This window comes from Sinohyriopsis cumingii, chromosome 4, assembly GCF_028554795.1.
Source record: "Sinohyriopsis cumingii isolate HCF-2022 chromosome 4, ASM2855479v2, whole genome shotgun sequence".
NCBI lineage: Eukaryota > Metazoa > Mollusca > Bivalvia > Unionida > Unionidae > Sinohyriopsis > Sinohyriopsis cumingii.
In genome coordinates this window covers 94,333,922-94,402,481 of record NC_142964.1, presented here as the reverse complement: position 1 = coordinate 94,402,481, position 68,560 = coordinate 94,333,922, and the positions used below count along the sequence as shown (strand labels likewise).

The window sequence follows — 68,560 nt, the reverse complement described above, 5'->3', positions numbered from 1 at the left end:
TGTAATATGTTTACATGTTAAAAGACAGAAAACGTATGTGTTCTCAGTAGAAAAACAAATATTCTAAACTACATGTTCAAATCTGATTGCTAAATAATTTTCAGTTAAGACAGGCATTATAATATATTTTTCATTAATACTGAATTAAAAACTATAAATTAAAATGTTACTTTCTTATCGCATTAATGAATACGTTTAGAGCCACTAAAACAATTTTTTCAGCTATCTAACGACATTTTACCTCTTACATTAGACTACAAACAACTACATGACTTGACCGAAAATAAGTCAACTTAGTATCTCTGTGTCTGAGTGTGTGCGTGTCTCTCTTTCTCTCTCTCTCTCTCTCACACACACACATATATTTAAGATTCTGAAATTGTGCAACCTAATTTAATAATGAAATATAGAGGAACGGGAATAATTACAACTACAAATATATGGGTTATATGAACACATACATGAAGAATATCATAAAACCGGTAATCAAACAGCGAATGTTCGAACAATAAATGTAACAGCTTGACAGTTCCATAAATATTTCACACTAATAAACAAACTTTCTGTCTTCATGAAGGTAATCTGAACTAACTTTCGATTTACAACTATTAGTAACGTCAGTAATATGAGGTAATGTTTGATTTACGGTAGCTATTTATTGTGTCGTAAGTTAAAAGTTGAGGTGATTCGATAGAAATTGATTTTTTTTTTTACGACGAGGGACATTACTTAAGAGCGATAAATGTTTCAAATAGATGCGTGAAGATCCATATTTAGACATCGTTCTTGCAAGGTCAGGTAACACCTGGATGTTACTTTCACATGTATGAATCGCTGCACGTATGTTACACTGTCATGTAACTGCATAATCGGGTAGCACAATGAACCAGATACAATATATGAGGATCTTTCGACTATATTTTAACTAGATGAATGTGAGGAAAGTAATTAAACGTGAGAAGAGAGAGCATACATTAATACTCACTTCTGTATCATAACACCACGGTGTTCCTTGTATGTCTACTGATGTAGAACTCTCTTCTTCACTTCAAAATTGACCCTTCCTAAGCAATCTTTTATTAGTCAGCTATTGAAATGCTTGATCATTTTGACTTTTTTCACTCTTTTTGCACAGACCTGTATATATTCCCAATAAATACTCTAAGCTTATAGTTGACTCTTTCCATTGCAATAATTTTGATATATTCGTGCGCACGCGTGTGTATGTGTGTTTGTTTGAACAAGTTATTACATGCTATCTCATCCAATTTACAGTTATTTTGCGGACCATATCCCATCGCAAATAATATTCCTTGCGGATTTTGCACAAAGGGCAAATAAAAAAAGTGGCATAACCAGTTTTATCAACATCAGATATTGACTGGCTGACCATTGCAAAAACTTAGAGCAAACCAGCTACCTTGGATGGGGGACCGCCAACCCTTTCAATTCAGAAAGCTGATCGATTTCGGGAGGGCATGGATGCCAACCCAGCATCTTACCGCTGTGCTATAAAGTGTATATAAATTGTAAAGAAAACCTGCAATGACTGTGTATCCAGAGTCTCATAACAAACATGTATTTATAGTGTCTTAGTTATCGTAGCTTAATAAAATATGTGAATTAAGCATCATAACTTAAGCTGGTAAACTAGTCACGTGGATTAGTGTGGCTTGTTGAAGGATTATGGCCGCATGGAATGAGATAAAGCAATGCCTACTCTCACGGAAAAGGTATTATATAAAGATTATACAAAGACGTTATGAGACAAACCATGATAAATACGGAAAAACAAAATGTCATCTCATAACTGTGACTTAGAGTAAATTCAAATGTACAAAAATGACAAAGTAAATGAAACTTTACGTGGTAAGTATAGACAGATTTGTCGATCGATAGATATACATATAGATAAATAGATTGATATTGGGTCGATATTTTGATTGAGAATTTATGAAAACAAGGCCTGATCCAGAGAGATCTGTAATTTTACTAGTCTGTGTGGTATGAGTGTTAATACAAGTCAGTTTTTATTAAATATATTCACCACATGCTAGAGAAAGAAAACATGTGGGGGGGGGGGAAGGGCCGGGGTAGATGGATAGACAAATAAAGATACCGATAGATAGATAGATAGATAGATAGATAGATGGATGGATGGATGGATGGATGCATGGATGAATGGATGGATGGGTGGATGGGTGGATTGATGGATAGATAGATACATGCTTGATATTTTGTTTGAAGACGGCGGAAATCAATACTGGAACCAGCATGATGATGATGCTAGTATGAATGGGGTTGCATCGATCGAAAAACTACGAATTACGAATTATTTACCTCAGTAATATTCACAACATGAGAGTGTGGAGCTACATATAGAGACATAGTTAAGATATATAAATAGGTATATGTTCATTACTATAGATTGATTGATTGATTAGTTGACGGATTGACTGATTCAATGTCACAATTAGGAAATACGACCGGATCCAGATGGAGTTGTAATATGGTTACTGATTCTGAATGGGGACGTCCAAGAAACCCTAATAATTATGTAAGTAAGAAGTCTCTGGTGGAATAAGTATTTTTCACCCAGCTTATTGTTGAACTTTTCACTGCCTTCGTTCTCCCACATCCCCATGCCTTTCCTTGGACTTGACCGACTTTTCACTCGCACAATTCATCACATTAATCACACAAGATCATGATAGCCGCATGAGCGTGTGAATATCGATTCTGTGCTGAAGATTATATTTCTGTTTTATTTACCTATATTAAGACTGTTATTAGCATTCTCCACCTGTCAGGCAATATTAATATCGTCATAGCCACTCTATTCTCGGTCAAGACAGTGTAATGCTATATATTCTTTGTTGTCCGAGTTATAAAATATCATGACTTTGTAGTTAGATAAACCAAGCCGTAGGTCTTGTAAAAAAAAATATGATATTGGACTAATTAATATTCAATATCAATGTTTACAAGCTAAATGCAAAGCTAAAATTAACAGAAATTACAACTTTTACGAGAAAAAAAAAATGCAAATTCTGTTTTCATCAATTGAATAATATCATAAAGTAAATTATGCTTTGCAGATTACACAGAGAGAGAGAGAGAGAGAGAGAGAGAGAGAGAGAGAGAGAGAGAGAGAGAGATTAAGTGTACATACAATTATATTACGGAAATAGCTCTGAACTACATTCTGTATGTGTTGTTGTTACATAATCAGACAATCTCTTGGATGCAGGGCTGGATTAAGAGTGGGGCGGGCCTAATAGATCTACAAATACACCTTGAAAGCAGCCCCTAAACTGTCCTTTATATGTGTATAAGGGGGCTAGGTGCACGTGCCCCCTATCCCACTTAATCCGGCCATGCTTGGATGAATCATATATCTTTCTTGATAAAGAAATAACTGTTGTAGAATTTATTGGAAAGATTTACAGGTGACATTCTTTTGTCACACAATACTAGTATATCTATATTGTTTGTATACCCCTGAAATTTCTAATATAGTTATTTTTCTTTTTGTATTGCAGATGAATGTACGTACAATCCACGCCTTGTGATTTTCTCACGCATAACACGATGCGATGCCATTAAATGGGTGAGAAGAATTTTACAGCATGAAGTAGAAGATTAGCAGATTAGCATTTTATCCCAGGATTGGTAAGTTGTGTCTTATTTTATATTTTTCCAGGATTGCTCTCTCTCTCTCTCTCTCTCTCTCTCTCTCTCTCTCTCTATATATATATATATATATATATATATATATATATATATATATATATATATATATATATATATATATATATATATATATATATATTACCTTTCAGAAAAAGGTTTAAAAAAAAGTCAGAAAGGTCTGATTTGTTAGAGATCTCGAGAGTTTGTTTCTACTTTTGCAGTCCAAGTCATGAAAAGTTTGCTCGGACCGAATATGTAGACACGTTCAAACTTGCAGTGGATTCTCAATTTGGATGCTACATTAATGTTAGGATAGAAAAGAAAACGATGAAGAAATGAGTTTTAATGAGTGACAGGATTGGTTATGTGTGGGAGGATAGGCTGTAGTTAGGAAAACTACAGTCTTTCATATAACATTAACTGGCTATAATACAAGTCTAGACTTGAAGAAAAAAGAAACCAGGTAAAACTCTTTTGGAGGAAGTTATTCTGTGTCCGATGCTACTCTTGGTCAGTTGATTTTTGTGAATAGGTTCTCAACAAATTCTGCTAACAAATTCAAAAAGAATCTGTCTCTCACGACTGTCAAATAATTCATTTGTCAACGCAGCTGGTTTTGAAACTTTTACTGTTCGCTATAAATCTTGGTACTTATTATCATCTGAAGATCTGCATGTGCACCAATATCTTTGTTCCCACGAGTCTGTAAGAGTTATTGCCCTTTTGACTTTTTAGAGGGATTAATAAAATGTGACAGAATATTATGAATACAAATGCTAGTGCTGTTTTCAGGGGATTGATCAGATCAGAAACTTAGGACATTATTATGGTCAACGGTAGAAAGTATGGGCGTTGAACAGTCACTGCACTCATATTATTTGCAGTAGATTTATGCACAGTTTATTTTACTGTAGACTCATCGCCATCATGGTGGTACTGGCAGGAGCACATTATTTCCATCATGGTGGTATTGGTTGGGGCACATTATTTCCGTAATGGTAGTACTGGTGAGAGCATATTATTCCATCATGGTGGTATTGGTTGGAGCACATTATTTCCATAATGGTAGTACTGGTGCGAGCATATTATTTTCATCATGGTTGTATTGGTTGAAGCACATTAGTTCCATAATGGTAGTACTGGTGCGTACATATTATTTCCATGATGGTGGTATTGAAAGGAGCACATTATTTTCATCATGGTGGTATTGGTTGGAGCACATTATTTCCATAATGGTAGTACTGGTGCGAGCACATTTTTTCCATCATGGTAGTACTGGTGCGAGCATATTATTTCCATCATGGTGGTATTGGTTGGAGCACATTATTTCCATAATGGTAGTACTGGTGTGAGCACATTATTTCCATCATGGTGGTATTGGTTGGAGCACAACATTTCCATCATGGTGGTATTGGTTGGAGCACATTATTTCCATAATGGTAGTACTGGTGCGAGCACATTATTTCCATCATGGTGGTATTGGTCGGAGCACATTATTTCCATAATGGTAGTACTGGTGCGAGCACATTATTTCCATCATGGTGGTATTGGTTGGAGCACAACATTTCCATCATGGTGGTATTGGTTGGAGCACATTATTTCCATAATGGTAGTACTGGTGCGAGCACATTATTTCCATCATGGTGGTATTGGTTGGAGCACAACATTTCCATCATGGTGGTATTGGTTGGAGCACATTATTTCCATAATGGTAGTACTGGTGCGAGCACATTATTTCCATCATGGTGGTATTGGTTGGAGCACAACATTTCCATCATGGTGGTATTGGTTGGAACACATTATTTCCATAATGGTAGTATTGGCTGGAGCACATTATTTCCATAATGGAAGTACTGGTGCGAACACATTGTTTCCATCATGGTGGTGTTGGTTGGAGCACATTATTTCCATAATGGTAGTACTGGTGAGAGCACATTATTTCTATCATGGTGGTATTGGTTGGAGCACATTATTTCCATAATGGTAATACTGGTGCGAACACATTGTTTCCATCATGGTGGTGTTGGTTGGAGCACATTAGTTCCATCATGGTGGCTTTCGTTGGAGCACAATATCTTGATACTGATGGTCAGGAACGGTCTTAGCAAACGCGGTGCCCGATTTATATCATTTTGGCCCCCCCCCCCCCCCCCCCGGATTTACGCACAGGACCCACTGTGAGCACGGCATTTCGAAATAAACTTTTAAACATGTTTGATATGATATCGAACTTAAAATTTTCTTCCGACACTTTAAAATTACTCTCTCTTTATAGATGTATATGTGTTTTTTTAAATTACTGTGCGCGGGGCTAGATTGAGCCAAAATGATCCAATCAGCCTAAGGCCGGCACTGTTAATGGTACTGGTGGAAGCAAATTTTTAAATTATCTCCGTCATGGCGGTGTTGGTTGGAACACATTGTTCACCATTCAGCTAGTTCAGTTTTATTCTTTACCACTATAATCACAAGGGTATATTTAAAAAAAAAATACACGTATGAGAGAGAATAACAAACGAATTCAACATCAATTAATAAACACCAATGAATATGTACCGATAAACTGAATTTGACTGTATGTCAGGTGTATATTACAGGTAATATATTTATGGGTGTCTATTCCAGCAAAGAGACAGCATGCCCCATTGCACTGAACTCAATCCGCTCCGTTGTCAGTTTGGGACAAGACAATTAAATTGTAACTCAGTCTGTGGTCATTATATATATAACTAAAGATGGAGCTATGTACCGGTAATTGATCCCACAGTGGGGCATTTGAACATGCAATCTTCAAAGATAAATCATAATGGACCCTATCAAAAACTCTTTTACCGACATGCAGTCTATTTTGCAACGAAACATCGTCATATGGATCAAAGTTTACAATTTATAAGGAAGGATTTAATCTAATAATAGTTGTTTCAATTCGACGAAACTGAATATCCAATCGGACATTGAATATAATTTTCTAATTAACTGACTTTTCACCCAAAGGTATCACTTTTGGAAATTTATGGTGCCTTCCAAAAGGTATGGCATATTATTTCTACAAATATGTACAATTTAGCACCAGTCAATACACTCCCAAAGAAGAGTTCAAAATTATAGAGCGAATATATATTTAATTGTCTATATATATATATATATATATATATATATATATATATATATATATATATATATATATATATATATATATATATATATATATATATATATATATTCCTATTTTGAGGAATTAGTACCAGTCTCAGAAGACATCCTGCAACAACTTAACATCGGAATCTTACTCCAGAGGAATGACATTGGCTGGTTAAAGATCCAGCCCTCAACCCGTCCATTGAGGCGCCATGGTACGGAGTAGAAAACGATCAGACACGCGGCCAGCACAATTTGCAAGGAAGCTTAATTGTATTCAGAGGACTCGGCATATAAATTCAGGGCACTTCCATTTGAATTGAATGTAAGTCCCAGGGTTTTCGTGTGTATTGTGGACAGAATGGTGTCACTCCTCACAACTATCTCAACGAAAGTCATTTCCATATACCTGGTCAACATTATTGAACAGCACCAAGTGTTGTATTCTTTATTAAATGTACCCTTGCTTCAGGTCTGCTCCTCCTTGGAGTCCTTGGCCAACAAAGAGAAATCAGTAGTAGTACTATCTCAAGGTGTTACCACCCCTACTGGTATATATTTTAAATCACATGTGAACATCGTTTCCTTTCCTAAAGAACATGCTTTGGAATCATATCTCGACAGCATTTTCAACCCTGTCGAAACACATCTCGGCTCAAGAACTCGTTCGTCTATTGGGTCTCCTCTATGCGACAGGGGTTCTCCTCGTGCCATGTTTTGAGGCCTTTGCAAATGAGTATGTTCTAGTGGCGACCGATGATTTGCCCACAGGAACAACCAGTGTTCTTTTTCTTTCTATTTATTTGCGGTTACCACTAAGTAAACAGAGGAACCGCACTTGATTTACGACGAGTGTTCCCTTGCTGGCCCATCCCCTAGGAATCACGTTTTGTACTGATGCAAGCACGGCAGTGTGTGATGCCCGCCTCATGCAATCGTTCCAGGATGCCAGTCCATTATGGCCTCATCAGGATTGACTAATGCACATCAATACCGTAGAGATGAAGGCCATAGTGAACGCATTTTAGTAGTGGCAGGAGACATTATATAGAAATGGCGTACTCATTCTATCCGACAATTCCAAAATGTTGTGAAATATCCCAGCGGCTAGGTGGGAGTCTACTCCGGACCTCTATCCTCCTGTTTGGAATTTGCAGCGGTAGTATGATGACCCACACATCTACGTTCACGTCCGTTACATTCTGGGTAGACTAAATGTACTAACGGACTGTCGGAATTAATTAATCCCCAAAAGTCGCTTCGCCCATGGCATTCAGTTCAATCTGTACCAGCTGGGATGGACTCATGGTGGAGGGGATAAGGGTCTATTTGCAATAATGTGGAACGCAAATTTCAACTTTTGTATATACAGTCCTGGATCAAAGTCACTGACATGCGACGCTCTTTCCATAGAATAGAATGGTGTAGATGCTTACGCTTGTCCTCCAACACATCTGATCACAAAAATCTTTCAAAAAGCGAGCAAGTCAGAAGGCCTTCTAAATTATGGATAAACAACTTGTTAAATGGAGGAGTGGGACGTGAACGTCTGTATCATATCAAACAAGCCATAAGGGGCAAACTGCTTACAGAATAAATGGCGGAGAGAATAGCTTATTCAAGAATGCCTACCACTCTGAGAGTGTATGAGGGGAAGCGAAAACGTTTCCTCACAGTGGTGCGACCGAGAACACATTCCTCCGCTTAAAGCATGATTGCCCAAAATAGTTAACTTTCTCATGCGGCTTTCCAATGTGAAGAAGAATGTACCAATCACGATATAAGGTTACCGTTCCAAATTCTCAGGAACGTTGCGTCACAACGGAAGGGAGAATATAGGCCAATGTAGTGACCTCTCCGACTTTCTAGCGAACTTTGATTATTCACGACCAAGCCCAAAAGGAATCTGCCATGGATTATGACATGGTTGAATAAAGTACCATTTGAACCGCTATCTAGAACAATTTTGATTGATCTCTCGTGTAATACATGTTCCCTAGTCGTCATAGCTTCAGCAGGCAGCAATAGCGAAATATATACCTTGTCGGTCGAAACGAACTTTATACATTTTCGTCGGGATGGTTCGATTTCACTTATGACCGACCCTGCTTTCATTGACAAGAACATGGACATTCGGTCTTTTTTGGTGAAACCTCATTCCATGTTGGATCCTTTAACTCAGGGCCATCAACAGAACCTGACGAAAGCTTTTAAAGTGGTATCTTAAACGAACCGAGCATGTGCGAGAAGGGAGACCCGTATTATTACCTTTGAAAGAGGGAAAGGTTGATATCTCAGCTCGGGCTCTATTATCCCGGATGAGTAGGGCTATTCGCTCAGCATACACAGCTTTAACCCAAGATAAAATACAGTTATTGTGCATTTTGGTTCAGTCGCTAACAGCATTGTTTCCGAATGGAACTGTTCCCTAGCAGATATGATACAAGCAATTGAATGGGAGTCAGAGACGGCTTTCTCTAGCCTTATCTCGTAGATCTATGTTCATAGATAGTTCAGTTTGAGATGATGCGACTTGTAACGGCAACGCTACAGACTACCTTCCCAGGTTGTTCGGACGCTTCTCAATGCCGTAATTATGCGATTTCCGCTGTATTTGTGGGAGAAAATTTGTTCTAAGTCAGCACATTTAGTTAGTACTCCAGCTTGGTTTTATCTCGAGCATTGAAGCTGCCTTACATACCTTCGGGGACCCCAGATGTAAAAACATGTCAAATTCGTCCACTTCTTACCGATTCTCATTATGCAGAACGAGCATTCCGACCCAAAAGTAACTGAAGTATGATCGGCGTTTGGAGCCGAACCTCTTTACAAAGGGAGATCACTCTTGTCTGACTCAACTTAGTAGAGAAACAAAATTTAGCTATTTTTGTCTTAGCATTTCAGATGGGAGGGCTGGATATGCTAGGTAGTGGTCATATTTCTTGAACATGATTGCCTGACACAAGTTTGTGTGTTCTTCGTGTCCAGACCTTTTTTCGTGCGAGTTTTTGTGTGTATGTGTATTGTTGTTTTTCACAATCAATAGAAATATCCATAATCCCTCTACTTATTTTAAGCATAAAAAGTCTCGAGAAAAATCCGCATAGGTGTTACAAATAATTCGTGGATGGAATCCATATATTATCACGTGATATTATGGCTCAGTCTATGCGGGGCAAAGTATAGTATTTGTATAGTATTAGTCTCGTTCAACCAGATTCTTGCGTGAGTCTGATACATTTATGCCAATTGGAGGCGAAGGTCACACGGAACCACGCGAGAAGTCTCGATGAACGAACTAGTTTGAACTTACAATATCTTAACGATGGAGGTTGATTTAAGTTTGAGATTACTCTTCTAGGACCTACAGCTGATGTGAGCAAATATAACCTTCCAGCCTAGGTTAACCATCTCTGGAAATTTTCATAGTTGTGGACATATAGAATCGAGAGACAAAAAGAGACACATTAGACAATGAGTTATTTGTACAATCCAACACCCAAGCAAACGGACGAGGTAAAGTAATGAATACATAAAAGTTACTAACACACATTCTTACTAATCTATACACATTCTTATTAACTAATATTTACCCTAAGTGATCAACAATGACACACACGTATAAGTAGTTAACTCGGTCTGCATAGCGGTTTAAAAACTGCACTATGACGGTTGTAGAAATTTAACATTACGCCGCCATTTTTAAAGATGGCAGTATGACGCTTATGGTGGCGCTATACAGTTTCGCATTTTGCATAGGGTTAGGATTTTAAAGAAAAAGAATGTCCCCGGCTTTCCTCACTTAGGTATAATGCAAAGAACCTTTAATTCCCTTTATTTTGGTGTATGATTGATGGGTGTACTATGGGTTATAGAGTATACAGCTTGGCCTTACTTCAAATGTGCACCTTTCAAAAAAGTGCTAGCTCTACTTGGTCATTTTCACTTCCTGAACTTCAGAGGTCAATTGTATAAAAAAGAGCCGATAACTTTTTTTTACATTTTATATATTTGGTAATTCATTCATTGCACTTTCAGAAGCTGGTATTGTCTAGTCTGGCAAAATTCATTTTCCCTATTTTAATAGCTGCTATGTATAGTGTACTTTAGACTAATTCAGACTGATTTTTTAACACAAGGGAGCAGTCATTTTAGTTAGCAGTGTGCTTAAATCATGTAAAATTTCCAAAAGTACAGTATCCAAAAGAAATATCATCCACATTACATTAATGTAGCATAGAGGTATGCAAACATTCTCTCCACTGTGCATGTTTTAAATGCGAACTACTTCACCTTACATATGTCACTCTCTCAAAAGTACATATTATCTGGTGAGCGCCACCTATGGGAATTTCATGTGAAAAATTTCCGTAGGTTTACAGTTAGAAGACACTATGGGACTAAGGGAATTTAACACTGTGGATCGATACGGGACTCTAACACACTTAATGATCATCCAACACACATCCTTGCTGTCGTTCAGAGATTTAACATGGGAAAACTGGTTTAATCAAAGATGACAGACGCACTTATAAAGCTATGTAGTTATTTCCAAATTTTAAAAAGGTGGCATCTATAGATAAAGCTCAGGATACCCAGCAGTGGGTGGAGACAACGCAGATATCCCATCACGCCTTGTGTTCCTGCAGAGATGAATTATTTTGTTTTTAAATTGCCAGTGCGCATTTATAAATTATTTAGAATTAGTTGCTCATGCACAATTTGAATTGCAAATAATATATGCCTGTTAATAATTAAAAAAGAAAAATAGAGAAGCAAAGACCACAAAAGTAAAGTTTAAATACAAAATGTATAATAAAAAAGAAAAAAACAATTTTAAAGATAACTTAATTACCCGAGATTATTTTTAAAAATAATCCATACACATTTTAAAACATTTATTTTTTTTATGCGAAAATGTTATACATACACTTACCCATGCATACAAACAAATACAGTTATAATTTTGGTGTTGGCAATTTTGAGTACTGTTTCTGTTCTAGAACCTATGTGGCCCTGGGAGTCCGCACCATACAGGGTGGGGTTCACATCCGGAACATCTTTCTCCTCACCTATTCAATCGTCATGGATCGTTTAAAATGTAATTTACTAGTTGAAGTTAAATATGTACAACGTATCATACTGGGCAAGATATTAATCTCGTACAAGTTATTGTGAGAAAGTCAACACTTTGGCGCAATCTGATCAAAATCAATCTCCTGTCATAATTTTTGCACTTTGGTGATAATGCAAAAAATAAATTATAAATGCAGCTCAGTTCAAGATGTTATAAAAACCTTTTATCGGTACTTACGTTGGATATGTACCAAATCCGCCCCTCACCCCTATAAACCAACCTACAGATTGTAATGTTATAATAAAAAATGTGTTTTGAAACGTTTCGGATACACGATTACACACCTTTTGGCTATGTTCGTAAAATGCCCAATTTTAGTAACTCACGTAGCATAAAATCTGGGGTAAATGTATATTGAAGTACTTTCCCTTTTCAAAAACTGCATTTTAAATTGTATCTTTACCCAGATAGCCGAGTGATATAAGGCACTTGCCTTTTTAGATCACTCGCATTTCACTTCTGTCCGTGTGGGTTTGAATCTCGTCTCGACCAGCGTGGATATGCGAGAGACCTTTCTAGTAGGTTCCCGTGGGTCGATGGTTCTCCCTGGGGTCATTCTGGGTTCTTTATGCACCAAATATGCTGACCACCACGTATCATGTACAGAAATATGGGCCGATATACCCATAAAACACAAACACGACCCATGTTAAACTAAACTAGAGGGGCCTCGAGTGGCCGAGTGGTCTAAAGCTACTATGTCAAAAGCGCTCTCCGTTACGGATCACTGCCATCTCACCTCTGTCTGCGTGGGTTCGAGTCACGGATTCAGCCAGTGTGGGTATGTGAGAAAGCTTGCCAGTAGCTTCTCGTGGGTCGGTGGTTCTTTCCGGGGGTTTTCCCGGGTTCTTCCTCCACCATTATTACTGGCCGCCTTGTATAGCCTATCGTGTGCTGAAAAATGACTTTAAACCCTACAACAACAACAACAAAAAAGCTAAACTAGACTAGTATTTCCCATGTATAGTTCATATCAATCAGGAACAAGCCTGCTATCAACCAGGAACATGACCGTTATCAATCAGGAACATGGCTGTTATCGGGCGCAGATTAGCTTTAATCAGAATCGTCCTTGTAATTTTCTATACACTAGCTCGTTGACTTGTTAGTCTGACAGAAAAATTGCATTTTGAACAATATATGTCAGCTTACGGTATGATGGTATTTTAGATTTAAATGAATCGCTTAAACTAAGTGTTGACCAAGCGAAGACTATTTCTTCTTCGTTCACATGCATGTCCGGTTTATCATTGAAAGGCACACAATCATGGTCTTCTGCACTGTATTTTTAAAGTACCGTAAATACTCGCTTATATCGGATCCGGGTATGTCAGTGGTCTAAAGCACTCCGATCAGGTCACCTCTGTCCAGGTGGTTTCGAGTCTCAGGCTCGGCTTATGTGGGTATGTGACAAAGTTTGCAGTAGCTTTCCGTGGTATTTCCCTGGATTTTACCGGGTTCATCCTCCACCAGTTTTACTGGCCGCCATGTATAGCCTATCATGTGGTGAAAAATGGTCTAAAGCACATAACAACAACAATAATCATCTATAATTCAAGCCTAACTGCAAAGCATATAGACCAAGATCTGTCGTTGTATACTGCACCGGCAGATCTGGGTCTGTGCAGTTTATTAGGTGTTATCGGCAGAAAAAACAAAATAGGCCCTGATCTATCCGTGCATTATGCAACGGTAGATCAGGGGTTATATTGTTTGCAGTTAAATACAGCTTATAACCGAATAAATACGGTTCTGGTAAATAAGATCTGATAAGTTAATATTGTAATTCATAAATACTTAGACATGCTATTGTAACAGGAGAAAAGACAAAGTCTAAGTCTGACAGATGGGAATCGAACCGGACTCGTCTGTTTCCTAATCAGATGCACATACCACTAGACTTAAAGATCCGGACCTTTTAATCCAGTGGTATGTGCCCCCGACTGCGAGGCAGAACAAAGACCTCACAAATGTCAAGATAACATGAAGCATACTTCAGAATCATAGTAGCTGTAGTTATCTTAATATGACGCACCAAAAACCTAAACTGCTGAAGTTATCGCTACTTTTAAAGATATGAAAGCACTTAAATTGCACAATGGCGCTTTCAGGACTCAAGACTATGTTGGATTTTTGTCCAACATAAAATTGCATATCATCTTCATGATAACGCTTGATAATTCGGATGATTGATGTAACACCATAAGACAAGATGTCCATACATTTTTTCATGAATTTTGTACATTTTATATTTATGTTTGCATTGTTTGTATACATTGCCCAACGTGTTAAAGGAGGGTGATTGATACAACAGCAGACAGCGTTTGCAAGGGAGGTAATTAAAATAGTTCATGACAGCATACACAAATTGACTATACGGTTGTTAATGCACGAGTGCTATCGTGGGTGTAAATTTCAATTTATTACTTTTGAACTCCTTTAGTTAGGATATCAAGTTTTGCTTTCACAGATTGATATTTATTTTACTAAATGTATGAAATAATTTTTCCACACCGTCCTTGAAAAAATGTAAAACTGATAATTACTTTGAATTATATTTGGTCACTAACACAGCATTTGTAAATTATTAACATTCTCGTAAGCCACAAAGTGGTTGACTGGAATCCTGGTCTTTCATAATCGTACTTACTACCTCCTACACAGGTACTTTGCAATTATCAACATTTCCGCCTTTCATTAATACAGTTAAGAAGTCCAGAATAGTCCATTGGCTCATTGGTACACAAACGTACCCTAGACTGGCCGTTTCAGTATGGACATTTCAAATTATCGACAATAAATGTATTTATCACTTTCATAAAGTTTATTTTAAGTTTTTGATTGGCTGAATAGGTCGCACGCGCTCACGTTGATATCAGTTCCACAAAAACAACATATTGTATACGCATGGGGATGTTTTTTACAATACGGTATGAGAGCAATTAAACAACGACGTGCATCTGTTTGATTCAATACAAGCACGTTATTAATATCATACGTTAATCGTGAAAGTTGTATCATCTCGAGTGTGCATGTGATATTAGCTGATCTCGCGAGCCGCTTTGCGTCGATCGTGATCAGCTGACGTCAGCAACCTACAATAGATTATGATGCTTATTATGTCTTCATTATATGCAGTTATATATATATATATATATATATATATATATATATATATATATATATATATATATATATATATATATATATATATATATATATATATATATATATATATTGGAACTACTGTATGTAAGGACACAAATGTTATGAAATGGTAATGAGGCTCCGCATAATGTGTGCGAATAGTGCAATAACGTAGGACGCCACACAGTTATATCAATATTTAATATTTACTGTCTGACATTACCTTTTACTATGTCCGGGATGTGACGCCGTATCGGGCATCTGGGAAATATCTGTACATTTTATATTTCAGGATGTGAAACCTGCTACTCAAGAACATTTAATTGAAATGTAGCGAAATAACGAATAAATGAGAATTTCCTCTAACAGCAGAGAGGCATCTGCCATTGAGGGTTAATTCCCAAAGTGTTGAATCCAGCAAAGTACAGCAACTGTGTCAGCCATAGTATTAAAGTTACATGGTGGTATGTTTTTAAAATGAAACAGCAAACCCAAACGGTTACAGTTTCGTACATTGAACATGGTTTGATTCCTAAAGGAAAAAAGAATCGCCTTGTTTTCTTTAAAGGATATCCGAGTTAAATTACACCACCACCTACCCCCCCCCAAAAACATTTATGCTTATTTTTTGTTAAAATAACCTTTAATTGCTTTTATTTTAGTGTATGATAGAGCATACAGTTTGTCCTTACTTCAGATGTACAACTTTCAAAAGAGAGCTAGCTCTGCCTTGTCTTTTTCACTTCAGGACTTCATCAGTAATTTGGGAGGGGAGAGCAAACTAACAGGATTTTATTTCATTTTTGTATAGTTTATAATGCATTTACTGCCTTTTCAGAAGTTAGCATTGTCGACTCTGGCAAAATCCATTTTCCATATTATAATAACTGCTGCAGTTAGTGTACTTTGGAGTAGTCCAAGTTAATTTTTCAAGCACATGTGAGCAGCCATTTCAATCCTGTCTGCATTAGCCAGCGCTTTGGTTCCCTAATTAATAATATAAATAAATTTCAGTCACAATATGTGAAAGTAGCATAAAGTTATGCCAACATTCTTTCGCATGCACACGATTTCACCCTTTCCCTGTTCCACCGTCAAAAGAACTTAATAATTGTAGAGTGGGAGTAGAAGGGCAGACATATGCTATTACTGTATGATTTACTCTTATATAACATAACAATTTTCGTAGCAAGCATCACTATAGTCGTTTTGAATAATTGTCATACATTTCTTTAACAGAACGGTATTCATTAGTACCAAAAAGTCGCACACATGCCATACAGTGAAAACTGAGGTAGTTTAAAATTTTCGCACCACATATTTTCAAAACGTGCTCGATCACCCTTCCTCTCTCTCTCTCTCTCTCTCTCTCTCTCTCTCTCTCTCTCTCTAATTTGGATTTTTAACTTAGTTTTAACAATTTTTCAGACATATCGCTACGAGCTCTGCAGTATGGCAGTTTATAGTGATGTCTAGCACTGGGTTATCAAGCCACAGACATGTTGCATGATGTCCCACCCAGTCAAATTATCCTGACACCAGGCCGACCAGTCCTAACACTAACATCTTAATGCTGAGCTCCATGCAAAGCAGCTGCTAGTACCATTTTTGTAAGACTTTTGTATGACTCGGCCTGAGTTCGAACCCGCGACCTCCCGCATCCGAGATGGACGCTCTAACCACTAGGTCACCGGAACGGTCTCTGTGTCTCTCTTACTAACTGTCTCTCTCATATTTCGCAGATGATGTTTCAAATCAGAAATTTTCATATCCACAACCATAGGAACTATAAGTATGGTAAGTAAAGACAACCGAATTTAACAAAAGAATAATGTTATCTCTTTATTCAGTAAATCGTGTCAAATATTTAATACATATCTGTTGTCGATGTTCACGGAAACTTTTTTCCACAATCAGTACAATTATATACAAGAACATGTCTATTGAAAATAAAACGGTCTACAAGACCCGTGTATTGAAAATAAAACTTTCCGTATGACCTGAGATTCACGCATATTGCACATATCACCAAATAATATTTTTCGTAGTTACCGCCTTTTGAACTACTTGACATGTAAATAACTGAGGAACAAAAGCTTGAAAAAGATCATTCAAAATAAGACATATCTTGGAGAAATGATCAAATACAAAAAATACATTATACCATATGTACCATATGTACCTGTGTAAGGCGCTCATATATCATACAACATAGATTTATATATATTATGTCAGGGTATTCTCTGCTCCTTCCGACTATAAGCGTGGTGAACAGAGTCCACCCGGATCTGCCTGAACATTATACAACAACATAGATAAATATATGCCGATAGCAGATTAATGCGCGTTATACAAGTTCAATAACGGTAAGCATAATGCATGTTGTTATGTAAACAAACATAAAGATGGTTAACTTTCGTCATTATCATCATCATCATCATTACAAACTCTGTGATTAAAGGAGAAGAAAAAAACTGTTTCTAAAAGTAATAACTTTGTCGAATGTTTGAAAATGTGTATTCTCTTAGATATTGAGCCATGGACTGGAGTTTAACCCTGAGAACAAATTATTGCTAAATAAAACATTCACGTCGTTTCATCTTTTAAAACTGCAAAAAGTTAACTCTGCTATATCAGAATTAGAATTTCGGAGCCAAATGGACAATATTTGAAGTTGCAAGTTCATAACAGACACATAGGCATAAATAAACGACATGACGAACATGGGAAAGGCCAAGTTTTCCTAGAACAGTCAGATGAAATATGGATTAGTATCAATATTTAACGTATGGTCTTCAAAATACAGTTTAGCTTAATAAAATAAATAAGATTAAAAAGGAAAAACCCATCTTGGGATTTTAAGTTTAGTTTGATATTTTTCCTGAGAGATAGTTTAAAAAGTCTCAACATTCTTGGGTATGAACAAAATAAATTCGTTGTATCTATAGTTAAGTAAAACCTTTAGGTTCTTTGTTATTTTGTGTCGTCTGCAAAATTATGATTACCCTCCCCTCCCCGTAAGTTTGCAAACCTTTAACGTTTCCATTTTAAAGAATCGAAATCAATAGTTTTATGTGCAGCTGATTTCATTTTCCAGTCTGCTGAATTACTGTCATGCTGTACATGGATATGTTGTACCACTAAATGGATGACAACAATGAATATGTCCTCCCTTTGGAAGCTTGCTGTCAGGCTCTAAAGACGATTTCTCAATATCTTGGGGTGAGCAAATTACAGTTTATTGAATCGGTTTTTCTGGAAGAGATTTAACACCCAGTTTTCTGTCCATTTTTTGATGTGGTTTACGTGTAATTTGGTCAATTCTTTGTGCTGGCACTAAAATGTTCTCGGTGGCCAGTTGCAACTCTCTACCGAGTGTGACAGCATCTGTCTCTGTTGTACTAGGCCTTATTTTTTGACTGCAGTGAACTTTCTTTGCTTCTGTCGGTTCGCTGGTGACACTAAATAGGTCATGGTCGAGGAAACGAGATCCTTCAACACTTAATAACGAAGTCGAAGTAATGTATAAAGATGGTTTTCTCTTCAAAACCAAAATATTAAGGTGGTGACAAGACGTGCAGATCTGAATATCAGAAACTCCATCTATGTTCTTTTTTTGCTCAGATCTTCGTTCCTCTATCTCTCGCATTTTCTCAGAGTAGGCTAGCATTGATTTTTCTAAACGTTTTCTGTCCTTTTCTATGGACCGTACATTTTTCGTGTGAACAGACGATAAAATCCTTATCTCGGAATTTGCTTCTTGGTCGAACTTTTTGGTTTTTGCAATGACTGGCGGTCTAACTTCCGCTGGAAGTGATTTACCCAGTGTTGGATAACTTGTTTTGTTTGTCCAACTGATACGTCGCATTCCTGTAACTGTCATCTTCTCTGTCTCTGAAAAGCAAATAATACACTTGCAATATGCTTCATTTTCTAGGTCTCTTAAAACGAAATAACTTTAAACTTTTTTCAATTGTACGATTTGTTTGTATAATCATCAAATACATTTTGACCACACCCTATATTATTGTAAAACACTAGAATGAAGATAATAATAACATACAAAGTTCATTAATATCATTTTATGAATGATAATAACATCCGGACATAGTGGAGTTGTGGGAGCAGTGATCCTGAGAAAAATTATATATTTCCCGGCGAAAGTAGTGGTTTTGAAAAAAAATTGTCAAAATTATCATTGTTTTATTGTGGTCATAAATAATATACATTTTTTTCACCACCATTTTTACTTACCAAAAATCGATGAAGAAAAAAACAAGTAAAGTCCTTAAGATGACACGGTCTATCAAGGAGTAACTAGTATTACTAAAGTCCTCGACAACATTGAGCAGGTAAAGTTCTACCTTTTGCTTATATACCGTACGCCAACTCACTAGTCTGTTGACAATATCAATCCGTTAGTTACGGTTCTCACTATCAAGGTATCATTTCATTCATAAACTGCCTCGGAAGAAATGACGCATAAAACGTATGATTAGTTTGCTTTAGTAGGCTGGTTTCTTTTTTTCCTCGATTAAATTAGAACTGCCTGTCTAAGACTGCGTGCCGGTCACGAGTGGGATTGTAACAACGTGAAGTGATTAACCCGGGTCTTCTATGACGTCGTAGTCTTGATAGCATGTCCCCCAAGTTGCCATACCTGGATGTTTTACTATGGGATGGGTAAATATTTATCCGTTTGGCAAAATATAGGCTTGTTTTGTTTCTTATTTTGTGTGTGGTTTTAACTGTACTTTCAACACATTATTGGATATATTATGTCGAGTAACAAAATGAAAGACAGCCATTTTTCTTTAGATGTTACATGAAAGAAATGGAATTCTTTTATGCTGCATTTCGTCAGTGTCACTAAATTAACTTCGAAAGCAATAACATAATAGATAACATGCCATGAATCGATGGTAACAAGACTAAATATTTTGCAGTCAGGTGTGTCAGATGGAAATATTTTTGAAGTAAAATGTTTTACATTTCACTTAATTAATGTTAATAAGACAGTGGCCAGGAAATTCATTTAAAGCCATACAATTTACAATCTGGAGTATCTTGAAATTTTTTTAAAATATTATTTCTAAGACAATGTTTGTCCTTCAATGTCTAAAAACTGCTTTCGACGAAATTCGTGTCATATTTTGTATTGTGATATCAATAGAGAAATAAATAGTCATATAACAATTGTGCTTATTTAAAATCTCTCTGTTTATTTCAGCGGCAATACGAATAAAGCGCTTGAATAGGCGAACTACAACTACCTTTGCATGTGTAGAAACAGGAGATCAAATCTGGGTTCGGAAAGATGCAAAGCAAGCGCACAACCGTTTAGCCATCTAGGTCCCTATAGTTTTGTTTTATTTATATTTTGCAATCGACACAACTTTAAATTTACTATAGTGATGGTTTTGAGTTAACGGGAAAATCCAGGCTAAAGTATAATCTGTTGTTAATTGATATATCTCGTTTTATTCATTACATCTTTAAACCCTTTGGCCACAATTGGCACACCAGTTTAAAAGAAATAAGCCTTCATTAACTCAATTTTCTGTGGCACAGGACGTTTGCATTTTCGTCGTAGTAGGCGCTTAATTTGTGAAGTGTAGGAAGGCTCTCTGTTTGTCGATCACACATCATTTGTGACGTGTAGCAGGCCCTTCGGTTGCAGATGTCGTTTCTTGTGTGACGTGTAGCAGACCCTTCGGTTGCAGAGGTCGTTTCTTGTGTGACGTGTAGCAGACCCTTCGGTTGCAGAGGTCGTTTCTTGTGTGACGTCTAGCAGGCCCTTCAGTTGCAGAGGGTGTTTCTTGTGTGACGTGTAGCGGGCCCTTTAGTTGCAGAGGGCGTTTCTTGTGTGCCGTGTAGCGGGCCTTTTGGTTGCAAAGGTCGTTTCTTGTGTGCCGTGTAGCGGGCCCTTCGGTTTCGTAGATCATTTCTTGTGTGGCGTGTATCAGGCCCTTCGGTTGCAGAGGGCTTTACTTGTCTGACGTGACGTGTAACGGGCACTCTGGTTACTGCTGTTTCAGCGCTGTCACGTCTGTCGCACTCCACCCAATTGTCGTCTCGTGTATGTTTGTGTGTAAGAGAGAGAGAGAGAGAGAGAGAGAGAGAGAGAGAGAGCTAATATCGCAAGTGCCAGTAAATGAGCTCCCATGATTTTTAGTTATCGGATATGTATTATAGAATAAGAAACATAATGTATAGAATGAGCAACTGATACCGACAAATTTCATCTAAATTCATAACACCTGCTATAGTTAACACAGGATCACGTGTTGTGTAGTGTGTATGGCTAGTCACGTTAAAAATGTTAAACTACACGTTCTATCCTTGATCAATAATGTTTAATGAGTTTAGAACTGCGATTCAAATCTTAGACTTGAGCCCTACTAATAGTCGCAAAAACACATATCAGAAACATATAATTTGTGTGTACATGAACTCTTCTATTTATAAAAAGAAGACGTTCTTTCTTTGAAATCAATCTCCGATATTTAGGCTACAGGAGTTCCACTGAGAACCGAGGATCTTGTTGAAGTTAAACTTTGTGAAAAATATGTACGAAGAATTCTAAAATGTACGAACCTTTATGCATGCACATATGTTTTAATTAATGACCATGCTAATAAATATACCGTGGAAACATGTAGTAAATGTAAAAATAAAGAAGCATTTGAGGAATGTAGACTCATATGGAAACGCGACTCACCACTGAAATGTGCCAGTGCCACGTCACCGGAAGATAAAAACATTTACCCTGGTAATTGAGATCGTCTAATATTACATGTACAGAACCAACATGGTAATCCCCGTGATATTTAATTTTCAGTTTATATCTTGGTTATCTGAATGTCTAGAACTTTGAAATTTATACTATTATACTAGTTTATATTATCATTAGAATTAATATAGTGGTAATAAGTTTTGAACCAGGATTGTTTCATTCAATAAATAGTGTATTTTTTCTTGCGTTCACGCTGATCTATGCGAACCAAGGGCTGTTGTTCCTATTGATCTTGATTTTTCAATAAGGTATTATGGAAAACACTATTAATCTGGGTAAGGATTCTAATCCACGACTACCGGTTGCAGAGGTCAACCTCTGGACCTCTCAGCTACGCGTGCCCATACTTATCAGAGTGGGAAAATACGGTACTGTTAATACGGCTGATAATGATCAACAGAACTGTACATTTTTACCTGCTTTTTTTTTTTACAAGCCTTCGAGACACACACACCGTTTATAGTATTCGGTCATAACTACCAGTAGGCCTACATGTCCTTACACCATTATTGCTGTGTTACTAATTCCTTGCTTAGAAGAAATATAAATAGTGGTCAAGGGGCCTATTAGCGAATAACATAATAAAACTTTATGAATGATTGTTTATTCAAATTCATTGTTTCCACTTACTTTGGATAATTAATAAATTGTATGGATTGAACTGATTAAGTGGTATATCCTTGAAGCTGTAACAACAATCAAATTTACTATTGCTATCGTCAAAATGCTAATTAACACCATCATTGTTACCGCATAATATAATGTATATTATAACCCATAATTACTTAGTTATTAACCTCATGCCTGTGCTTTTATTGGGTTGGTGGGGTGGGTGGGGGTGGGATGGGTTAATCCAGGGTCAGTTTCAATTATAGATATATGCATTAACTAGTCAGTCCTACATATTTATGAATCATCCGGACATGGGATAAAACACGGCCTGTGCACTGTACAATTTCTCTGTCACGATACGAAGTTATGCTTGATTGTTCATTGTTCAACCGTAAGTCCCACTGTTCAACCCAAAAATAATATTGCTGTCGTTGTTAAAACGCAGTATATAAAAACGTTTTCGTTGTTTAAACATAGTATCCAAATAAAAAACGTTGTCGTTGTTAAAACACAGTACCAAAAACGTTATCATTCTTAGTGTGAATAACTTAAAACAAATGATGAATGTAACAATATTTAAACTTTAAATACATTTTGGCATTTGCATGATAACATGTATAAGCAGCGTAGATACGTATTCAGTGTGTAATCAGAAATCAGGTGTTGGATTTTGGTCAGTGAAGCATTATAGAGAAATAGACCAGATGACCAGAAAGTGAATAGGGCAGGAATACTTATTGTTTCAGATGACCCGTAATGAAGTATTTGGGGTAAGCTGTGTTAGTGCGTATCGCTGGCATGCTATTGACAGAGCTTACAAGAAGAAGAAGAAGAAGAAGATGAAGAGGATGACAATAATAATAATAATAATAATAACAACAACAACAACAACGATGATGATGATGATGATGATGATGATAATGATAATAATAATAATAATAAGAAGAAGAAGAAGAAGAAGAAGAAGAAAAAGAAGAAGAAGAAGTATAGTGTTGATGATAGTTACGATAATACCGAACTGTTGCTGATGATAATGAAAAAGACTACGATTAATTTAAGAACAGTTTTTTTTTAAAGAGAGATGCCTTACTGTCTAAAATTGTTCATTACTGCCTATTACTGTTCATTGCTAGTATATCCCACTTTTTACAGGAATTATACAACTTACACAAAATATAGATATGAATTTGTATGTGTGTGTGTGTGTGTCTGTGTCTCTGTGTGTGTGTGTGATTTGGATTTTTAACGCAGCTTTAACAATTTTTCAGTCATATCGCTACGACGTCTGCAGTGTGACAGTTTGTAGTGATGTCTAGCACTGGGTCATCATGCCGCAGATATGTAGCACGATGTCCCACCCAGTCATATTATCCTGACACCAGTCCGACCAGTCCTAACACTAACCTCTTAATGCTGAGCGCCAAGCGAGGCAGCTGTTAGTACCATTTTTGTAAGTCTTTGGTATGACTAGGCCGGGGATCGAACCCACGACCTCCCACATCCGAGGCGGACGCTTTAACCACTAGGCCACCGGAGCGGTAGAATTTTTGTAGTTGCTGAACTTTGCCTTTGTAAGATTTTCTTTCCTATGTAATTATTTTATGAAGTATAAGCCAAACATAAAAACATAGATGTATTTGTAAGCGCTCTTACATGAAAAGTTTAGAAAATACGAAAAATCAAGGACAATTTTTGAATTGAATTCACGAAAGGATCAAATACACAATATTCAATTTGGGACTAAACTAAATTTTTTTTACTTGGTACGTGTGAACACTATGGTTAAACTTACGTGTTCACGCACTTAAAAGTTTAACTCAAAAAATAAATCTGTCTTGGCAGGAACAAAATAAAACGAACTACACAAGGTTCAAGACACCTAACGACTATGTTTTCGCTAGAAGGGGACCACTGTAGCTGACCCAGGCTAATTGTATTGTGCGATTCGAAGCCGCACCGTTCGATCGTGAGATCGGCACGTTAGTGAGCCACCCCGGCTCGGGTACATTCTCTGACAATTCGAATTTAAATGATATAGATTCGCTTGATTGTCAGACAAAGGGATATGTTAACGCGTTGACGTGTCAAAATTAATAACTGCAAACACTGTATGTAAAGTGTACCAACATTGTGATAATAAAAATAATTAAAAGCGATAACATTTAATAAAGCGCGAACACCGTATGTAAAGTGTACCAACTACGTGATATTACAAAAATAAAAGATATAAACATGAATTTTGATTGATGAAAATATCATTGCAAAGCACAGAAACCCACATCAGATCCTTCAAATATCATAACTAAAAGCAATTGATACAAGTTGACCTTTTCAAAACATCAGAAATATCAAGGGAATCAATTTTCACGCATTCCCCCATATCCCGAAACAAATCTCAGTGTCAACTGGAATAGTACACAGAGTTGCATTCTATTCATGTTTAAACCGAAATGCATGCCGGGTTGTAGCAGACCAATGAAAAGACTATTACCGGTATGTTTGCATGAAACACATAAACACATGTTTGCATACACGAGTATATTCTATTAATGGACGTGTCGATGGTTTTGAATGTTTACATATGGAACGCCATGGCTGTCTCTGTGTTTCAGTTTAACTTAATGTAATGTTCGGTAATTGTGATTTATGGTCAGATAATAATACGAGGTCAACTGAACCTTATATGGAGTTGCTAAGCCATGATACGATTTCAACGTAGCTTAATGTGGGGCTCACCGGTTATTATTTGGTCATACGATAATACCAATGCTGACTGAAGTTTTATATCAGGTCAGCTGAACCTTATATGGAGTTGCTAACTCATGATATGATTTAAACTTGGCTTAATGCTAAGTTCGTCTATGATCATTTGGGTCAAATGACAATGCAAAATTCTCATTGAAGTGTTATCTCTGTTTAGTTGAACCCTGTATTGAGTTGCTAAGCCACGATACGATTTCAACTTAGCTAAAGGTAGGGTTCACCAGTTATGTCTCTCGGTGAAATGATAATACGAATGCCTCCTTATGCGTTATTTGAGGTCAGCTGAACCTTATACGGAGTTGCTAAGTCATGATTTCAACTCAGGTCAGTATAAGGTTCACCAGTCATATTATGGGGTCAAATGATGATTCGAATACTCCTTAAGTGTTATATCAGCTCATCTGAACCTTATATAGACTTGCTAAGTCATGGTAAGACGGTGTCATCTGCTGTATGCCATCAAAATTCTCTTGTTCAATACTATACCTACATCATATGTCGTTTTTAATACAGCGTGGTCTGTTGTCATTCTCTAACGGAAGTTTATTCTTTGTAGTGCCGTTGATATGTTGTTATTTTTTCAAAACTAGTCACTATATATCGATTTCATGCTGTGGATATCCCATTGTTACAGCTTCCTGCTTCATTTCGTGGGAACAATATTAATCGAGGTACTCTCCCTTGTTTTAGATATGGTGTAATTTGTAGATCATTTTCCTATGTGTTTGTGCTATATTGTTCTGTTTTTACATGCTTAACAAGCTGTTCTATTCTGAATCGTAAAATGGTGGCTAGGTGCAACACATATATGGTTAGTGTTTTGAAAAAAGTTGATCTGGATGAATTTGCTGGTAAATTTAACAAACAAAATGTATCTACAGATCTTGCATGCTTTTATCAGCACAAGAATTACACCAACTTGGACTTTCAAGAAAAGAAGAAATGATCAAGCTGCGAATGGAATGTAAAAAAATATGGTGCAAACGTCTGCAGATGAAATGAGAAAATATGGACCCACAGAATTGTCATATCAAAATGTATAAGCAGTTAGTTACTGAATCACATAGCTTAGATAACACTGTTGGGTGTTATCTGCTTTGTGATATGGTAACTGACAGTTTATACCACAATAATTGCAGAAAAAACTTAAAGGAGTATTCTTGTTATTATTTGACCCTAAATCACGACCACTGAACCTTAAAGTGATACATAAAGACAGCTATGGCGTTGCATAGTTACGCGTCTTTTAACAGTTTTTGGAACCTTTCGAAAGTAAAAGGTTAAAGGAACTTAATATAAGCTAATTTTGTTGATCGTTTGTTTATGTTTGAGTAAATGTTTACTTTTACTCAGAATGTTTTATCTTCCTAAAAAAATTAAAAGTTTCTTAACTTTGGCGTTTTAGTACCTAATATTCTACACCCAACCCCCACAATAAGCACGCACGCACGCACGGAGAAAGAGAACATACGAGTTCATATGAGTAAAAGAGAACACACTTTTAAAAAATATGAAAAACATATATCAGCTCATCACTTAGTTTATTGATTAAATATAGATTTCGATATCGTCTTCATAATTTGTCAGAACATTTGATTTATTATTAACCCACCTGCTATCGCAGATGTAGATTCGTAAGGAATTTGGCACGCCACGAGCAAGGGTTATTACACAAGTATTCGGCCTAATTATACCACTTTGAACAATAATTTTGACAAGTAAGTAGATATCGGAAATTGTTTTTGACACATTTTGATGATACAAATTATTTTTGACAAGTTAATCATAGGCAAACCACAAACAGTTAAAAGGTGTCACAATAACGTAGAGTTGTAAGCAGATTTCAAATGACCCTTAAAATAACACAAGAGACACTTATCAGAGAACGGTCATGTGGACTACTTTATTGAAACCCGAAGATAAAAGAACTTAATTTTTGCATTGAATAAAATATGAATATCGCAGCATGAGCGAAGACGTAGACGGTGATATACGGTATTCACACAAATTAATTCCATTAAGGGCTATTTAAAATACATGAGTCTGGTACAGCCTTATGGCATCGGGCTATTAATTAACTTCCCACGGAACATAACGCAATATATTAAAAAGTAAAAATAAAAATAATTTCTTCATTTGGTTGGCATAAAAACGACTCTAGCTTCAGTTCATTTGAGTTAGAGAAATTATTTTCAGTTTCAATATACGTGTTTCGCAGCGTTTGTTTTGTAGCCTTGTGCTTCTAACGGGGGGGGGGGGGTCCTCGGTCAGCACCTAATAAAACAGCCTCGCACTAAGAGTCCATGTGCTATTTTGTCAGTAGGTAATTAAATACAGGATATGCAAATAAAAGTAAATATTTTGTTTTCAACTATAGTACATAAATTGGAGTTTATGAATTGTATAATGAAAAAAGTCCATTTAACAGCCAATAGATGCATATCAAAATATTTTGTACCCTATATTTTATTTTCCCACCACTTGATTGTCCTTTAGGGTGTAAAACAATTATTTGATCCGATACCTAAAATTGGTACTACAAGGGAAGTTTTAATAATAATAATAATAATAATAATAATAATAATAATAATAATAATAATAATAATGATGATGATGATGATGATGATAATATTAATAATATAAATAATAATAATAATAATAATAATAATAATAATAATAATAATAATAATGATAATAATAATAATAATAAGAAGAAGAAGAAGAAGCAGAAGAAAAGAAGAAGAAAAAGAAAAAGAAGAGCAACAAGGATAATAATAATAATAATAATAATAATAATAATAATAATAATGTAATTGCAACAAAAGCAGCAATAAATAAATAAAAAGTAAAGCCACAGACGGCAAACCATTGCCACTTTTACAGAAAACTTAAGGGGAAAGATGAGATCCATTTCAGTACCTTGCCGGATAAGCATGGGATCAGCATGTTCTGCAGAAACATACGGAACACATAATCCAAGCCCAAAAACAACCTAGAGCGGCTGGACGAGGTACAGGTACAGCTCAGGTACGTCGACAAGAAAGAATGTGCCATAATTAAAACAGAACTCTCAAGGAATTAGTTACGATAAATGCAAAATTGGAAGGTCCAGACGAGGTTTAAAAATTCTCTTGACAAAAAATCGTTAAGTAGTGTGTTTGGTGACCATCACACATGCCGTATATACTCGCTTGACTGTACACAACATAAGCCCTGATCCGCTGTCGCATGATGCGCCTGCAGAACAGGGTCTATATTTTTAATGCTACTATTTACTCTTAACATACTGCATAGACCTAGATCTACTGGTTGATTATGTGATGGCAGATCAATGACTGCATAGTTTGCAGTTGGACTTGAATTTGAAGCGAGTATATACGGTACACACAAAATGCAGATATAAATAACAGTCACAAGTTTAACACACTTTCAAATTACTTTTATATGGAATTACAATACTATCGTATTTGTTTTTCCGATGTACACCTAGCAATAATCGAAAATATAGACTCCTTACGAGTTTTTGGTGTCACTAAAGTGAGTTGTCACACAGGTATATTGCTTTATCATTGTTGAATATTGTTTTTGACAGGTAGGTAGATGTTGAAAATTGTTTTTGACAAGTTTATTAGGGGCGAATCGCAACCATAATTATCTAATGATCCAAAACGTTCATTGACCTTCAAAACATGCAGGTTTATCTTGTACGGCCATCAGGACTAATTTTATAAAGGTCAAAAGTATCAAAGTTAGCTACTGCATACCATACCAGGATGACAAGAAAGCTTATAAGCTTTAGTATATCGCTCATAATAAACATTTGGACATGACGCAATATCTTCGAAACAAAAGCATTTGAACTCTTTATGTAGCAAAATTTCTTTCAAAGAGTTATTACAGCCGAAATAAACGATCCGTGCATTATTTTAACTGAACATCTCAAAATGTCTTGTTCAAAGTGAGAGTTTAAAAAAATAATAAAAAATAAAGCTTTCTTATTGTTTGATTTTAAATTTGTTTTATTTCTGATGAAAAAGTGCGGTTTTCATGAAATTTACTGAATTTTTGAAGTCATATTTCAAGAGAAAGGACTTCCTGATGTGCAATTTAAAACCAAAGAGTTAGTTTTCATACCTTGTATTATATTTGCCTCAAATAATAATATGTACATAATCTGAAAACTGTTACTCAAGATAATGGAAAATCTCAGTTTAATAAATGATGTTGAAAAATATATTGAAATAGATGCAAGGTTTTCTCAACACAGTCATTGATATGATGGACGCAAGAAGCATTTCTTCGAGTGTTGAAAGCAACAAAACTATATTTAAAAGACGTTTTACGTGATATGGGGCCATGATCCAAAATCGTTTACTTAATTGCATTAAATTGCACATAATTCCCTTTTAAACATAAACGCAGAATATTATTTTTAATGAAAATTTTAAATGTACACTTCAATGAAAATGGTGTTTTATATTCTTCGAATCCTATGGTTTCTTCCTCAAGTCATTTTAAATTTTGCTAACATTGCACGTATGCTGCATTTATCGACATGTGTGAAAAAGTACGTTTTGGTGTTTGGGTCGTGTTTTGTATGGCATGGCGTGAAATACTAATATTCGTCTTAGAAAGGTTTAATAGTGAATCATACAAATGTGAAACAAAAAAAACCAACAAATCATTCAAGTGTGAAATTATTAGTTTCGTGATGTTTGGTCGTTAGGTGATTAGAGAAAATTATTGGCAGTATTCGCTCATTTAAGAACCTTCCAGTAGACAACAACTCTTGTCTTGATATCCTTGGAAGTAGCGAAAAGCAGTCGGTCTCAAGCCAGACTCGTGCAGGAGTTTGATACCCTCAGTAAAGGGACCTCTTTGCGTGTAATAAAATGTTGCACAATCTTTTGTTAAGTATTATTGCATACTGGCATTAATTGGGAGCAAAAAAGACCGATGATAGCTTAGACAAAATTTGGTGTTGCATTAATATTCCATGATAATTTGGTAAAGCCTAAGTATACCAGTAATTGAAAACGGACGATAAGTTGCATAAAAGTTAGTGTGTCCTTCACGACTTGAAAATATCGACATACAAGAACTAAGTCCTCTTTCTTATAAATTGCTTATGAAGAAATAATTATTTTAGTTATTTGTTTACCTGTTATTCAATTATTGTATGTACTAGGATATATTTTTATATTTGATTGATCATAAAATTGCATAATCGTTTATAGTAAACATCCAAGTAAACCAATCAGTTATCGACTATTAGATTCCTCTGTGTGTACTTCAACAGGCGAAAGTTTTTTGTTTCATAAGATGAGATTTATTGCGATTTATACTAATACAGGTAGCTATGAGAATTTACCTGTTCATTACAATTCATTCTAATACAGAGCTATGAGTATTTACCTTGCAACTAACGTGTATATGTCTTATGTGTAAATTTCAAATGCTGGAGGGCGAATTTACATTGAGGATATTTTTTCCCTTTTTATATAAACAATCCTTCCGTGTAATAATTATAAAGTCCTTTTAAATTGTATGAAAACGAAACAAACCTAAAATTCAGTATCAAAGCTTCACATTATTAGAAACAAGATCAAAATGTTGTTGTAAATGTTTATACAGAATCACGTATTTAACGTTGTCATATAACTTTCGACCAGTAACATTTACTTAATAAAATGATGATGATGACGACGACGACGACGATGAATTATACAATTTGGCTTGGTTGATACGAATGCGAGACTCATTTCTCTAAAAGGGGAGAAAGTAGAGAAATCGTTATATTTTTGGCATTCGAGTAAACAATGGTAAAAGTAAAATAATATTGCACTCTATGACCCTAACTATTCTCGGAATAATTTTTGTTAAATTTGACTTCTGTTGAACTGTAACCCCAGTTATTAACGTCTATTGTGAACTATGGCTCTTTGCTTTTGCACGAAACAAAAATCATGTGTTGAAAAGGTCAATAAGGTCGAGTACCTAATTGGAGCATTTATTCGCGCGATTCAGATGATTATAATCACGACATATAAGAACTGGTCATCTGATTCATTCAAGCAATGTCGACAGCATTACAAATATAGCAACACCAGGATTGTTAAGTTACGCAGCGATGTAGTGCATTTTCATCTGAGATCGGGTGTATCACTTTTTTCATGATTTAATACGTTCTCAAGAAATATGAAGAGAATTATAATAGCAAAGTAGCAATTTGTCGAATAAAAAACAAGTAACTTTTCGTTTCACTAAATCCTAACTTTATTTAATTATACAATGTTTTCTTTCTGGAAACTGTAAGAGCGCTTCTCTAACAATGGATGCACAAAAAATATTTCATGAAATTGGTTATTTGTTAGTTTACGCCAATATTTTAAATATTTCACTGCCACTGGATCTATATAAAAAAATTATACGGTGTTAGATTTGATAATTTTCATAGCATGGTGATTTAGTTGGATACAATGTTGCAAAAAGCTGACGTAAATTTGGATCTAGGGAACGGTTTTAGGTGGACGACAAGTAGCGAAAGGAACACACACACACACACACACACACATCGATCATGTATGATAAGTAACGAAATAAATTATATCAAACATTTTTCATGTTTACTGAATGTCTTGATTAATAATTAATTCATTAATCTAGCCTTCATGATGCGATAATTGAATTTCGGCATACAAAATTGAATTATATCTGCAATCAGTTTTATTATTCTGCTTACATGAGATACATTTATTAGTATCATAATACACTTAGTTTAAAAATAGGATTTAAAGCATTACTTGTTTTATGATTTCATTTCGCAAACCGATTTAAATTTCAGATATGATTCCATTCTTTATCCCGAAATCATATTTCGCATTATGAATTTACATTTGTATCCGTTAGGAAAAACTTGAAATAAAATATTTATAACATTGACTTAAATAACCAAATCATGTTTTCAAAGATTGTATGATTTTACTGATTGAGTAACTTAAGAATCAGAAACTATTATCTGTCAAACGCTTCATTTTGAATGCCAATTTTTAATACATATTAATATGCAAGAACACTGAAAGCGATCACTACTTTTACCTTTTACAATTAAATAAACGAACATGTGCATGAAATATGAAGTAAAATAACTGTAAAAATTAAGGCAATGTATTATTTTACAATGATTTCATTCCGCGTTTACATTTACCTAAGGGTCATTTCCGTATAATGAATCTCATTCTCGCCAAAACAAAAAAGACTTGTTCCCATTATAGACAAAATGATCAAAACGTTTAAATTATGACAATATCTCAAAAATAATTATAGCAAACACAATACTGAGAGAGAGAGAGAGAGAGAGAGAGAGAGAGAGAGAGAGAGAGCATATTAATTTGCTTAGTGAGGCCCGGCTATGGAGCAAGTGCAGATGCAAAATTATTTGATATTAACCTTTCTGCGCCTCGCTGCGAAACTTCCAAACGAGGCTAATAACTCAAACACCAAAAACACTTTTCGTTATTCATGAAACAAGATTTCGTCCAACACAGGTCTCTGGGTTCCGTTATGGAAAGTACATGGTGATCCAAACTGTTACTTCGTCGTAGTGAAAAGCTTTAAAATGTTTTGGGAAAGGGAAAAAATTTAATTGTCACAGACAGCGCAAAAAAAAGAATAAATAAATAAAAACAAATTTTGCCAAGTCAAAATTTTTACTTCACTGAAACAGGTCTTGATAACCAAATGTGGCACCAGTTGATGTAAAATGTGTTTAGATATAATATATGTAACCACAGTTAAATTTAAGAATGGCAAGATATGTAAAATTAAACATGACTCAGATTATGATTTTAATGTTATCTATATACAAAAACAGCTGAAATGTGATGCCTTAAAAATAGGTCCTTCGAAAAATAAACAATTACCGAGAATAAAAGTAAATCGTCAGTGCAAAAAGAGCAAAACATCTTAAACTATGGAAACTGAATAAGTATTTACATAACTGTTGAGGAGGAAACTTCAATATCTTTGTTTACTGATAACGAATTTTAAGGACAAGAAAAGAAACTATATTTAAATCGCACTCTACTCATACCAGAATAGTTTTAGATAACTACCCCATATTCGTAAAATATCAGTACGAGTCTCAGACAGTGAAATATACGTATGTGGACTTTACCTTGAAAAGTTAGCTTTGTCTTTATAGGGGACAGCAGCAGAGAGGGTGAACAGACCAAGATGAATTCCAAAAATAAAACCTTCTACGAGATAATTCTCCGTAGAAACCTTTATTTTCAATTCTAAAGGCTGCTACGGGTGTCTATTTTCGATACAAACAGACCCACATACATACGTGTGTGTCATAAAAATATAGGTGCGCAGACAAATTTGTTTTTTAAAATATTTGGTCAAGAGCAACCAGTAATTTTTTTGTTATTATAAATTAAAATTATTGGTATATTAAATACTCATGGATGTCGGAGAATCATATACTACCAGATTAGCGCGAGAACGACAAGAAGCATTGATGGAGCATATTCCGCTAAGAAATTCTGTTAAACAAAAAATGAAGATGGTTGATGATGCAAAACGTGGATCTAGAGATTTTTCAACCCAATTATTTGAACCAGTCACTGAAACCACCGAAAAAGTTTTACTTGGAGATATTAAAGATCCTGATGTGAGAAAAAAAGGTATTCTTCCCGTATTAAAAGAAATTGAAGAACATACCGGAAGAATACCTGTAGGTCTGGTTGCACCTGTACGTGTACCTAGAGGTAGACCTCGACGTCAACCTGAACCTGAATTTGAGCCTCAAGATGAACCTCGGGGTAGAGAACTCAGAGATCTCAAAGAAAAATTTAACGATGCCGGTGTTGAATTGATTGAAAATTTTTCTATTAAAAATATTGATGACATTGAATATTTTGGTGTACTTGCAGATTCATCTTTTGCAAGAAGAGAAATGTATTTAAAACCAAAATATTTAAAACAAGTTGCCAGTCGTGAAATTTGGGGTAATTGGTTGTATAAATATAAGTTTAATAAACCAAGATTAGATTCTGGTGACGATATTTATAGAAAATTTAAAGTAGGAATGGTATTAGAAAGAGAACGCCAGATAGAAATCAAGGAAGAAGAAAAGGAACAAAAATGCAAAGAAAAAGAAAACCAAAAGAGGTTTCTGAGGAGGAACAATATAGACTTCCTCCACCTTTACAAAAACAAGTTTCTAAAATTCCAGTAAAACAAGTTTCTAAAATTCCAATAAAACAAATTTCTTCACCTCCACAAAAACAAATTTCTCCACAAACACAAAAAGAATTTTATACTGTAGAGGAAGTAATGCCTGATTCGAGAGAATATTTTTCTGATGTAGGTCTTAGACGTATTAAAAGTAGTAGAGAAAATTTAATTAGAATTGCTGCATTAGGTTACAATATACGAGATAATTTTTTAAAACCAGAATATGTTCCACAATTAGTTCAACATGGTGATTGGCTTCTCCACGTATATATTGCTGATAGGGGTAAAAAAGGTCTTGATTTACAAAGTCAGGATTATAAGAATTTTGAAAACGAAGTACTTGAATTTAGAAATTTAGCAATGCAAAAAGGTTTTTATCCACTTAAAGAAAGTCAACGTATTCCGACTTACGAAGAAATAATTACCCCTCCATTGCAACAACCTCAACCACAAACAGTAACTTTTCAACGACAATGAACTCCCGTCTACCAACAACTTCAACAACAATTATCTCCTCCGCGACAACCTTCCGGACAACGAGTTATAATTGAAAACCCCATGAGTGTATTTAAGGAAGAAGCTCTCATGAATTTTAAAATTCAAGAAAGATTATTTGAAATCGCCGCAGAATTTTATGAGCAAAAAGAGACGTTTATGGATCCAAAATATGTTAAATTTATGCAATATTCATTATGGATTCCAGCAGTATATTTTGCTGCCAAGGGAGGTCCAATAAATATACATGATCACGAATTTCTAAAATTTCAAAAGGAGGTTTATGATGAGCAAAAAAGATTAAAACAACAACGAGGTGCCACTGGTAGCGGTTATAATTCTATTTGTCCCTGATAGTGTTGTTAACGACTTATCTCGGCTAGAGGTTCTTATGTGGCGAAAACGAGCTGGAAACAACTCACGCGAAATAACCAACGAGGCAGCTGATATCTGTCAGCGATTATTTCGTGGTGGCGTCGTTGATGTTAACGTTTATAGAAATATCATCTCGGAAATCATCGACGATCACAGCGATTAGTTGTTAAATAGACAATTAATAAATAAAGATGATCGTCCATAAACATCATCATAAAACTGTGCAGGTTCGAGTAGTAAATGCCAGGTTGCCCATGTACAGATATACCTACGGGAGTGGACTTGGTGAAGTTTTTAAAGGTTTTGTTACAAGAATAGCTCCTAAAGCCGGAGATTTTTTAAAACAACTGGCAATGAAGGCTATGGGAGTAGTTCGTGATAAAGCCGCTGATGTTGCTGGTAATATTGCCGGTAAAGCTTTTAACACCGTCAAAGATAGATTAATAAATTTAACGCGCAGAAAAAAACAACCGGTTAAATTACCTAGCACCGCAGTAATGCCTAGCAACGTTAGTAAGATAATAAATGACGCATCAAATCAAAAACTAATAGAATTAGCGAATCAGGAGGTTGATAAATTGGAAAATCAAGAAACAAATTATAAAACCAATCAAATGATGAATACCAGCGATATATCAGGAAGTGGTCTTCGTTTTAGAAGATAATCTTTATAATAAAATGTTTGCACGGACATCTAATGAAGCATTTAACATGGATGAACAAATAATCAAGGATGATTCTGTCCGTGATTTTCAGTATTATTCGTACGACGCAAAAACACCAAATCAGTCTGGGCGAACTTCAGGTTCATGATACAAGCAGATATTTTCTACCATCTGAGGCTTTTATTGAGGTTGAAGGAGAACTTACAACCGCTGTTGTTGCTCTGGGAGTTAATGTTGCATATCCGGGAAATGTCAAAGTTGGATTTGTCAATAATGGTATTATGGCTTTGATTAAAAGCGCCGATGGAAAAGAAATTGAATCAATTCACGAAAATGTCGATATTGCTACGACAGTTTTAGGTTTAGTTAGATATTCAGATGACTTTATCAGATCAGCAGGCCCAGGTATGATGTTTGCCAAGGATAATTCTCCTGCCGCTGATGAAAATCCGTATAATATAAGACAACCATTTGATCGTGCTGCCAACAATCCTGCTCTTCTCAACATTGAGGATTTAGTCGTCGGTGGTAATGTAGATTATAATCTGGGATTTGCTGCACGCAATAAAATGGTAAGAGGTAATCGTAAAAGATATTCATGTTCAATTCCATTATCTCATATATTTGGATTTTGTAGAATTTTTGGAGCTAAACATACAATTGTTCTTTTTCGAAAAGGTGATAGCAATGATGTTATTTGGAAGGATGCACCTGGTACCACTGATGGTATAGTAACATTATTTAAACTTTCACTGTGGATGCCAGTGATGACTCCATCAATTGCTGAGGAAAATAAATTGCTTTCATTTATGAACCAACGTGGTAAATCAGTGATGTCGTGGTTGACAACAAGTACGGATAGCACCCCCTTTAACACACCAACAACTTTTACTTGGAATATATCATCACAACAAGGTGTTTCTGCGGTAAGGCATATATTTATTGTTCTTCAAAATGCTGCAAGAACAACGGCACCAAATCAAGCATCAAGTCATATGATATTTGATAACGTGGGCGTCACTGAAGTATCGTTGAGAATAAATGGACATCAGGAGCCGTCCGAAGATTTATCGTTAAATTTTAACAATGATCATCTTTCAGTGGCTCGTGTATATCATCGATTATTAAGTTTTATGGGACGAGATCAAAATATTGACACTGGATTGCAGGTATCACAGTTAGATTTCATGACACTATATCCGATCTATTATTTTTCATTAGAACATCTTGATTTGATGAGACAATCTGTCGTTGATGTACATTTTAAAGCCAAAATACATAATCCAGGAGGAATTGCTCACAGGGCGTTTGCTATCATGCTTAGCGATAAAACTATGATTCTTGAAGGTATTGGTGGTCGAATGAGAGTCATTGACGCGCTGGTAGAAAAAATGTGAATCTAAATTTAAATCAACCTCAATTATAATAATGCCATACGACCACGTTAGTGTGACTCTGACTCCAGGTCAGATAAAAAAAACTTCAATCAAATATAACAAAAACCTGCGGAGAAAAATTAACGCTAAAAAATGCTCAAATTCAAGGTGGACCAAATAAATTAGCGTTAACTAAAACTGAACATGGATGTTTTACAAAAGCTAAATCAGCAAATACTGGCGTTCACGTTGATCTTAGTCCGAGCGCCATCAAATACATGGTTAAAGTTGGTGGATTTTTCCCGCTGCTAGCTGGATTAATTCCAGCATTAATTGCAAAAGCAGCAATTGCAGCTCCGATAATAGCAAAAGGCGCTATGTTAGGTGCGGCTGGATACACCGGTAGCAAATTAGCACAAAAAATAACAGGAGGGCGATATGGTAAAAAAAATGGACGCGGCCTAAGGTTGCCAGAAACATATCTACGACACGGTCGCGACCTGAGGTTGCCAGGAACTTATTTATAACACCGATGTCAAATTTAGATTTATCTAACGAAGTAAAAAATAAAAAAATAAAAGTCTTCAGAGGTGTATTTATGCGAAATCAATTACCGGCCAAACCAAATCGTAATGAAACCGGTATAATAAATCTCGATGACTATACCGGTCCAGGAACACACTGGGTAGCTTACGCGATAAATCCACGTGAAATTATTTATTTTGACTCGTATGGGTTGGCGCCGCCGAAAGAATTTTTAAATTATGCAAAACAGGTAAATATTCCAATTTGGTATTCAACGTTGCCAACGCAGACGTTAACTGATCCACCGATATGCGGCAGTGAAGTAATTAATGTTCTCGATGCAATATCAAGATCGTCTAGGCCATATCACAAAGTCGTACTTGATTATACGTCCGATAAATTAAATCAATCGCGATTAAATAATGGTTGACATTTATGGAAGATCTCTAACAAGAGTAAAAAAAACTTCAGCTGATATTGATTTATCTAACTATGCGACAAAAGATGACCTTAATAATTTATTAGCGATATCAGGAATAGATCCTGACGAAGTTGTTATTTTTCAGGATCAACATGGAAAATTACAAACAAGTAACATGAAATTAACTGATATAATTAAACGAACCGAGTATAGCGTACATACAACTGATTTTACTGGTTTACAAGTAAATGTTAAAAAAATTGGCGAAGATATTAAAAAAAATGTTAATGAGATTGTCGAAAAACAAAAGCGAGATTTAAATAATTATATCGTCGGTGAAATAAAAGATATCGATGTCAGGATAAGATCTATTGCTAATTCAAAGGTCGAAGATGTAAAACACGATGCGGATATTATTAATATTGGTAATAAAATTGTCAGTATTAAAGAAAGTATTGATCTATTTGAAGGTGTTGGAAAATTAATTCCTGGAATTATTGGTAAAACCAGCTTTATTAAGTTTCCACCGGCAATAGAGTCGTCGCAAGTTCACAATATAACATTTATAATCGCGTCCGGATCAGGAACATGGACGCCAGAAAATAACGCCTTCAAATACACAACACCGGTCACTGGTTTATATAGATTATACGTTTTTTCCTCGCGAGATTCAGAATAATCGCTAAAAGATATAAATGGCGACATACCAGCGATAGATTCCTTGGATTTTTAAATCTTTTAATGAGCAAAGACGTCGAAGAAATGTTGAGCTAGAACCACCCGAAAGAGCGGCAGCAGCACCGACGGATTATTGGTGGCTAATGGAATTTATCGCAGAAATACCTTCCTCATTTAGTTGGACGTAAAATTAATAATGACCGCGTCCGAATATAGGTATAATCAAGCGCGGTCGTGGCAAGATTCGCTAAAACTTATCATAGATACGTACACGATAAAAATAAAAAAATATCAACGTCGATTAGTTACCATTAACGTAGTTGTTTATTCGGTAAGTGCAGCTGTTGCCGGCGCTGGAATAATATTATCCGTGGTTGCAATGATGGCGCCGGTTGCCGTGACAATTGCTGTTTCTACGGCAACAAGAGTTGCTGGCGTCCTTAACATTATTGCAAAAAAAATATCTTCGTGCACGAATGAGAAATTATCCTCGTACGGGAATAAATTACACACGGCAACGGCCGCGTACACGAAATTATCATCGTTGTTGTCTGAGAGTCTCAATGACGGGAATATATCTGATTTTGAATTCTCAACAATTATAAAAATTTATAATCAAGCCGATATTAAAGTTACAGATATTAATAATGTCGGAGCTACAACAGATTGTGACGAATACAAATCCAAGCAAAACAACAATGATCTCGGCAAGCTCGACTAAGCCAGAATTTAGTATAATTTTCCAACACCGATTTCCGTCCACGAGATCGCGTTATCACAATTACGAGTCTATCACAGCTGGCCAAATATCAAGTCAAAATCATCTGGTAGTTCGTTATCAAATAATTCGTTTGTTTTCGCTAATAAAAATCCCGCAGACGGTGATCCTGACTGGACCGTCGTTGGATTACCAACAGGTAGTTATCAGGTCGAACAGATCAATGAAGAATTACTGCTTAGAATAAAAAATATAACCGGAGATAAAGAACCCGGAATAAAAATATCTGCACACGAACCAACATTAACTTCGATAATTGAAGTAAAATCACCGTACGTTGTTGATATTTATGCAAGTTCAATAAGATCCGTACTAGGTTGGCCTGAAATTGAGCCGGTACATCCACAGGCGCCACCAGAACCTAAAAATCCGACTATGTCACCGACAAGCAATCTTATCATGAAATTATTCCAAGTTATAAAGATAAATTAGATAAGCTTAAAATTTGTTGTACCGCTACAACTGATTTATTATCATATGGTGATGGTTTTAAATTTACATTTTTTGATAGTGGGTATTGAGAAAGATCGCCAGATGGTTATACAAGATGGATTGGAGAAAGTGTATTGTTAAATACTTCACATATTAACGAATTTTTCGAAGTAATTAATCAACTTCATCAGAAACAACTACAATTGCTACGACAAAATTTCCAGGAGTGTATTTTTAACGTATCAAGCTCATGTAGCGAGATAATCAAACATGCAGAAATATTAAATCAATTAACGTCTGACATGGAATATATTCATCAAAAATTAATTCAGTTGGTAATAGATTATAAATTAAATCTTCATAAAATGAGTTTTTTAGAAACATTCAAACTAACCGAGGTGACGTTGCCAAATTTTAAATTTCCCGGTTATAACGTACCTGAATTAAGAAAATCAGTCAATGACGCCATCGATGAGTTGTTTTTACGATTACACGCCGCATGGAGAAAACATTTACCACCAGCATCTATACTTAGGCACGATAATGATCAATCTGGACAAGGACGGCATATTTCGCCAGGCATCGTAAATATAACTGACGTTATCGCGGTTAATCTTTACGCGGCTGTCGTCGAAAATAGTTATAGCGCGGACGCGTCTGTGTCAAATCAAGCTCAACAAGGATTTATTCTTTATTCGTTTTCACCAACAAGCCCACCTGGATCTTTAATCGTGAAACAACCGATTAATCCGATTTATCTGCGGTGTCATAATAGTTTGTTATCGAGAATTAATTTCAGATTAACCGATCAGGATGAAAATTTACTCGATATGCGCGGAGAAACGTTAAGTATTAATTTATTGGTAAGATTTTGAAACTCTTAAGATTTTTAATCCTGAGGATCTTCTATCTTGATATCCTTAGGATATTGATTTTTAATCCTCAGGATCTTTGATCTTAAGAATCTTAAGATTCTTGCCACGGTAAAAAAATGACAAAAAACAAGATAAAAAGCAGTAAAAATTAACATTTCTTTTTAGTTTTTCAATTCTCAGAATTTTAATTCACCATTTTTCTTAGTTGTCTCGCTCGAGTATTAATTACTTTTCTAGATTCATATTCGTCAGATAACTCCGATCTAATTTTCTCGACGGCGCTAGATAACGTAACAAAATCCTTAATTTGTGCCTCGTTGACGGATGCCAGAGACTGATACATCGCTGACTGAATTTTCTTTATAAATTTATATTCACCTGGTAAAACGTATCTACCTTCTTGTTTGTTTTGCACGAGCATCTCAAAGTCAGAGACGATTTTATTAGTATCTAACTCCGCTGATAGTAATATTTTTTTGTATTTTAATTCTTCGATGGCGTCAATTACATTGTTGATATTTTCTTCATTCATGATATACAAATATTATGTTTCTAAAAGTTTAAAAAAAAATATATTTATAATGTTTAAAATATTTAATCATCTGCGTAGGAAAATTCGATCCATGATCCAAAGTTATATGAAAACACTGATTTATATATTTTTTCTGCAACTTTTCGCACTGAATCAGGATGAATACCAAAATGTTTACCAGCAGAACACATCGATTGAAATACCATCTCATCGCTGGTTTATAAATTTATTGATTTAACAGCTTTAGGAGTTTTTGAGTGTTTACCAGTGTTACCTCGAATGTTATTTTCAGTCGGAGTGATCGATTGAAGATTAGATAACTTATTGTTGAGTCTATCTCCGTCAATATGATCAATTATAAATTTATCTTTGATTGGTCCATTAAAACATTCAAAGATAAGCCGGTGGTTAAGATAATGTTTCTTTTTTGCCATAAACATCATATAACCAGCATTACCAACATTACCAACTGGATTTCTTAATTTGTAATGTCTAACTACGCCGTCAATTGATGCCTAGTTGTTATCAATGACTGGATGTCTTATGAATATTGGTTCCATATAGTATTATTATTTGTCTAAATCATTGTTTGTTTGAAAACCTATTAAGATAATCCTCTTCGCATTTGATGGCATTATTGCTGTCAATATTTTTTTTGGTCATAATGTCTCTTTAGTTCTCGATAGCGTTTAACGCCACATTTTATACATAATCGAGTTTTTCCTCGAACACCAACGTGGCATTTTATGCATCTTTGAGGTCCATAGTTACCACCAAGGACAGCTTGCATGTGTTCGCCGCAATATTCGTTTCTGCATGATTTATCGCAGCAAGTCAACAAACCGATTAATATCCATTTGCAATGGTTCATTATTATTTAAATATTTGTTTAAAATATAATATGGAATTATTTGATATTGATGAGGCCGAATACGATATACCTGATGCTGGTCGAGCCAAGAAGGAGTTTTTTTGACGATGGAGCGGTTCGTACTTGGTCAACTTGGAAAACTCCTTCTATCGATAATACCATGACCGACGAACGAGCCAAAGAATAATTGATTTTATTCGAACTTATCATAAAAATGAACAATTTATATTTGGAATAAAATTTATTGCTCAAATGGACAACGGCGTATGGATTATTCGTGATAAACGCGATCCCGTAATCGGAGGAAAGAAAAATGTTATTTTATCTGCGAATAGTCGACCTGGATTATTAACTGGCATAGATAAACCGTATTATGCTAGATCTTACCCGGTAAGTGCAGTTGTTTATGGAATTTACAAACTAAATAACAAACCAGATGTTGGAAAATTAGCCCCAATGAAAGTTCCTTCGGTAATAAATTGTGTAGCTGAACGAGTAATGGAACATTTAAAAAATACAAAACGTGGATCAGGTTTAACCACGTTAAGGTTAGAAAAAATAAATACCCGGGCGCGATCGGTCGTTAACGGCGCATCAATAACTGACGTTGCTGCGTTGTCGGGTAAATTAAAATTGCCGATGGTAGTAAAAACATTATCGGGAGAAATTCTTTATGATTCCCAGTATAAATCCAGAGGAACGTCGATCGAAATTATTGATCATAATTCCCACGCGTGGACGTCCGCGTTAACAATTTTTCCACGAGACCGCGCTGTTAAATTTTATTCTGACAAAAAAGAAAATTCCACGGAGATGTTTAAATTTATTCACAAAATAAGTAAATCAGATCCGGTGTCGGTGTGGTTATTGCGCAGCGAAGAAAATTATGATCAATTTGTACGACCTAACGGTGACGTTTATAGAAATAAATCATTACATGACTCAATGAGTGAATTAGCAAATAGATATTCGACAAATTCTGAACAATTATTAGTTAATTGTTTTACTGTTCCATCTGTCGCTGCTCACGCTGCAAAATAAAAATCTTTGGAAACCAACTAGGAATGAATTTCTCAAGGATGTCCAACATAGTTGTATCGAATATGGACACGGCGGATTATGGAACATTATGGAGCGCTAAATATTTCGTTCAACATGGGCATCCTTGCAGCGAGATGACTAGGGTGTCAGTAAATGGTCCATTACCAGATTTTCCTTTGACGGGATTCGCTCGTGTTGTATCATTCGAATTTGCCGAAAATTGACATAAAATCTGCTACGTTTGGATTGGTAAACATTTTTCACAACAACGCTGGGTTCATACGGCGCTGCTTCGATATATGCTAGATTCGTCCATGCTAACGTCGTTGACGGTTAGTGAAGCAATTATTTCGTATAAAAAAACAAACCGAAGTTTGGCTGCCAACCGACCTTGACGAAGAAACAGCAAAAGATTTAGGTAGAAAAAGAATTGGTAAATTTACTCAAGGTGGCGCTTATGATCATCAACGACATCATTCTAGGTTATTCATGGACGATGCCGAATTAGATTTTATAATTGCCGATACCACATCGAGGGGTATATTTTGTAACCGAGAAACTATCAACGTTAATAGAGTAAAATTAGGTACCGTAGTTAGTTATCTCGACGGAGAATCACCACAATATACTCATTTAAGATCATCTATGCTCGCACATGTAAGTATTAATTTACTCGCTATGATAAATAGATTTCCCGAGCACGCAGTTAGAATAGCAACTGATTCATTTTACATCGACGAAAAACACTCGTCTTTGTTAGAAAATCTTGTTAGCGACGGTGCGTGGGGCACTTGGCGAATAAAAGATGAAGATATTCTTGGTTATTGTGAATCCGCCGACGTCCAGATAGTGAAGAATATCATCGTGGTAAAATACCAGAAATTTCATTAGCGCCATCCGTGCACGATCCAATATCGCGATATAAATTTACATACATAAATGGACCTGGTGGTTCAGGAAAAACTACCCGAGCAATAGAATTATTTAAAAATTCAGATTTAGTTGTGTTAACGCCAACTCATAGATTAGCGAAAGAGATGAAACAACGTGGCGTGAATTCCTGTACTTATCATAGTTATTTCAAATATAGCGGCGGCACTTGGACGTCTTCGCGAATGGGTGAAAAATATATAAATAAAACTATGATTATTGATGAAGTTTGTACAGTAAATCTAGAAACGTTAAAATTATTCCTCGAGTGGTTATCGTTGAAAAACACCGCCGTAGTAATGTGCGGCGATCATGGTCAACCAAATCCAATTGACGGTGAATCACCACATGATTGGCTGAAAAATTTTGTTGATTATTATGAAGAAGTTGATACCGATTATAGATCTCTCGATGAATCATTAACTGAGTTTAAAAAATTAATTCGATTACAATCAAATAAAATTCAGTGCGACGTTAGGAGAAAAGTAATTGATGAAACATCAATGAAAGATTTCTTAGATTTATGGCGGTCAGGTCACGTCGTAGTTGCGAGTAGAAAAATTGTTCGTGATGATCTTCAGCGACAATTATTTAATCTACAGCAAAAGAAGTTTCCATTATTGCCGGTGCCGTTATGTTATCGGCCGGCAGATACTCGACGACAAAATATCGACGTTGATATACCGGGAGGAGAAAAAAGAAATTTAGTATTAAATGACATCGTCGCCGTTGATATTAATCTCGTCGAAGAGGCGTTAAATGTAGAAAAATCTCCTTGGAAATTAGGTTATGCTATGACAATTCATTCGTCGCAAGGATTAACTATAGACACAACTGTCTGGATCGTCAACGATCGCATAGAATGGTCAAATTTAATTTATTTAGCCGTATCTAGAGTTAGAAAATTATCTCAACTACGACGAATTAGTTATTTAAGCGATTTAGGTGGTAACTGAGTATCAGCGGGAATTATTTGTAATTCTTCGCGAGTAAATCCACGTTGAGGAGCTAATGAATCAAGAACATAAATTGCCGGTCTTCCTGTTGACCTTGTCACGGTCGATATTTTATGTGATGTAACGCTCCAAACGGTATCAGTTGCTCTTTTTCTGCCACCCTCAGCCTCGCCGGGTTTATATAAATATCTAACAATGATACTACCCAATACCGGCCTAGTTGAAAAATCTCGCCTAATTATCGGTATATTTGTTTTTGTGATTGCTATTGCTTGTTTCATTTTTATTGTTCGTGTTATTTCATTATTTATTGCGTTAATTACATCTGGTAATCTCGTCACCCACTCCTGAGATCGTTCATCAGAGATAAATTCTCTCGCATATTGATATCCAGATAATCACTCAGCTAATGTTTTATTGAATCGCTCAACAATTGCTTGATCTCGGTGAATTTCAGCATGCCCGCGCCGTATATTAGTATTATTTTTTTTCATCAGCGATGAAACAGCACCAAGAAATTCTCTACCTGGGTCAACCTGAAGTAAATTTGGCCAAGTTAGCGGTCCTTGTTGATAAATTCTGTTAAATGCGTTAGCAACTTCAGTAGCTGTTTTAGTTGTTAGCGGCTCTGCTTCTTTATATCTGCTAGCGATGTCAACGACCCTTAGAACGTATTTGTAAGTTTTTCCATTAACGGTATCATGAGGAAGAAACATAATATCAGCTTGATGAACCTCATTAGGTACACTAACGTCAAAGTGTGCGTGTTCAATTCGTTTAGGCGGAGGAAGATAAATTTGCCAAACAGCCTGCTTTGATAACCACGCCGCCGCCACGGGATTTTTTTTACTTTAGCAGCTTTCGCAAGTTTGCTAATCGCTGATTTACCTCGCCAAAATCGCCGCGGAGAACATTAAATTGCATCCATGTTATTTATTACCAGCGCCGAACACTAATTTACTTTTCATTGCACCTTTGACTAACCAAGTAGCTAATTTTTCTTTGAAAGATTTATCAGGAAAAGAATCTAGCGCGTGAATTAAATTTACATCAGCGAGATGCCTTTGCTGTAAATCTCCACTTCGATAAGCAATATCATGAATGAGGCACGCATCATCGATGGCATTTACCGGATCTTCGCCTGGTTTTGGATTATCATTGCCGTTAAGTCTAATATCTAATCGAGTACCAGGACCACAGTAACTATATCCAGGTAGGTGTTTTTCTCCCGGATATTTTGCCCAGGGAAGACCCGGTAATTGTCCTAGAGCTGATGCAATATCACCACCGCGTTTTTTCAAAACAAATCTAAATTTTTTTATTCCACATTTTGCGCACGCACCGGTCATTGCTGGTTTATTATTGCGCGTAACAACCTCAGTTAGTCCTATCGTTGGAGTACGTGATCGACATTTCACACAATATAAATCCATAATATTATTATATCATGAATGTAATTGATTTTTCAGCCACAAAAAAACGTGAACAGGTTAAGCATCACGCGGCGTTACCAAATTCAATCCGAATGATAATAATTGGCCCATCAGGATCAGGTAAAACGCAATTATTGTTAAATTTGATAATGAGATGGCTAAAATGGGACAAATTATATTTGGTTGCACCATCCGTAGACGATCAGTGATGTTATCAGGTACTGAAGGATTCTGAGATCACCGATAACGTTATCGAATGAAGCACAATCCGTCGAAGATCTTGACGGAGAAATAAATAATTTAGTTGTATATGACGACGTGATGTTAAATAAACAAGCAAATCCAGCTAGGATATTTTCCCGCGGGCGCCATAAAAATACAGACGTTATTTATGTAACTCAACGATATACATAAATACCAAAGGTAATTAGAGATAATTGTAACATTTTAGCGGTATTTAACGGTGTTGACATGCACACGCTAAGGAATATTCATCAAACCTGGTGCAACGGTGACATGGATATTGTTAAGTTTAAAAATTTATTTAGTCGCGCTCAGTTAACTCCACATGGATTTATAACGATAAATTTACATGATCCACGATCACGATATCGAATCGGTCTTGACCTAATATTTTAAAAAACAAATTTGTCTGCGCACCTATATTTTTATGACACACACGTATGTATGTGGGTCTGTTTGTATCGAAAAGAGACACCCGTAGCAGCCTTTAGAATTGAAAATAAAGGTTTCTACGGAGAATTATCTCGTAGAAGGTTTTATTGTTGGAATTCATCTTGGTCTGTTCACCCCCTCTGCTGCTAGGGGACAAAGTGTGTAGAGACTATTTAAAATTTAAATTTAAGATATCCTTTAGGATCAGTTGTCATTGATATGAAGAATGAGCTAAAACTGATTTCTTCAGAAATAAATATCGAACTAAATCACTCGATTTAGCACGAACCCGATAATTTGAAATTATTATACACCGTTGGCATTTGTATAAATGTACTTTGTTTCGATGAGCGACCATGCTTTCATCACGTAGGCCTATTATAATTCTTAAAAAGAATTTTAATGAACGACTTTATTACATTCTATGAATTAATTGATACACTTTCACGACATTTGACAGGGTTTGCTTTAAGTGGATTTTCTGAAAAATATTCAATTTGGAATTGAAAGTGATCCTGTAAACGACCGCTTTCGCTACCCAGTTTATTTACCGTGATCTCCGACTGCATATTTAATGCTCATCTCCGTGCTTGTACATACCATTGTAAACGGATGCATAGATACTGCATCAGACATTTATTTACAGGTAGAGTTTCCGGTTACTCAAAAAGAGAGCACATTTTTAAAGTGTGTGTGTGTGTGTATATATATATATATATATATATATATATATATATATATATATATATATATATATATATATATATATATATATATATGGCTTCGCCGTTAACCAGTTTGGATTTACTAATGCTGACAAAGTCAGTCAAGCATTTCCGAAGAACTTTCAAAGAACTTCTCCTGAGGGTATTGGAATCGTTTCTGGTAGGTGAAGACCTTTTACTCTTTATTCATCTAAGAGACGCTATTCGGCCTCGAGAAAAAATCATAGATTTTTTCGACCGACCGCCTTTTCCAGAGCCATCCAGAAACCCCCTAACGCAGCCGCTTTTGCAACCGGTGGATTAAGTCCAACATTAACTTCGTGATATGACATTATTATTTGAAAACATAACATGTTCCATTAACAATCTGAGAAAATGATATTTGTTTACCACAGGCGCGTCAATGATTCTAATCATCCAGCCACCTATGACCTCCAGCAAAAGCGTCTTCCCAGAGAGAATCAAAACAATGCATATTTAACTATCGCCGGGGACCTGAGTTACACGTACATGAAAGTTAATGTCGACCAAGATGTGTTCAAACGAAACGTAATAAATCGGGATCAACGTGGTAAAGTGCTTCTGGAAACCTGTAGATCCGTGTCAACATTTTGGTCTTGGCCCATGTATAACCAAAGCCTGTGATATGCACGTGCAACATAACTATTTTCGAAGTCAACAAACTATTTTTGGATGGTTCCATATAGCCGTTTAACAGCAAAGAAGCCTCCGACGATCCTAACCGGTCAAATAACAATCTACTAGTGAGTTGTCCGCCAAGCACCCGAGCTGATGGGTAGTTGTTTGTCATGATAACTGCTGAAATCCTACTGCATACGAGTCTGTGCTGAGCGTAATAAAATGATGATGTTCGTCCAGGACAAATAAATGACAACAAACCTGTTTCTGCACCCACTGAAAGGAATATTACACACATCTATAATTTCAATTTCATCACCCCAACTATACCATTCGCGACGCCTGCATAATTCCAGATTGTATTAATTACTATCACCCGTTCAGTATAACATGACATCTCTAGACAACCCAAATATATGGCTGAGAAGAATCTCGCGCACAAACCACAATGCGGCCCATTGAAGTTCTCGACATAACTTAAATCCACGGTTGAAATTCCGGCTGGCGCCAATTATAGCGGGTGTTGGTGTATTTCCTGCCGCGTTACCAGTGGTATGCTAGGTATGATCTTTATGCACGGATCCACCCTTGCGAAACATCATAGACGGATAAGCTGTTCTTGCATAATCATCTGTAAATCTGGTGAGAACAATAATCGTCGTGGCAATGTCAAGATATACTTCAGTTACCTTACAAATCAATGAAATACACTGCTGCTGAACAACGCCATGATGCCATCATTAGCATATCCAACCTTCGTATTATCGAGTTAATCAGCTCTGTTGGTTTGTATATTTTTTCTATCAGTTTCCAAGAAGGCATCACACTGAGGAAAATACAGAGCCGAGTCATGCACTTGTAATTCGAGTCGTCCCTCTTGATTCTTAGCTGGGTATGATCTATACAGAAATCTCTTTTGCTTTGATCTATCATCGCAGGGACGTCTATATCAAACGCGATATCAGGTGCTTGTTAGAATTTTTACATCGTTTATATAAATTCAGTTTCTTCTAATACTTTTCTGCCGTTCAGGCCATGTCTATAACCGTAATCTGTTTCCCATTTCCGTATTTGCTATAACTGAATCTGCATCATTTAGACGTTGATGAGTCGCCTCATTGATGATTTCACAGACCGAGACTCGTATTCTTGCCATGGATGATGCGTTCTAATCTTGATAGTGCCCTAATCACTAATCGTCGTAGTCGATGTCGAATCGATTGGACCACATGCAATTCCAAAGTTTTCAACCGATCCTAAGTAGTACCTTGGTTACTATCAACGATTTGCAATTTATCTCATTTAGCGATCGGTGCAACTGCGATAACCTCTGGTGCGAATGTGAACAATCCCCTGGACAACATCTCAGAGACCATTTCCATAATATGTCGCTTAACGGGTTTTCCTGCGCTGTCACCACACACGGGTATCCAGCTTGTACGTAAACTGTCATCATATTCTAACAGGTTGATCTGTGATGTATAACTATATTTCCAATGTCTCATAGCGGATATGTAATACTTGTCCATCCTGCGTCAGCCGGAAATTGTGGCATGGAAATTACTCGGACGTTAGAGTAATCGACAGCAGATAAACAGGGGAGCATTCGGAGAGATTCCAAACAATATATAACCTAACTTGTGGTGGTGATCCTGGCAATGTCTGACTAGGCATTACATTCCATACATAAGATTACTTAGATTGCGGAAATTTTAGTAATATCATCGGGTCAACCAAGAACCTTTCTCAGCGATGATTGTACAATAATCAACCTCACAATGTGGATATTTGATCGAGATTGGACAGCTGAGTGTAGGCCCGTGTTCGCGTATATGGATTTAGAGTCTTTTATGGTCACCATCCGTCATATCTCTTCATTGGTTGAGTCAATGTCGCACCTGTGGAATCATCAATAACATCCCAGGTACCAGGGCCGCCCACTGCCGAGAAATAAACGAGTTATTTGCGTAGACGCTCCATCGGCGACGATCGGATATTATGCGAGATTGAGTATGCGTGATACCCGAGATGTGACTAGAGTCAGAAACAGCACTTAAAGTTTTATTTCGTTGACAAGATTGTGATCATCGAGGTGATTCTAGGGTTGTCTTTGCAACAACATGCTGCATCGCGGTATTGATCTCACATAAAATGGGAAGCGCCTCAGAACTCAGCCTCAGACACTCGGGTTTATCATATACATCATCAATGTATTCAGTGAGTTCTAGAATTAACGGGCAATACGTACCCGAGTCCATGATATTGCTGGTGAGCAACCGATAACAAATCGATGCGGCTTGATTGATGACTTTTGGCGTATTGTTGCCTATGAGTACTTCCAGGTTATACACTAGTTCATTAATCTTTTGCTGGTGTACAGACATGCATTCGTACCCCGTGGGTTTAACCACTGCAGGTCTACGCCGCTCACAATAATTCAAGGTTGCACCAAGACCTTTTCCACCTTTTGATGGTTTCTTGTTGTTTTTCTTTTCAGGAGGTAGATCTTTCAGTGACGAATACTATTCGTCGGGAAACAGTCTCGGGATATTGTTTTTCGGATAGTTTGAAATGTTTGCGATAATTCTCTCAGTATTGCTTAGACTTTTCTGCACCGATTGGTTTGTAAAGGTTAACGTTCTTTATACATTGCGACTACATAGGATCATCCTTGTGTAGTTTGTTTAATACCAACCCACTCCCAACATGTCGATTTAGGACATTCCTTGCTGATGTAAGCTGGGTGGGCGCGCGTTAGTATTTAATTCAACCTCCAGTATAACTTTTTAAAAATCATTATAACTATGCCTTTCATAGGCAAACCTTAATGGATCTTCCAAGATCATCTGGTGTTCCGCTTCATTAAAACTTTGAAATTTTGTTAACAACTGCCATAGGCGTCGGTCAATAGCTTCTTCTATGGATTCGCTGATTGGTTTCATCATTGAATATATTTATCATGGTTGTTAAATTGTTTTATATATACCAATTCGATATTTCCCCTGGTGGCAAAGTCGCTTCGTGGTCCACAGATCAAGTGAGTTGTGAGGAAACTATACAGGTACGTGTGTCTTCCGCGAACATAATCCGAAACTCATTGTACGAAATGTCGACGGCGCACCAGACCCAATGAATGTCTGTAAGGTCTGTGCGTCAATATCCCAAAATATCAGCATACTGCAGTTGTCTTGGATCATTTAGGAACATGTGCGTATCGTTTTGTCACATAAATCATGTCTGTTTTCTAGTGTCGGCCCCGTGGCCTCATCGATAGGGGAAAATAATTCAATGGTGAACGATGAAGACGTCATATACACAAGCGCTTTCGTGAAATCCCTGAATATATCATAACACGGTTGATCGTCAGTTGATGGCACAATCAGGTGTAAACGATTCCACGTTAACCATCGCATGATCAGATTCAGTAACAGTTACGTGTTTCCGGATCCGACCGGGTTAATGATCAGCGCATGAACTGAGTTTTGAAACACGGAACTGTCTTTGGGTGGTCGAGACTTCAAAGACGCTGAGAAGTCAATGATGGTGAAATTTTTTCTCTTTCGTGATGCCATTTTGAATGTCAATTATTGTATAACTAAATCATAACTTTATTTTGTGTGTGATGCCTCACAAAAATACGTACCGCAAATCCAACTAGAATTAAGGTGACAGAGACGTAACTGCTTAAACTTGCGTCCAGTGTGGAGCTAATATACTTACTTCGTGCGAACCTCTGGTTCTATCGGTGAAACTTTCAGTGATGTTACCGCTGAGTTGACAAAGATAACTCGGCAAATGTGGAGCGAACATCCTGCGGGAAAAGTACGTCCCTGGATAAAACTACTGTGTGCCTGGAAAAGGACTAGACATAAATATGAACTCGAAAAACCAACCATTTCTCAGAGAAAAAATGTACATTCCGTTGAAGCTGCCGTTTACCGACATGATGTTGCGTGCGTTGCTAAAGAAACATCATGTGCTGGTGCGTCGTGGACATCAAGGCATACATCATGATCGGGCCACTGTGGAACAATTGAATCGTACACTCGCCGAAAATTATTTTTTGCAAGAATTGAGGTAAATCTTAAAGCACGATTTCTTAAATGGTTGATGGGACTTATGTCAGTTATACTAGCGTTGAATAATGAAGCCACACGAACAATCGGGTAGGAATCCGCTAACGCGATTCGTCAGAAGACTGTCGCGTTCCACAAAATATTTTCACGACCATCCTAGCTGGACCCTCTAGGAAAGAATTTAATTTTTTGTTTGTATACACCCCATGAGTTAGAGGGCTAACACCGTCGTGCTAATGAACTAGTTGTTCGTCGATGCATTAATGATTTTGGACCGAATCAATAGAACCATCGGTTGCTGTTGACAAACGAGTGGTAAACCTCCATGAAAGGATTTCATACGAGAGGAATCATTCCCTTGAATACAAAATATCATTCCCTTGAATACACAATTATCGATTTATTTTGGAATCCGCGTGTTGACACTGTAGAAGAAAAAAAATCTCTCAAAGTCCAAACTCACCTTGGTGCAACGATACACACACCCCATGTAATTGTCTTTGACAGAATACGATTTTCCGAGTGTACAAAAGCACTCCACACAAATAGTGTGTCGGAGATACTTTTAGCGTAACAACACCTTTTGAATGTTTTGTTGTTGTTGTTGACAGTTTCAATTACAAACCAGTACATTTTGGGAAGCAGTAATAGGTTTTTCTCGATAGGCACTCGTCTTTTCATTTCCCCACGACTTTCTTGCTGGGTATTTGTTGGTGTCAAATTCATTTACCTGCCATGCCTCACCCGTGTCCGCGTATAAATCGGTGGTGGCAATGTGCATCAGCAACAAGTTCGTGTCCGCGTACATCATCTAACTGTTGTCTCCGTACAGCCCTCGATTATGTCAAATATAATCCATAGAAGGGCCACTGAGTTCGCCTGGATAATTCAGATTTAAGGACGTATCTTGATCGCTGTTGATATTGTACTCCTGTAGGTGTTTGTGTATGTCCACATCTTCCCATCCCTAGAGTATAAAGATTAATTATATAACTACTTGGGAGAACCGTGTTATATTCGTCCACAAGTGGATTGTTCGCGCGAGCGAAACGTTGACTTGCCACGGAAATCCCGCCGTGAATACCTCGTCTAATAAACAAACGTTGATTAATGTTAATGCACAGTTCCATGGTTTTCGACTTCATCGCATCCTAGGTAATTATTGACGTAATGCGCAGGATTGAGAGTGAACAGGCACATTGTTATACCAAGAAATGTCTCGAAGACATCCACAAGTATCAACACATTCGTCTGCAAATACAGATCATGATATTCCCCATTGTTTGACAGCTAAACACGGTCCAGACATTGTTCGTGGGCATTTATTCGTTGCTGAAAATTTTTTTTTCCGAGACTAAGACGAATAAAAAGTCTCAATTGGGGGCAAGTGAGTTTCACCAACCTTCTCAGCGGCAATGAGCAAACCAAACTTTCTAATTCGTCAGTGAAAGCATAATCGTATTGGTGTGTAATCTTAAATCGATCGCCGGTTTCCGCCGCAAAGTTGCACACGCGGATTCAGGAATTTCGGCGAGTGAATAAGCTGTAATTACTTCAGTCTAAAGTCATATATTTTTCTATATTGTTGGGGATGTCTCCGAGACCCATTACTTTATGATATGACCATCAAACCAGCTAGGGTGATATAGAACTGGGAAATTTTTATTTTCTTTGGGTAAATTCAGAGCTGCAGGTTGCATATGCATTGTGCGGCTTCTCGGTACGCACTAGTAATATAAGTGTAATCAGACACTTTAGAACCTGAACTTTCACTCATGGTAGAGAAGTCATAATCATGTATGCGGACCTGTTGCCGAGTCACTTTGCTCAAACTTAAAGCGATTTAATGAACACTTCAACCAAGTCATTGTCACGGTACAGCATTGGTGGTTCAGTCACTCCATTACATCAGACGATAGTGTAGCAAAACCTACATTGGGCTTGTTCAACAACTTGCGTTGTATTTGATTTAACCTCTGGGTTAGCGTCGGGCAGCGATGTTAGGCTGCATACTGACTACATCCCCCCTTCAAATTCATGACCATCAAGCAACTGTTGAATGCTACATATGTTCATGGAACAATGACATGGAAACATTTTCTACTTTTGCTTGCTGTGCTGCTACAGCATTCTAGAAAGAACTTTATCCACACATAACAATACCATCCACGGGGTATTCACGTTGTTGAACAGTAACAAATGAATTCTGAACCGTCCATGCGTGGAAGCCGTGAATAGATTAATCAGCCGAAGGCCATTTTTCTAAACAATAATAGTAATGCCGATATCAGGTTTAAGTCGTTCTAATTTATTTATGTCGGTAACCTGCATATGAAAGTGGTGTGATAAGGAGGCTGAGGAAGAACAAAACTACGCTGATAGTCACCATTTTAAACAGTTCCAAAGTTCACTAGAATCTGCCTACGGGCCTTTAAGAACATGATCCACCCTTTTGTTCTTAGCAGTTGGATCAACACTGATCAAATATTAGGAACATCCGAGAAATCGCTGTGGTTAGCACTTAAATGAGTTGCTTAACATATCAACCTCTGTCGAACCCACTGCCCACGAACAGATATCCCAACAAACAGTAAGGGAGAAATTCAAATACATCCTTCGGCTGACCAAATTTAGAAGGCCATCCAGTAGATGAACTCGGACAGGGCTCTAAGAAAGGATGGAATCCCAGTGTAAGTTTACAAAGCTGCAGGATCCGGTGCAATGTAAGTTTTTCCGTGATAAACTCCAGATCATCTTCGAACAAGAAACGATGCCAGAAGATTTTCATGATTCCTTAATCGTTTTCCACTTTAAGAACATAGGTAGCAAAGCTGACTTCAGCAACTATATGGGCATCTCCTTCCCGTCCAACGCTGGTAGATCCTTGCCTGGGTTGCTGTGTGAAAAGCTAACCTACCTGAATCCCAGTGCTGTTTTCTACCTGGATGCAGTCTGTATTAGGCAGGTACATGAGAAATGTATTGAGCAAAATGTATACCTATACTCTTTTAACATCAAGCCCACAAATCACTTCGATACAGTCAAGAAAAGGGCTCTCTGGTCTATACTAGCAAGGTGTGGCTACCCGCGTCACTTCGTCTAGATCCTCCATGGTGTTCCATGATGGCATGAAAGGACAGGTTCTCTCAAACGACGACCCATCGGAACACTTCGGGATCTCGAACGAGGTAAAATGGGCTGTGTCCTGGCACTCGTCCTCTTCAACCTCTTGTTTACATGCGTCCTACACCACTCCGTCCAGGATCTCCAAAAGGGAGTGTGTACCAGGTACCGGCTCGACAGTTCACTCTTCGTCATGCAAAAACAAAGACGCTGAAAGTTTTCATCCGGGAAGCCATGTTTGCTGATCAATGCGCCCCCATTGCACACAAAAAGTGCCTGCTGACAATGCTCAATAAGTTTTCCGAAGCCTCCAAGCTATTTAGCCTCACAATTAGCCTTGGCAAGACTTAAATTATTTTACAGCCAGCCACAAATACCAGAGCCCGCAACCAGCCATCACCCTTGACGTCACTCGACTGAAAATGGTGGACAGCAGTTTCATCTCCAACGACGGTTCGTTTGATAAGGAGATAAAGCAAGGATGAGTGACGCAAAACATTCACTCGTAAGGCGTCACAAGAGATTACACAACCCTCACAATGATAATCTATCCACATCCACCCTGTTCTATGGCTGAAAGACTTGGACTATATACCACATCAAACAGCCGGAGAAATTCCGTTTGCAGGATCTCCGTTCTATCATTACGATCCGATGGCAAGATAAGGTTACCGACCTCGAAATCGTGTATAAAGTCAAGACAACAATCATATAGGCAATGTTGCTCAAAGCCCAACTTCGCTGGTCAGGTCATGCTATCAGAATGTATGGCATCCGCTTGCCGAAACAGATTTTCTTTGGTAAACTGGCACATGGCCGGAAAAAGATCAAGGCCCACCCTGAACGACAGCCTAATTTGGTGCGGTCTAAATCATCGGAGCTTGAAAGAACAGCACAAGACCGAAACCTCTGGAATGCTCTTATCCATAAAACTTTAATTGACAATGAATATGAGTCGCTGTGCCAGGTGATGGTCGCTCGGGAGCGTCGACACAGGTTAGCTTTCCTCCCTGTCACTAAAACGGATTTCCAATGCCATATCCGTCATCGGTAATGCATGTCTAGACTAGGACTGCGGCCATCTCCGTGTCCACAGATGATTGCACAGAAACCGTCCTCTTCGGATTGAAAGGACTACAACAATATATGCTAAAACTTTAGACTCTCATTGAACTTCTGGTTGATTCATTCTCCTGTCCGTATCGCCTTCCTACTGTTTGTTGGGTTACCTGCATCGGAATCAGATATGATTCTCCGGCCATGGATTATACAGTACTTCATATTTATAGTATAGTGTTAAATCAGGCTACGCTAAATAGACTAATCTTCCTCTACCCAGCCGAATATGTGATATGCTCGGATAATTTTAGTTTCTATGAAGTCAGTAGGCTAGATTACTCCAAATGGTCCGTTATTACATATTGCACCAACTCTTACACGACCATCTATTTTACAGTTGTATCCAAACAATCATATGTTGTCAGCTATGGCCTCTGGTTCTTCATTATATCCAGTGTCACTCGACAGGTTAGGGATTATTTATTTTATTGATTGAACAATCACGCATTGTCCATATTTATTCAGTCATTCGTTCATTCTGTCTTTCTTTATTCCTCGCATCGTTTCTCACATTACTCCCATTTCCTTTTGTCCTCTAGTTTTGTGAAATACAAAAATGCTATGCTGTGAGGGCTTCTGATGATAAGACTTTTCCAAATCTGTTGTGACTCTAAAAATGTAATACATCATTCAGTAAAACAATACAAATTCCAAATTTCAGTAGCAGGCGTTTTTGTTCTAGTGAGGGCTGTTTTATTGAGGTAGCTGACGGCTGTTTTATTGAGGGAGATTTATCTATGTAGTTTTATATGTCTAGCATATAATTTACTTATCTACCTTTCACGATAAATGATACCCCTCCTCATCCTTTCCACTACCACCACCGAAAAAAAAACATCAAAAAAAAAGAAACTATCTCACATAATTTATTCCAAATCAACGACGATTGCATAGTTTTGTGAAAATGTCAGTCGAGGCTGCAGTCTGTAAGTATAGTTCCTGCTAGTATAGTTTGTATCTAGTATTGCAAGCTCTCGCCTACATGATTGGATTTAGTAGATGTTCGATTAAAATAAAGGGGAGGGAATTTGTGACTGATTATTAGAAAGACCGTGGATGTTTGCTTTTGCTTTGTTTTGGATGCTTTTAAATTCTTCAAATGATTTCCAAGTGATTCCAGTTGAGGCGTCTTGATGATTTCGCTGCTGCTGCAGCAGCAGCAGCTGCAACTACTACTACTACTAACAACAACAACAACAATACTACTGCTACTACTACTACTACTACTACTACTACTTCTAATAATAATAATAATAATAATGATAATAAGGACGAAAGACGGCAATGATGATGATCACGACTTTTAAATGTACGGTCGCATTACAAGCTAGTTTAAGATTTATTGTGCTAAAATTTCAGAAGTCAATCATACAATGTGCACAACAACCAAAAACTCCCGATCATTTAAGTTAATTATAATCAATCAGTAAGTAACTTTATTTCATTTAGACCGCATGAAACATGCAATACAATAATTCAAGCTGAAACTTTTAGAGACCTTCAAATGTCTATAAACCCCTTCAGTGCCCAGTTTAAAACCAACGCTAGCACCTTCTTATTCTTCAGTTTCTAAATCTTGTCGACACTAATGCAGTCATCCAACAAGATTATTTTTCTTTTTACACACAAGTTAGCTCTATTCACATTTCCATCACACTCTGTAAAAAAGCTACCTACACTGATGATCAATGAAAAATTCAACATATTTGCTACACGTCAACGCAAGACGACCCTGAATGCAGATAACTTGAATTATGTGAATTCAGGTCAAGTTTAAAAACTTGCAGTGATTTACACTGGCAATAATCCCGAATCGTACTAAATGTAATATCTAATGATGCATATTTAAATAATTATTTTATTTTAATTTTGTGGTAAGGACTGAATTATTGCAGCCTAGTCATTGTCATAATAGATTTCAATAAATGATAATGTATTGGTACCATTTTATATAGATAAAAAATATTCTTATGCATTTACCATCATCATGTTTAACAAGACGATGCACCTCTCAACATGCCAATATTAGATAATAATAGATTTGGGAATTTAAATGAGTTCTTTAAATTGATGTCTTTAGATCAGATATAGAAATGTATGGGATAATTCATGGACTAAAATAACACTTAAATGCACGGAACAGATTTATAATGCTTCAGACATTTCCTGTATGTACAGGACACCCGTCTATAAGGGCATATATATTATGCGCATGAGTGTACTTCAAAGGCAGGTTTAACTCTATTTAAATTATGTGCATTAATCTGAGAATAATTTTAAAACGTTTGACATAATTTAGAATTTGATACATTACAATGTATTCTATTTATGATGCTTTCTATTAAATAATGTGATAAAAAATGGTTTCAGACCTAAAAGCAAGAACTGATCTATATCAAAATCATACTAAGCTGAGTCAGTTCAATTGGTCCACGAGTCGGTTCAATGAATACGAAACCTAAAGGGGCCCCGAGTGGCCGAGTGGTCTAAAGCGCTCTCCGTTACCGATCACTGCCATCTCACCTCTGTCTGCGTGGGTTCGAGTCTCGGATTCGGCCAATGTGGTTATGTGAGAAAGCTTGCCAGTAGCTTCTCGAGGGTCGGTGGTTCTTTCCGGTGATTTCCCGGGTTCTTCCTCCACCATTAATACTGGCCGCCATGTATAGCCTATCATGTGCTGAAAAATGGCGTTAAACTCTACAACAACAACAACAACAACAACGAAACCTAAAAACGTATTACATAACATTCGAATCTGAATACTTTTCTGCGAATATTCTAATAAAAAATTGCTATTCAAATATGCATTTAGTTACCTACCGAGTTTGGGAGCAATTTGTAAAAGAAACAAGGCGAAATGTGAACTGTGTCATGTTGAATTAGTGTGCTACAGAACAACTTCAAACCTGCCAAAACACCTGAAATTCATTCTATGACGCACAAGGTAATCATAATGTAAACAACGTTTTCACACATCAGTCAACCAAAGCTCCAAATAAATTTGGGAGCACTTGTCGGACATTCTTTCCGTCCCGAATAGTTGTGGTCATCCCGCATACCATTACCACTTCCACACCGTGATGTTTCACCTTACCTAGGCTGAAAAGGTATTTTGTAGCTTTTTTTTAGTTTTGAAGTCAATATGCAGCAATGGAATTTTCAATATACTTACAAATTTGTCAAGTTTCTATTCTTTATTCTTAAAATTCAGTAATCCATTTTCAGACTGATATCACTATGATGTACATTGGTATCTTGGTATGACTTTGGAACTGAAACATTCCAGCTGTAGGGGTCGAAGAATTAGCTGTCACAATAAAGCTTGTTATTGTTTAATGCTAACTATTTGTTGTTAATTCCATTTCACACATTAAACCGAATGGTCTAATCTGAAATTTAGGTTCGCCGGTATCTGACCCTGGCAGATATCGCATTGCAGGACACACGGTACTAATTACACGGAAGAACTGTGAACCAGTCTAGAAATGAGTGAAGAAGTAACAGAGTATTTACGGGTTTGGTGGTCCATAATTGGTTAATAATGAAAATTAAAATTTTAGGAAAAATATCTTTTGAGAGCTTATCCTATATGTAATTTAAAAACAATATAGACAAATTTGTACTGACGCAATTTTAGCATTTGTACAGGCTTGACTCATGAGTACTCAATAATGAAAGTAGCACCTGATTCATTTGGTGCAGAATCAATAACATGTGTTTCATGCACATGTATGTAAACAAAATGCCACGGCTCATATGGTGTTCTCCACACATAAGCTTGCACCAAGGTTAGATGTGCATAGAGAATTACATTTCTCATCATCAGCACCCAGAAATTTTAAGTTATTGAATTTTGAATATGATAGTGTTTCCATATGTTTACTATTGGAGTCTTGCATGACATACGGTACTAATGATATGGAAAAATGGGAACCAGCCTGGAAATGGGTGAAGATAAAAACCTAAAATAGAGTATAAATGGGTTTGGCTGACCAGAATTGGTTAATAATGTAAGTTATGCTTTAGGAATAAGAATCTTTTGAGAGCTTATCCTAGTTGTAAGCGAATAAATTAGAGACATTGTTTTATTGATGGAATTTCAGTCCTTTAACGGTCTTGAGTTTGGAACACTCATTACTAAAATTAGCACCTGACTCTTTGCTGGGGAATTGAGAGCACATGTTTCAAGCACATACAGATCCAAAAAATGCCGCGGTTTATATCCTTTCCTCAGCACAGAAGCTGACATCCAGGTTTCATCTATACTGATAAATATAGGTTTGATCATGAGCACTCAAAAATTTTAAGTTATTGAGTTTTTAATATCATTGTGTTTGCATAGGTTTACTATGGGAACTGAATTAGTACCGCGAGCCCTGCACCGCTTACAGAAACCAAAGGGTCATTTCACACATACTTCAGTGTACATCTTATGTTTAAGATGAAGTCAATACTCAAGTATGGGTTTCGTGTTTAACAAATATTTATCAAGTCTGAATACGTGATACTTATGGCTTATTATTATGACAAATTACGAATAACAGCAATCAAAGTGTGCATAATTAATTAAATTAAACTAGTCACATGTCCGTGCTATATTGATTGTAAACAAATCACTTCCCTGCTAAATCTTTGAGATATAGTCTCTGCATTTAATATTAGCAGGTACGTGTAAATGAGTTTAACAATTCTTCACTTTTCGTCTCCAATACTGAAGGAACGTTGATTGTCGTACTGAATTCGAAGATAAATAGGGAAAATAACACATACATTTATTTCAGTTTTAGTCTTAATCCATACTGATTTTACTCAAGATTCATAAAAAAAATCATTTAACTATATTTAAATGTGTAAATTCACAGTGTTCTCCATGCGCCGTGGCGGGAAGTGGGGGTGGGTGGGTTAGAGGGATGGGTGTGTGTCAATAATTATAAAAGTAGCCAAACAAACGAAGATCCATTTAATACCTGTAATACTATCAACGAATATTCGAATCCTGTTCAAAGGCATCCAACAAATAATAATTTAAATAAATAAATCCTCTCAAATATTAACTGAACACAACTAAAAATTTATTCCTTTAAAGACAGGAAAAAATAAATATGTTTAGTTCAAACTTATTTAAAGACTGTCACCTGACTTATGACACAACAATATGCCCTGGACCTAGATTATTTATAATTGAATTTTCCATCAAACTGTAAACATTATTTGGTTTCTATACAATTATGAAGTCGGAGTCAAGGCTGTATCTAGAACTTAAACCAGGTAAACATGTTTACCTCCAAATAATAATAATCTTAACGTGTAATTTAAAATCAAAGGCAAATATTAGCTATGTATTTTATGCTGTTTACAAAATATTAAGACAGTCGTAAAGTAGGCCCAAAACTCAAGTACTAACCAAGGTCAGCCACTTATATATATATATATATATATATATATATATATATATATATATATATATATATATATATATATATATATATATATACAATTAAACGTAGATAACACTAGTAAACAGTGAGCATGATAAACTGTCAAATAGGAATACATTAATTTAAGTGGAAATCAGGTGTACTGAAGCGATATACAGAATTAATACATTCTTATCGATTATTTCAGATTTGTGAAGGCGAATAACAGTGCCCGACATATAATTAGCCTGAAATATTTCTTGCCAGAATGAACAAATGCTTTTGAATATTTTTTCATGTCTCTAAATTGTTGCTGGAAAAATGATTTGATATTTTACAATCATTTCAATGCATTTACAAAAGATGGATCTAATCAGTCATTATTGACGGCTTGTCGATGTCATTACATTTTTTTCGTACTTTGTGTTTCGATATCTTTCTATAAAATAAATATATGTATTTTGTCCCAAAAGTCGTTTCTATATTGGCTATTTCGAAGTTCTGAATGATTAATTATTTTCGATGTTTTGTCGTAGAACTATGCAGTCTATGCACCGTCTTTGAGTGCCTCACATTTTCAAAGTTATCATTCCAAACTCTGAATCTTCTGAAATATATACCAGATAACGTCTGACATATCTGAACTTGGGATAAATAAATAGATGAATAAGGTTTTTTCGCTATATTATCTCGCTTAGGTATCATGGTAGTGCATTTGTATACACGATCCTCCATTATGATTGTTGTCTTCGGTATATAATTACAATCAGTGCAGTTAATTTTGTGTTATTTAAATGCATATTTACATTAAGATTATGTGATCTGAAAACCAATAAAATGTATGTGATGCAAGCCAATAGCCCGATAAACTCATTGAGGATAATAAAATATCAGATAAGAGGCCGAAACCATGTCGTAACATGCGAATAGCATTTCAATGTACCACAATAAACTTTGTTGGGCTGCGCAGAAGTCAATCATGCGATAAACATAAAATAAAAATGAAAATAAAAAAATAAAAAAATAAAATAGAAATGATAAATATAATACAGGGCCTGAATAAATATAGAAAATGTATAAATTTGAGATGTATGTATATATGAGAGTTAATGGTTTCCTGTCAATCATTAACTTTGCTGCACTGTTAAGCAAATTTCTTTTGCATATACTAGCTCGGTAATTATTTACGAAATAAAGGTTAACTGGATTAGTTACGTTTTATTATTTAATATATAATGGCGCATGTAAGTGTTCACCTTTTAAGATTTGTGAATATACTAGACTCTTAAAATGAGTTAAACGATTATTATCAGCGGGTGAAAAGAACCATAAACACGTTATACGGCATTTTATTAATGTATACATGGCATTCCCGATGCGCATACTGCATGATATTCATGACCAGGCACGCGTATTAGGTCCAACATTTATGCATCTATCCCTTATTTATATTCCTTGGTGTAAGTTTCTAATTTAGTCAAAAATTACGTATAAAATATGCCTCCTCGATGTATGATTTATTAGATATATTCAGAAATAGCATATTGACAGTCACATTGTGAAAGGTCTCGAGTACCAGATATAATATTTCTAAAGTTAAAATAATGACTTCTGATTTTGAATAATGCGGTTATTTGGAACGAAGGTGTGCAGTTGACAACTGACACGGACATAGCCTTGCTAAACACGTCCTGTATCATAATGTAAAGGGACAAGAATTTTTTCTCACTTTGAACTACTAATTTTGTAATTTGTTAGGAGTTTCGCTTTCCGTTTGGCAAAGACTGACAAAAACTTTAAAAAGCCCAGACTAGATCAATTTCGAGATAATTCTTTGAAGAAATTTTTCAGACTAACATTGAATTGTAGTTGTATCGCCGTTCAAAGGTTAAAAACAAGACTTATACAAAGTACACGTGTACAACATGGAAGGAGCAAAAATTGTCCAGTGGAATGATAAACCAACGATTATAATATTGTAATCAGTTGTAACATGAAAAATGACCATTCTATCCCATTCTATGACTTTATTTAAAATAATATTCCACTTTGAGACATGGTAGTCAGTGACATGTTGACACTTGGTAATCAGATTGATTCTTGACCTCATACCAACACTGTAGTGATATAAAATATAAAATTTTGAAGTCAATAAAGGAATAGGTTACCACCATTTATACAATTAACAGAATAAACGTTCTCAGGATAAATCTGTTTCAACACCTACTTAATGATATTAAGTCCATGTAATTAAGTTTACATCCAAAAACTAACAGAATGAGATAAGGTTTTGATATCTCCAAAAGCGTATCGAACCAATCAAGAAAATGTAATTCAGAGTTGATGGAATAGGATGGGAATATTATAGCAAATAGGACCATGTAACTCATAAATAGTTATATGTCTAATCACCTACCAGAGATGACGTAAATTCACTCTCACAGATGAACGAATCATTCGCCATGCAACTCATACACAGGTCTGTGTCTAATCATCTACCGGAGGTACCGTAAACTCAACATCACAAATACGCGATACTGTTTAACATAGTCTCTTACGTAAGTGTTAACCTTTGTACTTGCAGCTGATTACAGTATGCGTCTGAGTTAGCTGCTGCTATTCACTAACCAAAATGTCAACTAAAGAAGTTGCCATGCTAATAGTCCCTGTATCACTGAGTGAATTTGCTTTTCACTACCATGTGAAACATGATATATTGCCCAATAATACTACCAAGCTCTAAATCAGGGGTCTCAAACACTCGGCCAGCCAAGCCGTATCCTGTGTACCCGCAATATGATTGGCATCAGAAGGTGTCATGAGAGATAGCAAAGGTGATGCGGCCCTTGGGCCATCGAAAATTGCCTCATGCGGCCCTCGGGGTGGTTTGAGTTTGAGACCCTTGCCCTAAATGTACAACGGCACGACGTTCGGATTGCAGAAAGATTGATGACAATACGAAGGTGGGAACATAGAGAGGGAGGGAGGGAACTCTATAGTGAGTGTGAGGAAGAGCTACATGTAAGATTCCTTATCGCAGAAGAGATAAGCATGTCAGCCATATAGATAGCATCAGATAGTTTAGGCTTGGTTCGTTTAGTATAGATAGCATCAGGTAGTTTAGGCGTGGTTCGGTTAGCATTTACAGGGTTAGAACTGACCATATTCGCCCTTGTGGCAACACCACTCAGAGATAAGTTGGTTATTAGCAAACTAATGAAACCTGTTGAGATAACCGTCTCTACCATGGGCAAACTGCATAGTAACGATGAGATCTTTAGCAAGTCAGTTAGTGATGATGAGATCGATCATGATGAATTTACGCAGATTCTAGTATATAAAAGAAAAAAAAAAACAATATAAAAATACGGCGAAATAAATGGAGTTGTTGTTGGGGGCCAAAGCAGATAAAAATGCTTAAGGGATCGTGCCACATGAGCATGAACGGTTGCTTATCACTTTGCATATTAATTAGCATGCATATTTTCAAAAGGAATGCCTACATGGCCGCACAATGTGAAGGACCGATCAACATGCGGGCCGCGGGTTGGACACAACTGGTGTACTTGAAAGTAGTTCGCTTAGATATTGAATTAATGGGTAGATCACAATAACACGCTAATTTGGAAATATTTCTGAAAAAATATTTGTTGAACTACTACGTAGTATGTGCAAAATTGTGGCGAATGATATGGTTAAAAATGCATTTACTGAAAAGTCTGAAAGTAACATATAGTATTAATGTATAAAGAGTATGTATTCATTTACCAGTCCACCACTAGTGAACCTATAAGCAGTGATACCATTGATATTAGGGAGAGTATCGAACCTAAACCTATTGGTAGAAGTGATACTATTGAACCTAGAACTAGTGATAGAAGTGATACTAGTGAACCTAGAACTAGTGATAGAAGTGATACTAGTGAACGTAGAACTAGTGATAGAAGTGATACTAGTGAACCTAGAACTAGTGATAGAAGTGATACTAGTGAACCTAGAACTAGTGATAGAAGTGATACCAGTGAACCTAGAACTAGTGATAGAAGTGATACCAGTGAACCTAGAACTAGTGATAGAAGTGATACTAGTGAACCTAGAACTAGTGATAGAAGTGATACTAGTGAACCTAGAACTAGTGATAGAAGTGATACTAGTGAACCTAGAACTAGTGATAGAAGTGATACTAGTGAACCTAGAACTAGTGATAGAAGTGATACTAGTGAACCTAGAACTAGTGATAGAAGTGATACCAGTGAACGTAGACCGAGTGATAAAAGTGATACTAGTGAACAATAGTGATAGAAGTGAAACTAGTGAACCTAGAACTATTGATAGAAGAGATACTAGTGAACCCAGGACTAATGATAGAAGTGAAACTAGTGAACCTAGAACTAGTGATAGAAATGATACTAGTGAACCTAGAACTAATGATAGAAGTGAAACAAGTGAATCTAGAACTAGAGATAGAAGTGATACTAGTGAATTTAAACAGCTGGTGAAAGAAGTGATACAAGTGAACATAGAATTATACGTTATCACTTGGATAATAGTGACACTACTGAATCTACTGGCAGTAAACATAGAAGCAGTGGATCTACTACTATTGAATCCTATACTAGTAAACCTGTAAGTAGTGAATTTGGATCGACTGTGAGTTTTAATGGGTTATTAACTTTATTAAAAAGTGATGATCATTCTGACTACCAAAATATGTTTGCACGTATAATGTTTCAACTATTCGATCAATTTGTATCTTGTATTCTTATATTTCCAAATAGCTTTGGGTTTTGACATGCAAGTTAATAGCTGATTCCGTATTAATGCATTAATTTAGTAGTCTTTAAACTCAATGTATCTGAAACTGAATTTTTCCCTATATATATATATATATATATATATATATATATATATATATATATATATATATATATATAGATACATTTTCTAAAAAAAATAATTAATGCAATATATATTGCATTAATAATGTTTTTTTTTTTAAAAAAAGTTTTGAAAATGAGTGTTAAGAAAGGTTAAGAAAGACATTCTTGATGAGCGAAAATCTAATCCTGACCCTTCCTGACTCTTATCATTGGATGTTTGGAAGAAGGCATTGCAATTTGGTTAAGGAATGGAGCGTTGCTCAGATTATATTATAAATACCGTGAGTATCTATTATCACCTCCGAGAAATACATTTAAATCGAGCTCTTTTTTCCACAACTAACTACTTCTTCTGTGTACCCAAACAGAGGTCGATCTGCATGAAAAAATGGAGATCTCGTTATATTTACCCAAAGATCTGTTTCACGGCTAACTTTATTCTTGTTCAAAAGGCTTAGAATTTGCGTCAACTCGGGCAAAGTACACACATTTCATATCAAGCCTGTATTTTCTGTGCACCATTCAATCGAATTGAAATCAAGATAAATTAGCCCTTTGCCCATGCAATTAGGGCATGTTTCTATACATAAAATGACTTGATGAGACAGACGACAGACTGTAGTGACGTGTGCAAAAGTTAGATTGAATATTTGCTGGGTTTTTAAATATTCTCCTGTCTGTTTAGCTTAAATGGATTTTTTGTGTCGTTTGCCGAATTGGTCCAAGTAACTTCTTGACTACATTTTATAGACCTTTGGTATGGATATAATATCTTCAATGTCTATCGCATTCCGTGTCAATGGCTAACTAGTAATGTAATTTCTCTTAATAGCCTATTAGTAACGGCACAAGGAATCAAACTGATTAATTTGGATTAGATATTGATGGTACACAATTGTACATCGTGTATGACACGTGGAAAACTGACTATTTGCTATCAATCAGAAATATCGTATATTCTGTCCTTCGCTTTCCTAGTAAATCTACATTGTTG

At 36.3% G+C, this 68,560-nt stretch overlaps 2 long non-coding RNA genes across 2 annotated transcripts; one reads left to right on the top strand and one right to left on the bottom strand.

Annotated features, from left to right (window-relative positions):
- The first annotated feature begins 10,041 nt into the window (after window positions 1-10,041).
- On the top strand, window positions 10,042-16,859 carry LOC149801697 (uncharacterized). The gene is made up of 3 exons (XR_016420714.1): window positions 10,042-10,347; window positions 15,408-15,579; window positions 16,544-16,859. It is a non-coding gene; the product is annotated as an uncharacterized LOC149801697 (long non-coding RNA).
- Window positions 16,860-16,944: 85 nt separating this feature from the next.
- LOC149801696 (uncharacterized) lies at window positions 16,945-19,596 on the bottom strand. Its single transcript, XR_016420713.1, has 2 exons — window positions 19,370-19,596; window positions 16,945-19,009 (listed from the first exon to the last, which is right to left on the bottom strand). It is a non-coding gene; the product is annotated as an uncharacterized LOC149801696 (long non-coding RNA).
- Window positions 19,597-68,560: the final 48,964 nt, after the last annotated feature.